This window comes from Dipodomys spectabilis, unplaced genomic scaffold, assembly GCF_019054845.1.
Source record: "Dipodomys spectabilis isolate Male_0828 unplaced genomic scaffold, ASM1905484v1 ptg000138l, whole genome shotgun sequence".
NCBI lineage: Eukaryota > Metazoa > Chordata > Mammalia > Rodentia > Heteromyidae > Dipodomys > Dipodomys spectabilis.
This window is the reverse complement of record NW_024870815.1, coordinates 5,552,973-5,625,061: the sequence shown is the minus strand read 5'-3', so window position 1 is coordinate 5,625,061 and position 72,089 is coordinate 5,552,973.

Sequence of the window (72,089 nt, the reverse complement as noted above, 5' to 3'; positions counted from 1 at the left end):
TCTGGGCTTGAGTGCTGTCCTTCAGCATTTCAGCTCAAGGCGAGCGCTCTACCACTTGAGCTACAGCGCCATTCCCAGTTTTCTGGTGGTTTATTAGAGATAGGAGTCTCATGGTCTTTCCTGCCTGGGCTGGCTTTGAACCGCGATCCTCAGATCTCAGCCTCCTGAGTAGCTAGGATTACAGGCTGAGCCACCAGCGCCCAGCTCCCAGGCTGGCTTTGAACCGCGATCCTCAGATCTCAGCCTCCTGAGTAGCTAGGATTACAGGCGTGAGCCACCAGCGCCCGGCTCCCAGGCTGGCTTTGAACCGCGATCCTCAGATCTCAGCCTCCTGAGTAGCTAGGATTACAGGCGTGAGCCACCGGCGCCCGGCTGAAATTGTTTAGAATAGGGCTCCATGTCTTCACATTTTTCCTTTGTTTTCTTTTGTCTTTTCTTTCCCTATGTCTCCTCCTCCTCCTCCTCCTCCTCTTCTTCCTCTTCCTGCTTGTTCTTCTCCTCCCCCTACCCCTTTTCCTTTTCCTCCTCCTCTGCTGTTCCTGTTTCTTCTTAATTCTCAGTATGTTGCCCAGTTTGGCCTCAAACTCAGGAGATCCTTCTGTCTCAGTGTTTCAAGTAGCTGGGATTACAGGCATGCTCCGCTGCAGCTGGTCTTTTTATTTCATGTGAGTGACTTCTACAATGGTTTGGAGGAGTAGCAGTGGATTATGCTACCTCTCAAGCCTGGCTCTCAGCTATAGATACAAATTCAAACCCCTACCTGACTGTTCACTTCCTCTTCCAGCATCAAAACAGCAGTGCAGATTCAGTTTGAAAAGCAGCTGAGAGGAGGGTAGGGAGGGCTAGGAAGGGGCTGGGGCAGGTGTCTTGCCTTAGAGACTGAGGCTGTGCATGGACTGGGCCTGCTTTCAGAGCAGGCTTCTCTGCCCCAAATAACTCAGTCCCCATGAGCATCTGACTCATGCCTCTCCCAGTACTCTGATGGCTTCCTGGCAAGTAAATTTGTACTTTTGAAATGTAGGGGTTTGGGTTTTGCTTTGTTTCTGAGAGTTGAATTCTGAGGTCACCTAGAGAGATCGCCCATACTGGCAAGCACCAGCCACCTATTTGTTTGCTGAGTAAGACTTTCCCATCCTCTTCTAGGATGCACGACTGCATTTGTCTGTCCTGTAGAATCACCAGGAGTTTCTATTCCTTCTGTAATTGTGACACTATAACAGCCACTCTTCTGGAAATAACAAAGTGTTGAAACAAGGATACAGGCTAACCCATTGTAACAATGAGATGTACAAGACACTAGGTTGAAAACGACTTTACAACTGTGGGGGGGGTGTGGGGGGGGGGGAGGGGGGGAAGGGAAGGGATGGTAGGGGAAACACAAAGGAGAGGGTAATCAATGCTCGGTGGGAAATGTACTCATTACCTTACTCATGTAACTGTAACCCCTCTGTACACCCTTCTTCATATCCCTATCATTGTCAGTGAAAGGATCCTTCCCAGCCATCCCAGGGGACCACGCAGAGGCCAGACAGACAATGGACAGGAATTTGCCTCCTCCGTGACCGCTCCTGGCCAAGTCTCTGAATATCTCCTGGTCTTTCCATAGTCCCTCTCACCCCCAGTCCTCGGGAAAGGTGGAAAGTGCCAAGGGCTCCCTTGAGCGAACTCTGACGGAGCTGTCCCTAGAACTACATCTAGATTGGCTGAAGCGTTTACCTTTAGCTCTTTTCCGTTTGAGGATCTTGAAAAAACAAAACAAAAAACAAAACCCTAACATTGCATCCTTTTAAAGTTATGTATGGCCGCCCACCTTTGCTCCCCTATTTTAGACCTCGGACTCCCCTTTGCCTCCCACAATGCTGTTCTCTCTCCTAAAGCTACTTTCCTCTGGAAGTATGTGGATCAACATGAACCTAAGCCCTCCACACAGCTCTCTGAGCCTTCCATCCAGGCTGGGGACCTCGTATACATTTTAAGGAATTACCTGCCAAGGGCACCTGGTTCCACCAACCTCTCTACTAAGTGGGAAGGACCCTACCCAGTAACTCTCTACTCCCACAGCCATGCAGTTTCAGGGCTGTCCACACTGGATTCACATCCACCACCTTAAACATCACATGCCTGATGGGCCCTCATATACGTCTGAGCCAACTGGACCCCTCTCTCTACGGATAAAAAAGACTGGACCCTGTCACCCTCCACTCATAGAGGAACCAGAGGACCCTGCTCTGGACACGTAACATCTTCATAACCACCATGACCTTGGTCATTACTGGCTCCCCCCCCCTTCACTGATTACGGCACCCCCCCTCAGCAGGAAGTAGCTCCAGAAGAAAAGACCTTGGCCCATATTCCCTGCCCAGTACTGCACATATTAAACCAAAAAGGGGGGAAATGTGAGGAAACGCAGACATCATCTCACCCTGGATGGCAGGCCACTTCTGGCCCCCAATATAAAAGGGCTCTCCATGGAGCCAGATGGTGCCATTTTCTCCCTTTGCTCATGAGGACGTGGCCTTGTCCGCTCTGCTGGCAATAAATCTTTCCTTCTACTTGACTTCTGTCCCGTGGTCTTTTGGGTTACTTTCTACCTAAGTTACATTTTTCCTTCAGTCAGCCTTACTTCCTGTCATCATTGCTCTCATCTCTCCACCATAGTTTTTGGAGATGAAAGACAATTTTTATCACACCTTGCTCAGAAAGATCCGGTGTGGAAAGTTCTCATTTCATGCCCTGATGGCATGTTGTATAGTTCAATTTGTGAACGATATTGCTGGACTAGATTTTAAATTCTGTCTGTTCAAAGACGGCATGTCTGTTGGGCTCACTTCAGTGTGATCAATGTCTGCCACGGGGAATCGAACATTATTCTATTGTTTGAAAAAAAATACTGCTCACTGAACAAACAAACCTCTGAACATCAGAATGAATGGCATGCTGTTTCTGTAAGTACCACTGAGGAAAAGAGTTCTTAGGAGCCATTAGACCTCTCAAAGCCACAGCAGGGACAATTAGGGAACGTGTCCCACGATCTTCTTAGGTTTGTATTTGGGACACAGTTCATCAAGTGTAGTCTTTGGGTTTCTGTACCATAGTGGGGTGGAAATAAATCAGAGAGGAGGCTGGGTACTGCTAGAGAGAGGCAACTCTAATAGAACTAAAGGAACAACCTGGAGCTGAGAAAAGCAGGACCTGGCTTTCTCAGTGTTGTGTGAAGATATTGAATCCTCTCTCCCTTCCCTCCCCTCCCTTACCTCCCTTCTCCTCCCTCCTTCCTCCCTTCTCCTCCCTCCTTCCTTCCTTCCCCTCTTCCCTCCTTCCTTCCTTCCCCTCCTTCCTTCTCCCCTTCCTTCCTTCCTTCCCCCCTTCCTTCCTTCTTTCCCCCCTCCCTCCCTCCCTCCTTCTTTTTCTCTCTCTCTCTTTCTTTCTTTCTTTCCTTCTTTCTTGCACTGCGACTTGAGCTCAGGACCTCTTTCTTTTCACTCATGAGTGACACTCTACTAGGAGCGCCGTGCCTCTAGTTCCCCACTCTCTTTGTTATAGGTGAAAACTATCCTATCTCATTCTACTTCCACCTCACAGAACCTGGATCAAGAGGTACCTCCATGACAAAGAAATGGCTATCCTTTTGAGGAGGATGCTTTCCTAATGCTGCTCAGGATATAATGCTCCTTCTACACAGATCTGATCAACATACCCTCCAACTGGAAAATAGAAAGGATAATGGAGAGGCAAGAATGAAAAGAAACAAGCCTGATGATGACAGTTCCGTTCTCATTTTGTCACAATTAATATGGAATCAAAATTCTTTCAGACTTCACAAGACGAGAGTGGGTTGCAACCTAGAAGAAGATGCAGAAACCTTGGTTCAGGCAGTAAGTGGCAAGTACTTGGTAGCAAGGTCATGGTTCTTCCAAAATCTTTTTGTGTTCGTGGCACATTGAACAATATTTCTTTCAGCTGTCTAGGTAAGGAGAAAAATGCTACCTTGAGCCTTTAAGTCCTTGTTTTCAGAATTTAACATGTTAGGGGATACATGGCTTTCTCTTCTTTCATGCTTAGTTTGAGCAGGCACTGGGTTGTCTGGCTTGGCAGATGCTACTTCGTTACAGCCTGATGGGAAAATGCACACCAGGCATTGACCCCATAATATGGAATACCAAGCAGCATTCAAGTTATTATTGGGAAAAGAAAGACTTAATTGAAAAGAAAGAAGCAGGAAGAGTAAAGCTCTTTTAAAGGTCTAGTTTATGTAAGATAGTGAAAAGAGGTTATTGAAAGCCAACCAAGTGTGGTGGCGCATGCCTATAATCTCAGCATCTGGGAGGCTGTGTCAGAAAACTGGAGAGTTAAAGCTAGCATGGGCCATGAGGTCATGTTCCATAAAACAAGGAAGCAAACCAACCAAATACCCAAACAAACAAACAGCCAAACCAAACAACAAACAAATAAAAGGTCAACAAGAGACAATGAATATGTGTTCTGATACTATGGCTTGAACTCAGCACCTTACCCTCTTCAGCTTTCTTGCTTACAGCTGGTGCTCTACCACCTGAGCCATGCCTGCAGACCAACTTTTTTCTGTTGAATTGGAGATGGAGTCTCATGGACTTTCCTTTGTGGCTTAGAACTGTGATCCTCAGATCTCAGTCTCCAGAGTAGCTGGGATTACACTCCTGAGCCACTGATTGTATGGCTCTTTTTAAACTTTATTTTCTAATTGTCTTTAAGTAGCTAAACAAAAAGGTTTTAATTCAAGGTGTCAATTAATGATTCTATTGTGTCATGATTAATGTCACTTCTTTATCATTCTCATCCCATCTATCTCACCCCCACTCATTCATATCACTATCAAAAGCAACAAAAATAAAGTACCCAGGAATAAATTTCAAATGTGTAAGTCCAACTGAAGAAAACATACAACTTTACTGGAAGACAGGAAATACAGAGACAGGTCATGTTCCTGGATAGAAGGCTTAATATAGGTAAGATGTCAATTTTCCCTACTGTAGCCGAAGCAGATAAATCAATACTTGGAGCTGAGTCTAGTACATAGACTTGAATTTAAGGTATGCTAGCAGGAACTGGTTAGCTATTTGAAAAATTACAGTTAGGCCACAACAGCATATCTTAAATTCCTATAGGATTATCTTTATTCCTATAGGATTAAAGTCATATGCATAAAAAGAAGCATTAATTAAATACAGAAAGAATTATAGGCCAAGATTTAATTCTGGGCTTAAGAATCATGGACCATAAACAGATGCGAAGATCCATGGAGCAGAATAGAAGATTCAGAAATAAAGCCACATATCTATAGCCATCTGATTTTTGACAAGAACTTTCTTCACTGAAGAAAAGGAAGCTCTCTCATCAAAAGGTGCTGGGAAAAACTTGTTATCTACATGCAGAATATTGAAACTAGAACTCTCTAATCTTTCATAAAAATCAACTCTAGATGGATCAAAGATCTTAAAATAAAACCTTACAACTACTGCAGGAAAACTGAAAGATAAGGCATACATAATTATTTTCTGTGGAATAAAACTCCAGCTGCCCAGAGAATGAGCAAGAATTAACAAAGGATATTGCATTAAGTTAAAAAGTTTCTGCAACTCAAAAGAAACAATCAAGTCGGGCACCGGTGACTCATACTTATAATTCTAGCTATTAAGGAGGCTGAGATATGAGGACCGTGGTTCAAAGCCAGCCCTGGCAGGAAAGTCCATGAGACTCTTATCTCCAATAAACCACTAGAAAACCAGAAGTGGCACTGTGGCTCAAGTGGTAGAGCATTTGCCTTGAGCTGAACAGTTGCGGGACAGCTCTCAGGCCCAGAGTTCAAGCCCCACAACTGACAAAAAAGAAAAGGAACAATAACCAGAAATAAACAACAATCCACAGAATGGGAGGAAATTTTCAGTAGCTGTTTAGTGGGGAAAAAGTTAGTATCTGGAACACACAAAGAGCTCAAAATCAGTTAAAGAACAAATAATCCAATTAACGAATGGGGCAAGTGAACTGAACAGACAAGTTTTCAGAAAAAGAAGCACAAATGGCTAATAGAATCATGCAGAAATGCTTAATGTCCTTAGCCATAAAGGAAATGCAATTCAAAACCACACCAAGACCCCACTTACCTCAGTTTGAATGATAATCATCAAGAAAACAAATAATAAAAAATACTGGGGAAGATACGTGGAAAAGGAATCTGCACAAGCAATCTAGTACAACCACAGTGGGAATATTCTCCCGGCAGTGTCTGTCCTAAAATGAGCTCAAACGGCATCTTTGAAGATAATCTCTCAAGACCTGAATCTAGTCCTTTATAGTTTTTGTTTATGTGTTAGAATCATGTTGTCATTTTCTACAAAGACTGATGCTTTGATTTTGAAGCACACTGCACTGGAGCTGCAGGTTAATTTGAAAAGACCTTGAATCTTAGCAATATTGAATCCTCAAGTGAACAAACATGGTTTATTCCTTTTATTGGGGTATTTCCATTTCCATTTCCATTGTTATGTAGTTTTCAACATGCAAGTCTTGTATATTTTTTTGCTAAGTTGGTTAAATTTGAAATGTTTGTAACTTTAATTTCTAGTATTTCATGATCATTGTATAAACATGCAATTAATTTTTTATAGGCTGACTCAAAGTCCTATCATCTATTAGCTTGTCCAACATTTCTTTTATTTCCCCTCTTGGGAACTTCTACATGTATAATCTTATTGTTTATAAAAGAAGACAATTTTTAATCACTTTTTTCTAGTATATATGGCTTGTATACCCTTTACTTGCCGGAAGGAAGTCCAAATAACATTGAACAGACATTGTTTAAATGGGTATGTTGACTTGTTCCTGATTTTTGGAGAATTAACATTTTGGGAAGATGACGTAGGTTTTCAAATGGTGCTCTTCACCAGGTTAAAACATTTCCATTTCCTCCAGATTCCTGAGAGTTTGTTTCTAAGTATTATAAACACATTGGATTTTTATCAGCTGTTTTCTCTATATCTGTTAAAGTTTAGTAACTTCCCTTATTCTATATCCTATTACATTAATACTGTTATATTGATTGAATTTTTCAAAGGTTACCTTGCCTTTCTGGATGAAAACTCATGGCTATGATACATTTTCTTTTCTACATATTGTAATTGCACTGTTTTTATAACATTGTCAATGAATTGTTTTTCAGTACTAGGGACTGAACTCAAGGCTTTATGACTGCTATGCTATAGTTTCAGTCTCTTCCCGTGTTGGCTGTTTTCAAGGTTGCGTCTAGCTTTAGGCCTAGACCAGCCTTGGCTGTGATCTTCCTACTGTGTTTCCTGGTGTCATTTGGGGATGACAGGCATGCAGCATTGCATCCAGCCATGATGTTTCCCCTGTGGCTGGGATAATAGGTGTGCACCACAGTACTCTGACATTGGTTGGCTAAGATGGAGTTTTTCAAACTTCCATGCCTGGGATGGCCTCAAACTTTGATTCCCCCATCCCTGCCTCCAAAATGGCTAGCATTATAAACTTGAGACACTGTACCCAGAAATTTGTTGAATTTTTGAGTCATGTTCACATGGGAGATTGCCATGTAGGACTTTTTTTTCTTTCTTTGTTGTAATGCCTTTGTTTAGTACTGATCTTAGAGAAATCCTGACTTCATGAAATGAGTTAGAAATATTTTCTCCTCTTTATTTTAAAGAGTTCATGTAAAATTGATAGAATTTGTCAATGAAACTATCAGTTTCTTGTTTGTATGGAGATATGAAGGTTATATTATTTTTAAAATCCCACATCTCTTTAAGATACAGAAGGAATATTCATGTACAGAAAGAAGAAAGTGAAATTGCTGGGCACCGAGAAGAAAGTGAAATTGCTGGGCACCGGTAGTTCATGCCTGTAATCCTAGCTACTCAGGAGGCTGAGATCTGAGGATCATAGTTCAAAGCCAGCCAAGGCAGGAAACTCTGTGAGACCCTTATCTCTAATTAACCACCAGAAAACCAGAATTGGTGTTGTGGCTTAAGTGGTAGAGCACTCACCTTGAGCTGAAGAACTGAGGGACAGCACCCAGGACCAGAGTTCAAGCCCCATGACTGACAAAAAAAGGAAAAAAAGGTGAAATTAAGATTTCTAACATTTAAAAGGGAGTCAGATATCATGAATGACACAAAATAGCAATAATTGCATGAATTAACTGCTTGATAATACAGTCATCTTATATTCATTTAATTTATTTTCTTTTGCTTATGTATTCCTTTTTTAATTAAAGCTCAGCATGTTTCCCCATACCATCATTCCAACATTTATCCATATGCATTTTATTCCTTGCACTCTCTAAGTTATTTGTCTGATAGGTGTGTATGTGTATGTGTGTGTGTGCTCTTAAAAAGATTTTATATTCTACCTATTATTTTCTTTTCCATGTTGTTATGTCAACTTGCTTTTGTACTTACTTTATTAAAGTAACAATCTTATTACAGTTCTCCTAAAGCATACTTCCCTGTATTTATTTTACTTTCAGTCTTTTGCATGCTATATTCTAGTGTGTATCCTAAGCTATTTATTCCAGTCCTGCTTCTCGTTGAAAAGGTTTGTCTCAACCTGTATCCTCCCTAATATAGCATGGAGACTTCCAATATCTTGCTGCATACTATGTTCCCTCATCTGCATATACCTGCAGCTACAGGCAGTTCCTGGCATGTGGACAGCTTCATGCACTTGCATTTCTCTTCTGCATTCCCGAAGGCCATCTTAAGCATCATAGGAATTTTCTTGACTATGAATGAGCAAGCATTTTTTATAAGTGAGGTGCAATTTTGCTCATAGAGTTAACCCTTAGCCAAATGGGGATTGGAGTCAGTGAAGACATGTCCACCAGAGAGTATAAACAAGTGGGCAAAGCAATCCAGCCATTAGAGGTAAACCAGCCTCTTATTAATCAACAGTGTTCTCAGGCACAGAGACCACATATGGATCTAGCAACATGGTCTCTCTCTCACCAAGACTAATTTAGTAACTGACATTGTTCAATGTCTGACACATTAATACAGAGAAGTGTTGAGCACTTAATATGGGCATACATCTCAGGACACTAAGCAGGTACTTGGCCCATTGATTACATTGGATTCATGTATAAGAGGAAAAGTAACTCTTCCTATCTGAGACTAATAGGGTTAGAGGTATTGATTTTCTACTTCTGCCCATAAAGCATTGGACACTAATTTAAGGCAGATTTTCAGGTTTGTGGTTATAGGATCTTACCTAATAATGCCTTAGATCAAGGAATCTGAGGATTTCGCTTTATTGTAAGGAGGGGACAATATGGGTTATGACTATAAGATTCATTGATATTACTATGTATTGTACTACCTAAAAGTTGCTGATATAAACGTTAGAATGTCCTCTTTAAATAGATGAAGTTCCAGTTGGTGGAGTAACATTTAGAATGCCCAGTAGGCTAGTATATAGTGCTTGGTCCTTGGTAGTTAAACTACAGTGATATAACCATTAAAGAGGGATGGAAGTAGAGTTGACTACTTTTAGCTATGTTAAATAAAAGGCATTTCTTAGTATTACAACTTTGAAGTCTTTAGAAATAAAAATTTCCAGGGGTGAATGACATTTCTACTAGAAAACATAGGTATTGTTCCAAGGAACATAAAGTTTTAAGTACAGCTGGCTCAGACTAAAAAAAGGAAGTAATTTGCCATGATATTCCTCAGACTATTTTTTTTTAAAATTGGTGAGTAATCTGTCATGAAAATCACAAGACTACCTTTTTTTGGTGATAACATTAGTGGTCAGAATCAGAAATCCATTGGAACCACTGAAAAACTTCTTATAATTCTGTACCTGGTAGAAAGTCAATTTTATCAACTAAAGATTGACCAGGTCCAGGCAACCAAGCTGCTCATGCACCTCAGAGATGAAGGCCTGGGTTCCCCCACTTGGGAAGTGACCTATGTGACAAAAGCTCTGGCTGAATGTGAAAGTGAAATGAAACCTAAGAGAGGAAGGAGATACTGAGCTCAATTACTTTGGATCTAGTGTGAGGCAGCAAGTTCTCAAGCTTTTACCCTGAATCAAGATAAAAAGAACAGAATCAGAGTAGGGCCTGCGTAGATCTGAAAAGTAGTAGGAGTGAAATATAGTGGGTGCTACTGATAGAAGACATCTTTCCTTTCAGAGACAACAGAAACATATAATAAAAAGTAAGCAAAAGGATCATAATATAACTTAGAGAAAAACTGAACACTTGTCTCAGATAAGCCATGTCTTAATTTGGGTTTTTCCAAAAACAGGCCTTACGCCAAAGAGTTGCAAAGATGTTTATATGTAAAGTCTCTTCCTCCTCCCCACCCCAGACACAGAAAAAAATAAAAAATAAAAGGAGAATTGAGAAAAGAAAGCAAACAAAAAAAAATCATTAAAGATAGAAGGATAGTACCAACCAGTTACTGCTATGGGGAAAATGACGCTCTGTGTTCTAAGACTTTCAAAAACATCTTCGGAAATTCACATCAGAATTATCTGACCAAGAAACAGGAAATTTAGAGCAACAAGGATATCAGAGCATCCACATTGTGTCAAGTGAATTTAGAGGTAAAACAGAGAATTCTAGGCCAGGCCGGGTGCTAGGGGCTCATGCTTGTAATCCTAGCTACTCAGGAGGCTGAGATCTGAGGATCGTGGTTCAAAGCCAGCCTGTGCAGGAAAGTCTATGAGACTCTTATTTCCAATAAACCACCAGAAAACCAGAAGTGGTGCTGTGGCTCAAGTGGTAGAGCCCTAGCCTTGAGCTGAAGAGGTGAGGGACTAGTGCCCAGGCCCAGAGTTCAGGCCCCACAACTGACAAAAAAAAAATTCTTCCTTCTTTTAGCCTTTGATTTAGCTTGTATACTCTTTACTGCTCAAAGTTTGAAATTAGATTATTAACTTGAAACCTTAGTTTTAATATAAGCATTAATAATTATAAATTTCCCTCTGGCCACTGCTTTTTTAGCTTCCATTAAATTTGGAATGCCCTATTTTTATTTCGATTTATCTCAAGTATTTATAATTTCTATTGTGACTTTTTATTTGACCCTTTAGTTACTTAAGAGTAAGTTCAATTTCTTGCATTATTTGTGAAATCCTCATCATTCTCTAGTATTGATTTCTAACTTTATTTCATTGTGACAATAGGTGATAATTTGCATAATTTCAATCTTTAATTGTACAGTATCTTATTTGTGACCTAATATATGTCCTATCCTGGAAAGCATGTCTTGGTCACTTGAGAAGACTATATATTTTGATGTTGGATGGAGTTTCCTTTAGATGTCTGCTGCTTTCCTGGAACTTATTAAGTTTAATATCCAGCATTGAAAAAGACAAGTCCATTAGCTGTTTGCTAATATTTTTCAAATCCTTCATTTAGTGATCTTGTGACTAAGTTTTTTTTGGGGGGGTCAGTTACGGGTCTTGAACTCTGGGACTAGGCGCTGTCCCTGAGCTCTTTTACAACTTGAGCCACAGCACCACTTCCTGTTTTCTGGTGGTTAATTAGAGATAAGAGTCTCATGGACTTTCCTGCCTGGGCTGGCTTTGAACTGCAACCCTCAGCTCTCAGACTCCTGAGTAGTTAGGATTACTGGTGTGTACCACCAGTGCCTAGTCTTTGTGACTAAGTTTTTAATCCATTATTGAAAGTGTTGTACTACAATCTATCATCTTAATTGTGGAATAGTCTATTTTGTTGTCTGGCAGTACTTGCTAGTCATATAATTGGGGGATCTGTTCTTGGGTGGATACCTTTATAATGATTATATCTTCTCAATGGATTGGTGGTTTTTAAATAGTATGTAATGTCTGTCTTTTGTAATAGATTTATTTTAAATCCACTTCATCTTTTTTTTTTTTTTTTGTCAGTTGTGGGGCCTGAACTCTGGGCCTGGGCACTATCCCTCAGCTCTTCAGCTCAAGGCTAGCGCTCTACCTCTTGAGCCACAGCACCACTTCCAGATTTTTCTGCTTATGTGGTGCTAAGGAATGGAATCCAGGACCTCATGAATGCAAGGCAAGCACTCTACCACTAAGTCACCTTCCCAGCCCTGGTTTTAACGTAACTACCTCTGATTTCTTTTGGGCATTGTCTGAATGGAATATCTGTTACCATTATTTCCACTTATATTTCATTGTGTCTTTGGATCTGAGGTGTGTCTCTCATAGACAAGAAAGAGTTGTATCATGATATTTTGCTCAGTCTTCTAATCGCTGCTGTTTGATTAGATTTTAATCCATTTACATTTAATGTGATAACTGATAAGGAAGGACCTCATTCTGCCATTTTGCTGGGTTTTGTATGTCTTATACCTTCTCATTCCTTCATTTCTTTCATTATTATATTCTTTTGTGTGTAGACTCCCTCCACCCCCACCCCCACCCAAGTAATGGCTTTGATTCTTTTTTTCTTTTTCATTTTGTCAGTCATGGGCTCGAACTCTGGGCCTGGGCACTGTCCCTGGTCTCTTCAGCTCAAAGTTAGAGCTCTACTCTACCACTTGAGCCACAACACCACTTCTGGTTTTCGGTGGTTAATTGGAAATAAGGGTCTCATGGACTTTCCTTACTGGGATTTGAACTATAATCCTCAGATGTCAGCCTTTTGAGTATCTATGATTACAGGTGTGTGCCACCACTGCCGGGCTATGGCTTTGATTCTTTACTCATTTCTTTAGTATATCTTTTAAAGATCATTTCTTTATGATTAATATAGTGAGTGTATTTTAAATTTGAAATTTATACTGATTAAGTGTGAATTGATTGGTATAAGTAAACTTATGAATTGAACTTTAATAACATATCTATGTACTTCTCATGTTGTTTTTGTCAGAAATCATATTTTTATACTTTGCCTACCAAGCATCATGGATTTCATCAATTTATCCTTAAAGTCATGTAGAAAATAACATGGAAATAAATGTTACAAAGAAAAATTATAATTTTAAAGTTGAATTTTGCTTCCCAGCTGCTTTCCAAGGGTAAGCACTACACATATCTCCTTTGTAAATTAGAAACAATAATGTAGTCCAAATGACAATTTTTTTTCATCAGAGTTATCTGAGGAAATCTGTAATGTAAGTTTCTCTTATAGGGATACCATTATTTACATTTATGGTTATTAGCCACATAAAATAGATTTTCTCCTCTTCTGGTATATAAAAGTTATTATCAGAAATTGATACCAAATACTTTCAAATGCATCTTCAATATCTATTAGCGTTATCATAAGAATTTTTTTTTTTGGAATTTTGACTTAGAGATAGCATTAGATGAGGTTAGCTATAACTTTTCCTTTTTTTGTGTTGTTTTGTTCTGGTGTTGATTCTGGAGCTTGAACATTCAGAGTCTGGTCACTTTCCTTGAGCTTTCGTACACAAGGATAGTTCTCTTCCACTTGAACTATGCTCCACTTCTGGTTTTTTTTTTTTTTTTTGGTGGTTAATTGAAAATAAGAGTCTCATAGACTTTCTTGCCTGGGCTGAATTTGAATCGTTATCCTCAAATCTCAGCCTCCTGAATAGCTAGGATTACAGGAGTGAGCAACCAGTGCATAGTACAAGTTTGCTTTATATTGCTTAGATAAAGCCAATATATTACAATATGTTACTTCTTCCTGAGTACTTCTGAATTCAATTTTTCTGATATATTTAGAATTTTCCATATATATTTTAAATGTATGTGACACATTTGTCAAAAATTGCTATCAAATTGTGTTACTTGAATAAAATAAGTTGGCAAAATAGCTGTATTTATTTTTTAAATTGTATTTAATAGCAGAGATTATTGCCTCTGCTTGAAATTGATTAACAATTTTTGTGGCATAATGTATATCATAAATCTTTATAAATGTTTCACAGGATCTGAAAAAACATGTATTTTTACTAGCAAATACAATCTAGCTATATTTGTTACTATAAATATTCAGTTTTGCTATACATTTTAGCTCCCTCTTTATTCTAACTTATTTTATTATCACTTGTGAATAGGTTTTTTTGTTTTTTTTTTTTTTGGGTCCGGTCATGGATCTTGAACTCTGGGCCTGGGCGCTGTCCCTCAGCTCTTCAGCTCAAGGCTAGCGCTCTACCACTTGAGCCACAGCGCCATTTCCGGCTTTTTTCTTTTTGCTTATGTGGTGCTGAGGAATCGAACCCAGGGCTTCAGGCATGCAAGGCAAGCGCTCTACCACTGAGCCACCTTCCCAGCCCGTGAATAGGTTTTTATATGTTCTTTTTCTTGGTTTATTATGGATTCTAATAATGACACGATTAAATACTTGTAAAATTATTTCCCCATTTATGTTTTTGGGAGCAGATTCTACAATACCATGAGAACATTGAGTAACTTTATTTTTTTACATCTAGTCATTGTCCTACTACTCCCAAAGTTTTTCTGCCATTTAATTTCAGATAGTTACTTTTTATGGAAATAGGACATCATTAAGAATTTATTTTAAAAAGAATTTATAAGCATTTTTCCTAAAAGTTTTGAGCTCTACTAGTGGAATTCAATCTATTAACTTGATTCTAAGTGTTATATGATTATGTCCTTTATTTCAACATTTTCCAATACTCTGGAAAGTACTTATTCTATATATTTTTAAGCTAGTTATCTGGAAGATTTCCAAACACATTCTTTAAAACACATTTATTTGTCCAAGTAAAGAGTAAAGGTACTATTTTTATTATTTATGTTTTCCCTCCCTATACCTATGAAAACACTTCTTCTTCTTTTTTTTTTTTTTTGGGTCCGGTTGTGGGGCCTGAACTCTGGGCTTCGGCGCTGTCCTTCAGCTCTTGGCTAGCGCTCTACCATTTGAGCCACAGCGCCACTTCCAGCTTTTTTCTTTTTGCTTATGGAGTGCTGAGGAATCGAACCCAGGGCCTCATGCATGCAAGGCAAGCGCTCTATCACTGAGCCACCTTCCCAGCCCCTATGAAAACACTTCTACATAATGAAACTGATTAATCATGGTGTATAATGTAATTAGTTTTAAGATTATAGTTGTTGATTATAATGCCTTCAAGATAGTACCATAAAAAGGCAAAACTGATCAAGAGAAATTCAACAAGGTGTTGAAAATGTTTTCATCATGCAGTGCAACTGAGAACTCACTAGAAAATAGTTTCTCTGTCATTCTGTTAATAGATATAGCTTGTGTGAGTTTCACCTGACATATCAGAGGAAATGATAGGCATTTTATCCATGGTGGCTTCCTTTCTTTTGTGATGTAGTTGCCGTCAGGACAGTTGTCTGTTTGAATCTTTACTTTCTCAATGATTCCCTTTCCAAGATGGTATCAGAATGTTAGGGAAACAGGACTTAACCTTCTGCTGGATAAGAAGGGAGCCTTAGTCACTTGACTTCCTCCCTGTCCTAATTGGTGCCTGCCATAGGGGGATATCTCTGGTTTGGCCTCTGGACTCTTTCTTACATACTTTCATTACTTGAATGGTTATTTGACCCTTTCTCTTCCTTGGCGCCTCAATGATAAAATTTAAGATGAAAAGGAACTTCTCAATTACACACACACACACACACACACACACACACACACACACACATTTATTAGATACATGTTCATGAGATTTGGAGTCTCATTGTTTATTTCTAGTACTATTCTCTCAATAATGAAATTTCCTGCAGCTATGACCCTGGGTAGAACTCATTTATGAGTTTAACAGGAATCTGTAGGTCTTTCAGGGCAGAGAACATGTGTTATCAGGTACTTAACACTTGGTTCAGGTACTTAACCCCAAGTACATTTCTTGGCTCATAATAGAAACACACAAATGTTTGTTCACCTCTTCAAAGAACTAAAAATAAGTTCTGGTGCAACATTTCCTGCCACTGTACCTATACATTTTATAATGTATTGGTAAGATAAGACTCTTAGCTTTCAGATTTAAACTCATATCCAGAATTAAAATTTTTGGATAAAACTAGACTATTTACTAAATCATTTTAGACTTTTTTTCTGAAGAAAATACCATCAAAGAAGGAAACAATAGGAGACATGTGGCATTTAACAAATGGCAAAATAGTCTGTATTGGAATCCTGTTTCTGTGACTGAGCCTGGTAACCCAGGCTGGCCTCCAAAACATCTTGCTTCTAACTTCCAGGCACTGGGATGATAGGCATTTGCCACCATTCCTGGCTCTGGTTTTGTTACTATATAGCATTTACCCATGACCCAAAAGTTGAAGGTACACACCTAGCAGAGGAGTAATTATGATTGACATCAACTATGGACAAGAGTAGTATAGAGAAAAAATACCTTTCCCCATTTCCTACCACTTAGAGGCGAAGATAAAGCCTTCTTGGAAAGGACTTCCTTCTGCACATTGAGGTGTCCAGAATTCTCCCTGCATTCATCTCAGTTGCCTTCTAGAGATTTTTGAGATGGTTGGAGTTCAGTGAATGACCTTTATTTCTCTGTGTTAACTTGGGCTGCTATTTCAAAACAGTATCAATTCACGGCTTTACATAACATGCATTTATTTCTCATAGTTCTGGTAGTTGGGGAGTACAAAGTCAAGGTGCCAGAAGATTTGACTTTTGGCAAGGGCTTTCTTTCTGACAGCTCCCATCTTGTTCTGTGCATGGTCTTTGTGTTTATTCATGGAGAGAGAGAGAGAAAAACAGAGAGATGGGGAAAGGAAGAAGGAGGAGGAAGAGGGGAGAAGGAAGACGAAAAAAAGAGAAGGTGGAGAAGGAAGAAGAGAGTTGAGTTAAACCTAGTTATTTTTCTAGTTAGGGCTCAGTTTTAAATACTGTAATCTGGGAGTTAAATATGTATTTTTGAGGCGATATAGCAACTCCCTACACATTTGACATTTTCTACAAACTGTTTCAAATACAGGTTTAGGTATATGTGGCCCAATCCTGGTAGTCAAGAAAATACAGGTTTAGGTATATGTGGCCCAATCCTGGTAGTCAAGAAAAAACTTCCCAATTGTATAGGTTGGACTCTGAACCATTATTAAGCAGGGTGATATGGATAACTAATAGCTACAATGATTTTCAGCTTTGTCATTGAACAGGTCAGAATGAGCCTCCCAACTCTACCACTTAACAGCTGAAAAGGGACTAGTAATAAAAAGAGCTATCCATGTAAGTGCTATATAAGTTACCCTGCCAAGCATCTGCTAGAACTATCATATTTAATCCTCATAAAAATCCTCAGGAAAGTGTGAATATTACAGTGCTAGCATGATTGCACTCATTGAGTGGATGAGTGAACTGAGGTTGAGTGTCACTTATTAAGATTACACTACATTTTTATTCAAAGGATCCTGAATTCCAATCCAGTTCATTCTGAAACCTAAGCCATTCAATGGTCATCCATTTTACATTAGAATATCTACATGAAATGCTAACTGGCTCCTGATTTTTGTCCCTATTGAAGATAAACATCCTGTTTTCAATTCTTCCCTGTTATGTGCCAGGCCAAACATTATTGCACTGCTAGAACAGTCTCCTATGATGTCTTCTCATGAAGCATATCTAAGGAGAGGTGGACCAAAAAAAAATGGATAGAATATTTCAGAAAATGATGAAGATGCAATTGAGAGAGCCCTGCATGGTAATGAGGATGACTGGTCACAATAAATGATCTGACTTGAGAGCCTGCGCACATGGGGTAAGAAGCATAGGATTCACTTAGGATATTCCAATCTCCCGTGCAGAACCTGTGGACTGCTTCCTTACTGGTGGGAGAAATTCAGAGGCAGATGCCATTAACATAAGAACATCACCTTGGATGGTCTGGGTGCCTCTTGTGTGATCATAAGGACTCCTAAAAGAGAAAAGGAGAGGTAGAAAAGGTGGTAATGATGTCATATGGAAAGGACTTGGATCATCCTCACTGGCTTTCAGGGCCAAGGAAGGAGGCACTAAGTCAAGAAATGCAGGAGGCTTCTAGAAGCCAGAGAAGTCAAGGAAAGGGATTCCTCCCCTGGGACTTCCAAAAGGAACACAGCCCTGTCAGCACCTCGACCCAGTGAGACCCATCCCAGACTTCCAACATACAGAGCGGTAATGCAAATGCAACAAGTTTATGCTGCTTAGACCACTAAATTTGGGGCAATTTTTTTCACAGTGACACTAGAAAAAGAATCCAGGAGATATTGGAGTTGACAAGAAGGCCTCAGCCATGATTCGGAGCATTTCAGAAAGCTGGAACAGAAAAAGAACTAAAGAGGAGGATTTTAAAAAAAAATGGTGAGAAGAGGGTGTACACAATGGATTTGGAGAGATAAACAAGGAGGGGGTCTCACTGGCTCTAGTAGTGAATTTGGGTCTTTTTTTTCTTCTGAGTTTTGACTTTATTTGGAAAAGGAGATAGTCTTAAATAGAAGAAAACTTTTAGTTATATTTCTTTCAACAATACTGAATTTGGGTCTTATTTCAAGCACTACTGGAAAATCATGGAAGGCTGTAAAAAAATGACTGACAGATATCACAGTTACCTTAAAGAAAATATGGAAAACTTGGAGAATGGAACTAGTGGCCAGAGGACCAGTAAGAAGGTGGAGAAATACCTGAAGATTACACTAGTAGGAAGCAGTGGGCAGCACAAGGGTGGGCATGGGTGGCATAGTTTTTGCTTGTAGGGCCCAAAGGCTTATTGGTAGACTCACTGTGTGTATGTGTGTGTGTGTGGGGGGGGGGGGGAGCAGGGTTTTAGAAAGAGAGTAACTCTAACTTTGCCTTGTTTTCTGTTTGTTCAGGGATAGATATTTCATGGCCTTAATAAGTTAGAGTTTCAGCATCTTTACTTGCTTAGGCCCCTTACAACTCCCTAGATCTATTTTTTTTTTCCCCTTGTGGGGCCTGAACTTTGGGCCTACGCGCTGTCCCTGAGCTCTTCAGCTCAAGGCTTAGTGCTCTACCACTTAAGTCACAGCGCCACTTCGGGCTTTTTCTGCTTAGTGTGGTGCTGAGGAATCAAATTCAGAGCCTCATGCATGCAAGACAAGCACTCTACCATTGAGCCACCTTCCCAGCCTCTATATCTAGTTTTATATTCATTATTTTGTATTATTTCCCCCCCCCCAAACAGAACTCATGCACTGTATATGCATAAAGCCTCTCTTGATTCTCAGTCTGCTTATGAGCTTGAATAAGGCAACCTGTTTTCTCAGCTAGAATCTCTAAAATCTTTCCGTCCACAATTGAGTAGGACTAGATGACAAGTGGAACCCAGAGCCCTTAAATAAAAGAGAAAAGAATGTAGAGTTTGAGGATCAATTTGGGAATACGAAAATAGTATTACAAGTAGATAGGAGGCCCAAGTCAAGCTAGGATATAAGACCTTTCTAATGTAAAATGTAGGGACTGGGGATTAATTGAATCTGTCTTTAGAGGAATGAAACATGCCACTTGAGGAGAAAGATTATTTATTATTTATTTATTTATATTTATTTTTTGGTCCAGTCGTGGGCCTGAACTCTGGGCCTGGGCACTGTCCCTCAGCTCTTCAGCTCAAGGCTAGCGCTCTACCACTTGAGCCACAGCGCCACTTCTGGCTTTTTTTTCTGCTTAGGTGGTGCTGAGGAATTGAACCCAGGGCCTCACGCATGCAAGGCAAGTGCTCTACCACTGAGCCATCTTCCCAGCCTGAGAAAGATTATTTAATAAAAAAGAAACAGTCCACAATGATAGAGGTACATTGTAAGTGGTGATTGGAATTAAAAAGCAACGTTTGTGTGGGTTTTTAAGCATCTGTGCTATCTTGTCCCGCTGCCATCTCTGGCCTTTCATCTTTGTGCCTTTGCCATTGGTTCTGCCTTCCATCATCCTTGGCTATTTCTTACCCCAGCCATTATGTCCAGCACAGCTCTGTTGCCCATATTTCCCATGATTATCTACCCCATGATCCATATCACTTGCCTTATAATAGCTGCCTGGCTGCCCAGGCAGGTTCCTGAGAATCGAGGCTATGTTAGCTTAGGGAAGATTGTCCTCGCTGCTCAGTGAAATGATTGACGTCATTGTCAGATGCTGCGAGCGCCTTGTAATGATAATATCCAAGGCCATAGCCCTATGCAGTCTATTGAGTCTAAGCTCACGAAGAGTCTGAGCACGTGAACTACATGAGCACTTGGGATTGTTCCTGCTCTACTGTCTCCTGGTACCCTGCCATCTCCCAATGTTGGAGTTTGGCTCCCACTTCTCAGTGCAGTTCTGATAGCCACTTTTTCCTTTCTGGTCACTCTGCCAGGCATTTGATGAGTGGAAAACTCTGAAACAGCACTCCTACTTAACAGACCTAGTTCACGAGGCAGTCGTCTTAGTATGGGTTTCTCCTAGGTCTCAACAAAAGATGAAGACTTAGGTGGTCTTTGGGTCTGCCTGCTAGATGAGTGGATGATGGACAGGGGACACAGACCGCAAGGAGGACAGAGTGCTGGAGTCTTCTGGTTATCTCCTGAGACACGAAAAATTCCCGAGACACATTCAAAGATCCAGAGCGTTATGTCTATCTAAGCCTCAGTACCTGGCATCCAGTTGTATGAGGGTTGCCCCTGAGGGAATACACTTCAGATTGTACTGTGGGAAAAGTCAGAAAGACCCAGCAGCATGCTTGATGTGGGGACCCCACGGGAACAGATGCATCTGTGTTCCTCACAGTGGTCCTGTGCGAGGTGAGGGGGTGTGGATTGAGTTGAATAATGCTGGCATGCAAGCTGTCTCTCAGATGTCTCCTTCCTCTCCCCTGCACATCCCCAGCCCCAGTCTCTCTTAATACTTCACACCACAATAGTCACTCTCCAAGGCAGTAATTATCAGTTAACTGCTGCACCAGTCACCAGCTTTATGTTATCCAGGGGGCAGCAGCAAGGGAACAAGGGAAATCTGGTGGTATAAGCTGACCAACACCCTCAATCCTAAGGTCACAGTTGAACAATTCCTGGCCCACCAGGGTATCTTCAGAAAAAGATATTCTTCACCTCAGACTAGCTGACATTTGTTCTTGGTTCTCAGTTCTGTGGCATTCATAACATTAACTGACACACTATTCTTGACACTGGATAGTGATGTTTTTATTTCATGATATTTGGCTTAGTTATAACAAGGACTTAATGCTAGATAAAGCCAAGCAATTAATAATTAAGATAATCTGTGTAGGGCCAAATTTCAAATGTTACGTGAAATGTTCAGGATTGGAATTTTCTTTCTACTGAGTCTGACACTTCAAAGGCAGCCTGATCACTGTAAGCAGAAAGAAGTTTTCTTGGCATGTGGTGAAGACAAGTTTCCCTTCTTCATTATTTCTGTCTGTATACTTGTGGTTGCTTGCACAGATGGATTGTGTCTTTTGTCTGTATCTACCAAGGATATTGCAGGGAAGGTAAAATATAGCAAAAATAAATTGAAGAATGGCTATCTTTTGTGGACAACTTTTATTTTTCAGCTGGACTCTGACTGATTTCCTGAGAGCTCAGAATTCTAGAGAGCAAGCAGAGAAGGATTTTATTACATCTTTTATGTTTGAACTTTAGAGTTCAAACTTTAGAGTCCAATCTTCTTCTGCAGATAGAGAAATCAAGTCCATAGGAGGGAGAGTAACTTACTAGAGGTTTCTCTACTAATTAGAGGCAGATCAAGATGAGAAAAAGCTGAGCGCATCTTTCGTTCCCTGCAAACACACATTCTGAGAGCATCTAGTGTGATCCTGCTCTCCTAGGATTTTTTTCCTTTTATCACTTCTTTCTGCTCTTGGCTTGTAAACCAAGGATTTTACTGATGAAACAAACTGAGGATGAGATGCAGTTTAAAATGGTCTTTGAACTCAAGGAATGTACATACTGGGCTTTGGAAGTTGTTGCTTAGGAAGTGGCCCAGATATGCCAGGAAGTTTCTTCCCCCTTTCTTGGATTTCCTCTCCCCTCCCCAAACTTGAGATTCAGTCAGATTGATTTCTCTGCAGGGTCCTTTGAGTTTCTGCTTAATGAGACCAGTGGTTGCTGAGCATTTGATTGACACTGGGTTATGTACGGCTTGTATTCATCTTCCTGAGAAAGGACATGGCACAAGAAAGGATTGCCAAGGGCAACCGAAGTGGCATTTCTGAGAGAGCAGGAGCGGTTCCCAGCAGTGGCAGGAAACCCAACCACTGACCAGAGGATGGTGGGAGGTGCAAATCTTGAAAGAATTAAAATATTCTTATGCAGAGAGAACTGGGGTTCATTTCTAAGCCACACATCAGACCTGCTTGCTTTTTACTCACTCACAGTCTTGATTTTTAGAACACCTGAGCCAAATCTAGGCTGGAGGGAAATTGTTGTGGTGTAAAACCCAATCCATTGGAAATGAGTTGCAACATCTCAATTTCCTTCCTGGATCAAACAATAGTTCACTGTGAGCTCCAGGCGCCCACAGTGATTTGCTCACACTCACTGGAGTCCCCCAAGTTAAGAAATGCAAATCTTCTGCCGCCCTATAACAAAGGCCCAAGCCTTTGGAGGCTTAACCAGGATGCAGTAACTTGGAAAAGAGATTGCTGGGCGTGTGGCTTGGCTAGAATGGCGAATTTGGCAAGCTGGTTGGAGTCACATCTCCTGCGTCAGGTCCTGGAATATTTACGTCAGGCCAGGAGGAAAGCAATTGTTGCCTGAGGAGAGGGTGAGCCAGTGAAGTGGTTTTGCGCTGGTGGCGCTTTTGGTAGCTCCATATCAACTCTGCCCAGGTCTTCTTCCACCTCAGCCCCGCCTTCCACACTGTTGTTTCCTCTTGTGCATAGAGTGCTCTGCCCATAATTGCGTATGGCAGAATCTAGTTCCCATTGCAGATGGGCGTCATTCGTAATAAAACAGGATGCTTCTCGATACTCAAACTTTTAGAAAAAGAGAGAAGAGGCTAAGAAAGAGTTACCGGAAAGAGTGAGTTTGATCACATACATTGGATGCATGTTGTAATGATCACAATGAAACCCCTTTGGTGTAATCAATTTATGTTAATTAAAAATACAATCAGAATTTATAGAAGAACTTTCCAAGCTACATTAGAAAAAAAGAAAAGCCTGCACTTCTGTTTGTGTGTAATTGGTATAAAACCAGCTGCACATTCTTAAATTGTACAATTTTCTATGTTTTGGTGTATGTATTCAACACTTGATTGTGAAGAAATTATCACTACAATCAGGATAATGAACATATTCATTATCGTCCATTTTTTTCTTGTTTCTCCCCTATTCCTGCCCTGCTCTGGAAATTCCCAGGCAGCCACTGGGCTGATTCCTTTCATAGTACATTAGTTTTCTTTGTCTAGAAGTTTATAGAAATAGAAGCATATAGTATTTATTCTTCCCCCCCCCCCCGGCTTTTTTTCATTTAGCATAATTACTTTGAGATTCAGCTACATTGAGTGAACTTCATTAGTTTGTATCTTTCAAAGAATTGGTGTGTTTTGTCTAGGCACTCAACTTACTGGCATGAAGCTACTCATGATATTTCCTTACTACTCATTTAATGAGATTTTGAGGTCTAATGATCTGTTTTATATCTATCATCTATCTATCTCTCTCTCTCTCTCTCTGTCCCTCTCTCTCTCTCTCTCCCTCTCTCTCTCTCTCTCTATCTCCTTAATACTAGTAATGCTTGTTTCTTTCTATTATTTCCCTATATTTTCTTTAAATTATATTTTCTTATCCTTAAGTAGTTGTACAAAAGAATTATATTCAGCAAATCAGTTTATAAGTGCATCTTGACCAATACCAGCCCTTCCAACATTCTCCCTCTGCTTCCTCCCAACCTTACCTATCCCTTCAATTTTCTTCATTTCATAAGCTCTCCATTCTGGATAGAAATTCATCAGTTTTATTATATATTAGTCAATTTATTGATCATCTCAAGTAAACAGGTTTTAGTTTCATTGATTTTCTCTATTGATTTTTTTGTTTTCTATTTGTGGATTTTTTCTCTCTGATATTTATTACTTTTTTCTACATTGCTTTACTTCTTTACTTTAATTGCTACTTTTTTTTAAAGCTTCTTTAGATGAAAGTTGATGTCATTCATTTGAGAAGTTTCTTCCTTTCAATAAAGGAAGTTTCTGCTGTGTATCAGAAAAAATAGCATCTTGTTTGTCCCTCTACTCTTACCCATGGTGATCACAGAAGCCTTCTGTGACCTTGTAGGTAAGGCAATTTTTCCCCATCAGCAAGCAAGCCACTAGTTCTGTAATAGCTCCTGGCTTACTGTCCTCTGATGTAATTTCGTTCTGAACTTGTCTACCTGTATAGTCAGATCTCACAGGTTAAGATTTCAGTGGCATTATTGTCTCCAACTTTAGCTGGCAGTCCCAAACCCCAGATTGTCTTACCTGCAGTTTTGACCCACCATCTACAAATGAAGGCTCCTTTTCTTTTCTGGGTTGCATTAACTTGCTTGTGTAAGTTAACAGGGGCACAGACTCCAGAGAACCACAATTACCATTGATTGTAATAAATCCTAGAAAGGACACAGATAAAGAGAAATAGGGGGTGTGGCATGGGAGAAGCAGTGGAGGGAGCATTACAGAGTACCCATGCTTCCTCTGGGTTCTACTCCCCAAGAACCTCCACTTGTTCACATATCCAGAAAGGGTCTACACTCTACACTTTGGGAGTTTTTTTTTCAGAGACTTAATTAGCCAACATTTAATAAACTGGGCAGGGAAACCAGAAGGTCTGTCTGCCCCAGCATTCTCCTTTGTATCTCTGAGCAGCATTCTTAGGTTCAGATTATGGGGCAGAAGTTCTCTGGAATGATCTACTATCAGATAAGTACAAGCCTGAGAATTTCTTTATGGCCAATGCATAGACAGAAAAGAGGAGGATGATTAGAGTTTCTATGGTCTGCCTTGGACAAGAGAAAGTTGTTTCCATGGCATGACTTTGGGAGGGAGTTAAAATCCAGACACTGTGGGCAAAACATCAAAAGTGTGTCTCATGAGACATGAATATTGTAATCTGAAATTTTAATTACAGATTTGGAAAATTTCTTCTTGAAGTTCTGTTAGTTTTAGGTATTTTACCATCTCTGTTATTGGTTGTATATGTTTTCAGAATTATCATGTCCTCTAGAAGAATTAACTCCTTTATCATTGTGTAAAGGTCTTTTCTATCCCTGGCTCTATTCTGCTTTTGTTCTTTTATGGTATCTTTACTAGATTCGCTCTCTCTTTTCTTAACATTAAAAAAATATCTTTAGATAGTTGTACAATTTCAATTCAAATGTCAATTTATCAGGAAGATAGCACACTGGCTTTATTGTGACCACTGTTAAGTTAAGCTATCTTTTCCCACCTATATAAGTTTCCTATGGATACTGTCACAAACTGTCATAAACTTTGTGGCTTAAAATAATGCAGTTTATCTTATAATTCTGGAGATCAGATGTCCAATATCAGTCTTCTTAAGATTAAAAAATAAACATTTACTCAGATTGGTTCTTTTTGGAAACTTTAGAGGAAGATGAATTCCTTTGCCTTTTCTGCTTTCTAGGTCATGGTTCATGGTCTCTTCTTCTGTAGTGAAAACTAGAACATAGCATTGTGAAAAGAAGATATAAGAAGATTCAGAGTGAGTGGCAACTATGGTCTATCATGATTCGTAAAGAAGCAAACCATTTTATAATGTTGTACACAAACCAGGTAGTTCAACTGTATTATACTTAGTAAGACATCTGGGGATATTAGGCATGGAAAAGTGAAGACTCACTAGACCAAGTGAATAATACTATTCTCTCTAAAGAGTTTTGAAATGGGAGGTAGAAATGTGTTGTGTGGATGGCTAGCAATGGCTAACTCTCACAGAAGCTCATGAGATGCTGCACATACAACCAGATGTGCCCTGTGGTTAGTGAGAAAGAAACTGATGTTAAGGACCTATGCACATATTACCAACAACCATTCTTTCTGAGACAAGAAAGACCAAATACACTGATTCAAAGGGTAGAATCCTCCAGCCAGGAGCACACGATGAAGGTACCAGGAGCTGTCATTGGCAAGTCTATACCTTCTGGCCTTGTCAGATTTTTAACACTCTAGAGTTTGCTTTTGATAGGTAAGAGGTGTCTGAGAATTCATTCCACCGCCAGACATCTGCAACTACTTAATAAGCAGAGTCAGTGTGAAAACCCTTCAACTCCTTTGCCTCTTGGGTTTGATAATTTTGTCCAAGGAGTCTGTTCTCACTGCCTTCTTGGTTCCCAAGGGCTTAGCTCCAGGGATTCAAAGCAAACATTGGCTTGGTGGTGCAGTGCGTCTCTGCTGCTTTTTCTTGTCTCAAACCCTTTCTTTTTTCCAATGTTTCTTTGAATCCTCTGCACCCTCAAAAACACTTCTAGTATCTGGTTCTTTAAGTCAGGGTCTGCCACCAAACTAAGCAGGTGAAGAGAAGATGGATATGTGGTGAAAATCAGATTTGATGTACTGTCCCATTAACACTAGCATCAAAAAGAGTTGAAAATCCCTTCTATAAGGCTCTGGAGCTAAACTCATAATGGAGTTCCTCACAAGAAGAATGGTTTTTAGATACTTCTTAGGGCAGTGATAGGAAACTTTTGAGAGAGAAAATGCTCTGAAAGTCATGATGAAATGCTTGCTCAGGAGCAGAAAACAGAGGGTCTGACAATTCATCAATTAGATATCTCTACCCTTGTGCTTTCTTTGCTGACAATGTTTTTTTTTAATGGTGCCAGAGCCTCTGGGGTTGCCATAGTATTTATAAACAAACATTGTAATCCACAGATTCCGGGTAGAAGAACAGTTATAAGGGGAAGTTTAGGGGAAATTGGGGCCACTTTCTGGGAAGGAGGCATGAAAATGCCATCCTGCAAAGATCACTGAACACAATAATGAAACTGGCTGCCTGGATGATTGGGATCAACCACATCTACTTACTGAACTCTTCTTCTTCTTTGAAGGATCATCCTTCCTCTCTTCATGGCAGACATTTTGTTATTTTACCATAAAGAAGAGAAAGAAGTTAAAAATCACACAAGGAAATGCCTCAGGAGCCACAGGTGATGAGGCCAGAGGTGTAACCTCTGCCATCTCTCAGGAAGGACATTTAACCAGGGTCATTTCATGTTGCTTTGGTGACCCTGATAGAAGTGTCTGCCATTCTCTCGCCTTTCTCTGAAAGCTATATATTCCACAAAGTGTCACTCCACACGTACAAAATGCAAAAGGTATCAGGGGATAGAAAAATGATTAGCACACGGTCTGACTGCACAGTGCTGCAGGGAGCTATTTCCAAATGCCACTCCAAGGCTGAAACATGGAAAATAGATGTGGATTAGTGACCTTTGACATTCATGATCTGTAGGTAAAACCACACATTGAAGTCTAGGGTCCCAGACATGAGACCAGAAACAAGAATTCTCAGGGCAAAATTCTGAGAGACACTTAAGTCCCCATCAGCAAATTGACTGTCAAATTCCTATTTTATGTGCCTGTGCTTTTAGCACCCCTTAAGAACTCCTTTCTAAAATGCACTGGGATATGAAAAATTATACAAGATTCTAGATACTCACAAAAGCCCCAAACAGATACCCTTAGAAGCACAAAGGTGCAATGCCCAAATGTCTCTTTGCATTTATATAAAATAAGATGCATACTGAGATGAATTTCAAGATATAGAAACAAAAGTTTTTAATGATTCTGTCTTCTTTATCTTATATATGGTGCATTCATGGGTATGTCTTCAAGAATGTAGGGAGAAGGGCACAGAACTCAAGGGAAATGGGGTAAAAATGTGCAGCAGTGGAGCTCACTGGATATTGATGAAAGTGAATTATATAACTCATGGGTGGAGATAGCAGGGACTAGAAGAGAGTGAGGAAAAGAAGACACTGTACAAAAGGGAATATTCTCATTACCTGACTCATGTAATTGTAGTCCCACTGTACATCACCTTTATAATAGCAATAAAGTAAATTAATTAAAAGGAAAAGAGCTCCCTCCTCCCTGGGATGTTGACTAAGGTTGAGGTAAGCAATCAGAGGCATATGCATTAAAATGCAAAGGAGATAGGATGCTGAGATTTTAGTCCACTGGGCTTCCCTGATTCAAATTATTGTCTTGAGTTTGTTAATCTAGAGATTTGAGAGTGTGAGAGCAGAAAAGTCCCAAACAGGGTTCAACATGCTAGGCAGAGCCAGGAAGAAGCCATTTTGTAGAGGAGAAAATGTGAAGAAAGAAACAGCCCATATATCTAACCCTGAATGATCCCTCTGAGCATGGTGAGATTGATTGGATTCTAAGCAAGAAGATCTTTGATAAGAAGAAACAGAAATCACTCAGAAAAAAACCTGGGTTCCAGAGTGTAGGTGGCCATGCCTGTAAGTAGACAGGCTTTGATTTCAAGGAACCCTGGTCAGGGCAGAAAAGGGGAAAAGGGGGCAGTAAAGAGGTGATGCGGGTCTGTATGAATAAGATTGAAACACTTTGTATACATGTATAAAAGTAAAAATACTGAAAACTATTAAAATTGATCACAAAAGGGGGAATAAGTAAGGGTAATGGAAGTGTTGAATATGGATTTCTCTATTATTATATGCATGTACGAAAAGGAATACCATAATAAAACTCCTTTGTGCAATTAGTATACATGAATGAAAAAGAAAGGGCCTTCTCTAGGACCAAAGTAAAGCTAAAGGGAAGACGTCAGCCTTGACTGGACATGTGAAAGTCATCTGTGCAAGTGGCCTTTAGAGTCTGGGCCTCCAGTTGGTGCCCACAGTCTGACAGAGAGAAGGAAGACAGCGAAGGCCTGGATCGGTCCAGATAGTTTAAACAGAAACAACTCTCCTGAGTGAGAAGTCACAGCACACCACTCTCTTCATCATGCAATTCCCTCATACTGTGGTTGTGTTTGCTTGAGAGCTTGAATGGCCAGCACATTGTTGGACACATATAGAGAGAAGAGATGAGAAGTTGGCCTTCAATATGCTCATCCATGTAATCCCTTCTTCCTCCCTTCATTCCTTCCATTAATCCAAAAAGTAGTGACTGTGCATAAAGAGTCACAAGGGCTGTGTGAATGTAAGCAAAACGATACAAGACAATTAATAAACATCTGTTCAAAGGCATTTGGGTAGCATGGATGGGGGTCTCATTTCAGTGAAAAGCCAGCTAGGGCCTTCGGAAAGACGAGAACGGTTGTGAAGCTAATGCACTTACTTTTATTTTTGTCTTGCCACTATAGTTAGCCCTGGATGGGATGTTGCCTTTGAAGTTTCCCACCTTCTTGCTTCCCAGATAAGCATGACCTAAGCTGGCTTATACTCTGTCAAGGCCAGAGCAAGGCCATACTCCACAGTACATGACTGAGGCCTACATGTAGTCTGGGCCACATAGCACAGTTTCCTTTGTGTAAAACCCTCTGTCCTTTTGGGGGACTGATCTCTGACGTCATTAGCAACAGCAAGTGCAGCCTAGTGGACCTATCTACCTAGACCATAGCAACAGTGACATAGTAATCTCTGATGGTTTGCAACTTGTCAGTTGCACAGGAAGCTGGCAAGCTTTAGCAGAAGGAGACTCCTGGACACTGCATCAAACAATTGATAAGAAAGTATTTATTCTTTGAGCAGGGACCCCAACCAAGGTCCAGTGCTAAGGTCCAACTGACATACACAAGGGGACATAGTTATCATCCTGAAGATTGTGATGAAGACTGCATCATTCGAGACCCTACCTTGCATTCCTGTTCACACGAGGACAGTCACCACCATCCAGGATCCTGGGGAGAAGCAACAGATTTGAAGAAGAAAGGGTAAGAAAAGCCTCAATATCCTTTGGTGGACCAAGGCTAGGAATCGGTCCAAATTTGCTTGTGATTGTCTGAAAGAAGAAAACAGGGAGAAAAGTAGAATAAAGAAGTGAAGTGTGACTCAGAATCCTGAGTGTTCCAACCCTGCTTGGCTTCCTGAGACGTGTGATGGTATTCACATGCATTTCTTTAGCTGCCAATTTATTCCAATTCAGCGATGGCATGGGCTTGCTGACATCAGAATGTTCCTTACGGTGTGCTGGGAAGAGAGCCCAAACATTCCAGCAAGATCTGAAGCTGAGGGGATGAGGAGGTAAGGGGTGAATGAGCAGAAAGTACGGGGCGATGCGGAGGGGACAGAACTCATGTTTTCCATTATCTCCTGCCAGTGTCATCACAGGCCCTTGAGTGGACACAGAAAAGGGAAGAATGAAAGTAGAAGGGAGAAAGAGGAAGTGGAAGGGGGAAAAGTAACCCATGGTAAGAAAATAAATCCTGAGGAGAAAGTGACTGGGCGATGTGATTCAATATTCATGCTTTTGGGGTCTGTGCACATTCCTATACTCGTGCACGCAGGCATACACACACATTGCTGTTTTTTAATCTCTTGCTGTACAAGTTAGCCAAGAATTATTTTTCAGATTTCTTTTATCTCAACCATTCTGTTTTAAAGCATAACTATCATCATTTTTTTTTTTTTGCTTTTTTGAGTGTGTTTCATGTATGTGTTTGTACAGCATTAATCATTTCATGTTTACTTGTTTTATTTTCCTTCAACCTTTAGTTGAACATAAACCTCTCATGACACAGACAATGGTACTTCATTTAATTCCAACGCCTGACCCTGAAGGATTACACACTTTGCTGTGCATACGCCGAGTGTTTTAGAAGTGTCTTTCTTATTGGCTGTGTCTTCATAGAAGGAAGGAATTCGGTGCTTTTTCTGGGCAGTGCTAGGATAGCTGAGCTTGGCTATGAGCCCAGCAACAATTCTGTCTTACCTTGAGCTCTAGAATGTTCAGGCTGCATTATAATACCAGGTCCCATGAGGATCAGCTTCCCTCTATCTGGACTTCCCTGTTCTGGTAGGCTGTATGTTGGAATCTTGAATTGTGATTGGCTCTGGAGTCTTTCTTCCAGATCTGTGCCTTCCGGGACATTGTGTTCTCATGCAGTACTTCGGGTACTTCTGCTAATCTTACACCCTTGGCGGCGGCCCAACCAGGGCCTCGGTAACCTGTGCTCTGAGCCAAGGAAAGTCATGTTCTAGCAACGATCCTGTGAAACAAGAAAATCCAATGGCGTGCTTTGAAGAGGATTCCAGAAAATTCTGTTCATTTTCCAAGTTTGCCATCTGCAGATACTTTTTTGTTGCTGTTCACTAGTCCCACCCAAGTTGATGAATGAGTTTCCTCACCCACATCAGCCTCACATTCCAAACAGGTCCTGAGGCCCTAGAGAGAGCATATACCTACTTGTGGTCACACCTATGTGGAGTCCCATCCCAAAGAATTCCAAAAGATACCTAGCAAAAAGGTAAGTGAAAGGAGACTACTCATAGAGATTCACTGCTGGAATTGCTTATAATCTCAGACTCAACTGTGGACTACTAGTTCTGGTGAGGAGTGGGACCTTGTTTGATATCTGTGTAGAGAACACAGAAAGACTTAATGTGTGTTGACCTCCAGGGTTCTTGCTGCATTGGAGTGGCTGGAAGTCACTACCAGGAGACTAGAATTTCTGCAGCCAAACTCTCAAGGACTAGAGCTTAATGTAGAATAAGAAGAACACACAAGCCAGGTGCTGGTGGCTCAAGCCTGTAATCCTAGCTACTCAGGAAGCTAGGATCTGAGGATTGCGGTTCAAAACCAGCCTGGGCAGAAAAGTCTGTGAGACTCTAATCTTTAGTTAACCATCAGAAAACCAAAAATGGTGCTGTGGGTTCAAAGTAGTAAAATGTTAGCCTGGAGCAAAAAAGTGCCCAGGCCCTGAGTTCAAGTCTCACTATTGACAAAAAAAGAACACACAGGGTCATTCATGATTAGCCTCTTAGAGAGTCAGAGGTTTTTACTGTGTGTGTGTGTGTGTGTGTGTGTGTGATTGTGTGTGTATATCAGGTATGCTAGGCAACTTCTCTATTGCTGAGACACACTCCAAGCCCTTTTTTGTGTGTTTAATATGACATCATGGCTCTAATCTATCACAGTTCTTTTAGATCTGAGGATAGTTAAGAATTTTCCAAGGAGGTTGGCAAGAGGCCCCTTCCTGGTCTTTACCCCAGCAGTTTCTGACTGAGTAGCCCTGACTTGAGAGGGGCAACCTGGGGCTCCACTGGGCGGGCGCCAACAGCTGCACTGAGAGAAGTGCTCCCACTGCGTCTCCGCATTAGCTTGCTTTTCAGATAGGCCCTCACACTTTTGCCTAAGCTGAGATTGGATCACAGTCTTCCTACATCTGTCTTCTGAGCAGCTGAGATTACAGGCATGTGCTACTAAAACCAGTTTTTTTTTTTTTTTTTGTGTGTGTGTGTGTGTCTGTCAGTCCTGGGGCTTGAACTGGGCCTGGGCACTGTCATTGAGCTTCTTTTACTCAAGGCTAGCACTCTACCACCTGAGCCATAGCACTACTTCTGGATTTTTCTGTTTACGTGGTACTGAGGAATCGAACCTAGGCCTACATGCATGCTAGGTAAGCACTCTACCACTTAAGCTACATCCCCAGTCTCCCCAGTTTGCTTTTGAGGCAAGCTTCTGCTAGCTTTTGCCCAGGCTGGTCTCAAACCACGATCCTCCTGTCGCCACCTTATGGACCATCACACTTATCCTTGTGTGATGAAAATTAGAGAAATTCTATTTTGATCAACCCAAAAAGCAGAACATGGGCCTCATTACTACCACATGGCTTTCTACACCACCATCGCCACCACCAGAAACCGGCAACAATCAGTGCCCGGCTCAACATGCTGCAGAAGCAGCACACTCCTCACTAGATCCATCACACAGGGCTCTGAGGACCCCGGCACCTGTAGGAAATGGGAGACCAAAGCACCTGAACTATGGTAGAGATACCAAGGAACTGGAAATTTCATTTTATTTCAGTGACTACCTAGGCCAGTGCCTAGTGTATGGACAGGGCTGAAGCAGAGGCTGGGAGGTGGAGAGGCTGGTCAGATCGGCACCTCCTGACACTTCAATCTCTTTCACCCCATTGTTAAACACAGACTCTTAAGAGATTTCTTTTTTTATAGTGGCTTCAGATGAACTATGAATAGTAGTTTCCTTTGATGGACATGAAACTGGAAAGTTAAGCACTCATTAAAGATTAATTAAAAAACATCAAACCTGAAATCATACTTTGTTACACCAAACATGATTGGTCTAGTGTACACTCGGAATGTAAAAGATTTTACTTCTGTATAATTTTGTGACATTGTGCATTGGCTGTTGGCAGAAGGCCATGAGGAAAGAACTCATCAAGCTCCTTGAGTGTCTTAGTACTTGGTGGCTGGCTTCCAAGGAATTCAAGAGAGAATGAGGTAGAAGCCATACTGTCTTTTATGACACAGCCTCAGAACCGCTCAGCCTTCTTTCTACAATATCCCATTCATCCTATTCATGTCAGCTCTTTCCAATGTCTTTGTGGAACAGAGAATTACTGAGGTACATGTTACAGGCTGACTACAGGTATCTGCTTTAGCTGTATGTTTACTTTTGTTACCTGCAGAGTCTTTAGGCTCTATTTTTAGAGCTTACAGAATACCTGATCCACAGCCATGAAACTTCCCACAACTTAGCAGTATCTGACACGGAACTCACTTCAAAGACAAGAAAGTACGGGAGTAGGCTATGGTGCTAGGATCTGGGTTTACTATCTATACAGCAATATCCTCCAAACAGCTGGGGTTTTAGAAACATGAACAACATTCCCAAGTTGTAGCTGATGTTCTAGCTGTGATGATGGGGTGTCATTCTTCAGAGTGGAACATAAGTACTAAGTCAAAGATGATTTAACAGGCTTGATACATCCATTAGGAAGAACACATGTGTTTAGGAGCCAATGAGGAAGGAACAGCAGTGACTCTTCCTGATGGATTTTGTTTTTCCAATGTCTCCAGTTCTAATATCTCAGGCTTGGAGATCCTGCTCCCCAAAGGGAGAGCATTCTTGACAGGGGCCACAGAGAAATACTATAGGATGAGTTGCGTCCAGGTGCCATCAGGCAAGGAGAATGTCTCTATACTGAAAGAGATCATGAGCCTCTGGGTTTTCTGAGAAGCAGGCACATAAATGGGATGAACTATGTATGGATTTTATTGGATCAAAAGTCTATAAAAGAAAATGCATGGGAAAAGTCTTAGGCTAGAAAAGCAGTCAGCCTCTGCTACAGGTCTGACCTTGAGTGAGTGAAGAGGGAAGGGAGGGTAGTGGGAGAGGTTAGAGTATGAAGTATTTTAAGGAAGTCTGAAGATCTGTGGGAGGTTCTTGGCCCAAAGTCAAGACATCAGTGTAGCTCCATGTCTCCAAAGAAGTCCTGTCATCATATTTCTGCAGTCCTAGTCACCTGCCAGAAACATCCTGGGAAAAGCACAGCCTTAAATTTCTGAGTCATCCGCTGAGACCATTCTTGAGCTACCCCCTTGGAGTTAGGTTTCTGCCAGGTGCATTGTCAGTGCTTCCACAAAGCCTTCCAACGTGAGGAGTAGGACTGCTTTTACATAAGGAGACAAAGAGGTTTCCATGTGTACACGTGTTTGTATATCTATATAGGATTGTATAGTATCAAGAAAAGTGTGAGAACATTCTGCTATAGTTTGACTCTGGAACGATTCTGTACTGTCATGCTTTGGAGGCTTGGGCTCCGCTCTGTGGTGGAAAGGCCTAGTGGGAGGTCTTTCTGTCATTGGGAATGAATCGCCAGAGGGGATTGTGGGATCTCAGCCTCTGCCTCTTTTGCTTCCAGGTCACAGGATGAGGTTTTGCTTGGCCACTGCCCCCCTGCCATGATGTATTGCCTCACCACAGGTCCAACACCAATGGAGCTAACTAACTGACCATAGTCTAGAATCTATAAAACTGTAAGCAACTTATGAGTTGATCATCCTAGGTATTTATTATATAATGGAAAAATAACACTCATTAACTTGTGAACATTATGTGGCCGATAATACTGGTTTATTGATCCAACCTTATTTCTGATTATTTTTTATATGAGCTGCTTTTCAGCCAAGGATGCCCCTGTGACACCGATGTCCTGGCTTAAGATACACAAGTAGAATTCTGCTTGTCCCGTCTCCTTTTCTCTTGCTTCCTGACAGGGATCCTTGCTTTGCTTATGATCAATCTGCATCCTAGAATAAGCATATCTTTGGGCATTTGTGTACATGTGGGGAGATGAGAAAAATGGGACATAGAAAAGAAAGAACAATTTACTTGCAGTATATGTTTTGATATATGAACAAATGAAGTCTGAAAGGTTATAAAGTCTCCATTTGATGTTTTAAAATGTAATGTACAATATTGCTTGAGTGTTAAAAATTGTTTGATAGTTATGCCCCATTAAAAAACTTTTAAGGTATATTTTTCTAAGCTAAGTGTTTATGTTATTCACTTTGAAAAAAAAAAACCTTAGATTTGGTTGACTTCCTTTAGTGTTCATTTTCTAATTCCTTAAATTCTTAATTATCTCTGTCATTTTCTTCATTCTACTTTCTTTGGCTTAGACCGTCCATTCTTTTTTTTTTTTTTAAATTCCTTTGGTTGAATAATCAACCACTATGTATTAGAGTTTATTCTTTGGGAATGTAATAAATCCTGACACTCAAAGAAATTTTGTTACAATGTAGTTGGTGATGAGCACTCATTGCTGGACAGCGCTTGCTCTTATCCGTGAGGCAGGTTAAAGTTCTTATCTTTTGTGCAGATGGGATAGATGTGGGCAGACTAGATGTGGGTAGACATGAAATGGTGGCCAACCAAGCTAAGAGTGGGCTCTAGACCTCTCAGTCCATATCAAGTCAAAAATAGATAGTCACCACCAGGTGGCGCCCAACCTCAACAGGGTTAGGATACTTTTTTTTTTTTTTTTTTTAATGGTTTACAGATAATTGGATGTATTTCTGGGATATTATCTGACTTCAAAACACATCTGTAGATTGTGTGTTGATCAAATTTTTAGTAATTACTAGATCCACATTTAAACAGACATCATTTATTTGAATCATAATATTCAAAACCTTTTTCTAGCTATTTTAGAATATAAACTACACTATGGTTAATACCAATAATCTTACTATATATCAGAGTAAAAGAACTCATTCATCTTACTGTAACTTTGTATGTCTTTACCAATCTCTCTCCCTTTCTGATAGCCACCATTCTCTTCTTTATTTCTATTGTAAAACTATCCAGATTTCCTTGAGTAAGATCATGAAGTATTTGTCTTTCTGTATCTAACTTCACTTAACATAATATCCTCTAGGTTCATCAATATTTCTGCAAGTAACAAGATTCCATTCTTTGTATTACAGAATACTATTCCAGTGTGTGTGTGTGTGGGGGGGTGGGTGCCCGCTTGCTCCTTTTTTGGGGGGGGGGGGTCTGGTCATGGGGCCTGAACTCTGGGCCTGGGCGCTGTCCCTCAGCTCTTCAGCTCAAGGCTAGTGCTCTACCACTTGAGCCGTAGCACCACTTCCGGTTTTTTTTCTTTTTGCTTATGTGGTGCTGAGGAAACGAACCCAGGACCTCAGGCATGCAGGGCAAGCGCTCTACCACTGAGCCACCTTCCCAGCCCCTCCCCCCTGCCCTCCCCACCCCCCGCTTGCACTTATAATGTTTCCTTCAACAACTTATCTAATGAGGAACACTTAAATCAACTCCACATATTGGCTATTGTGACAATGTGACACTACACATAGGAGAGCAGAAATATCTTTGAAAATATTGATTTCCTTTCTTGTGCCTAGTAGTTTCTACACAGAAAAGGAAACAACAGAGCCTATACTTTCAAGTCATTCAGTTGATAAGGGATAAATATACAAAACATATAAGGAACTGGAACTACTCAATAACAAAAAACAACTAGATTTAAAAGGGGGCAAAAGGTCTGAATTGAAATTTTTTCAAAGAAGACCTATAAATGACCAACACGTCTATGAAAAAATATTTCACATCACTAAGCATCAGGAAATGCACATTATTGCATCTGCATTATTACAAATGCATATTACTACACCACTCACTCCAGTTGGAATGACTATTATCAAAAAGCAAAAAAGCTGGGTGCAGAGGATCATGTCTGCAATCCTAGCTACTCAGTAAACTAAAACCAGGAGGCTGATGGTGTGAGCTAGCATAGGCAAAAAATTTGTGACACTCCCAATCTCAGGTGATAAAGGCAGGCATGTGCCTGTCTTCCCAGCTGGGTGGGAAGTATAAATAGGTTTGCAAACCAGGTTAGGCCAGGCATACATGCAAGACACTTATTGAAAAATTAAAGCAAAAAGTAACTAAAGGGTGTTGTGTGGTCAAGGAGTAGAATGCCTGTGTAGCAAGCTTCAGGCTGTACTTTTGTTATCAGTGCCGTGTACACACACACACACACATACACACACACACACACACACACACACATACACACACACAATTAGAAAATGGGGTGTTGGAAAAAGTATGGAGAAAAAGAAGCTCTTTTTCACTTTCAAGGTAGCTTTTGTATGCTGTTTTTGGGAATGTAAGTTGGTATGACCATTATATGAAACCATATAGAAATTTCTCATAATTGAACAAAATTATTTTTAATAATTAAAAATAATTAAAAGAACTATGATCCCGGAATCAAATTTAGAATTGTTTCCTAACTGGGCCTCCAGGAATTCTTTTTTTTTGTGGGTTGTAGGGCTTGAACTTGGGCTTGGGCACTGTCCCTCAGATCTTCAGCTCAAGGCAAGTGCTCTGCTGCTTGAGCTACAGTGCCACTTCTGGTTTTCTGATGGTTAATTGGAGATAAGAGTCTCAAAGAGTTTTCCTGCCCTGGCTGGCTTTGAACCATGATCCTCAGATCTCAGCCTCCTGAGTAGCTAGAGTTACAGGCGTGAGCCACCAAAGCTCAGCTCCTCTAGGATTTCTTGTCTATGTACTTTCCTCCATCCCTCCCTCCTTCCCTTCCTCCTTCCCTCCCCCCTTCTTTCCTTCCTTCCTGATTTCCCTTCTCTTCCTCCTTCATACCTTTTATTGTATTATTTGTTCTTATTAGAGTATTCTTAGACTATTAGACTATGTCTTCTATTGAAGGTAATCCTTCTATTTCAATCATTTAATAACCATAAAACTGTATCACCATAAAATTATATCACATAATTCACTATTTAATATGTTTTTCTCTACTCCCCCAAAACACACAAGTAAAAAAAAGATTAAAAATAGTTCCTGCTGCCTTTTATGTTAGTGATCCTTAATATTTTACTTTGCTTTTGGCTTTTTCAAACTAAATCTTCCTTTTATTTTAAGGCAACAGTTAGTGATTTCTCTGCTCATTGTTTCTTTTGATTTCATATTGTTTTAGGTTAAATTCTCTATTTTTTTCTTGAAGTATACTAAATTAGAAATATTTTTTTGAATTGGATGTCAGTGGTAACAAAAATTCTTATTAAATAATATTCTTCCCTCATTCTAGACCAAGAGTTTAGTTGGTTATGGGAAAAACTGCTACTACTAATGAGAATCAATGGGCAGCCTAATAGTCATGTCTTGTTAGCATATCTCTTCTCAGGTAACTTTTAGAGGTACTAAAGTTCGAACTCAGGACCTTGTATTTGTTAGGATGGCCCAATGTGTCTGAGCCACAACTCCAGCCCCTTATGAGGGGATTTTAGTTGTTTCTTTTGCTGTTGTTTTGGTTAAGAGTTTGGTTCCCGCATATAGAATGGGCTTTTCGGGTAAATGCCCAAAAGTGGGATTGCCGGATCATAGGGGAGCTCTATGTGGAGTCTTTTGAGGAACCTCCATACTACTTTCCAAAGTGGTTGAACAAGTTTACACTCCCACCAACAATGCAGTAAGGTTCCCTTCTGTCCACATCCCCTCCAGCATCTGTTGTTATTAGAGTTCTTGATTAAAGCCATTCTAACTGGGGTGAGGTGGTATCTCAATGTTGTTTTGATTTGCATTTCTTTTATGGCTGGAGAGGTTGAGCATTTCTTCATGTGTCTATTGGCCATCCTTCTTTCCTCTTGAGAGAAATTTCTCTTTAAGTCTTTAGCCCACTTATTTATTGGGCAGTTGTTTCTTTGAAGATTTGTTTTTGGGGGATTTAATTTTTTGAGTTCCAGGTATATTTTATTTGTCTGTTGTATGGCTAGTGAAGATCTTCTCCCAATCTGTGGGCTTCCAAATGGTCACAAACAAGACCATACTAAAGCTACCAGCACAACTATATTTATTGCAGCATTATTTACCATAGCTAAGATATGGAACCAACCCAGATGCCCCTCAGTAGATGAATGGATCAAGAAAATGTGGTATATAAACACAATGGAATTCTGTGCCTCCATCAGAAAGAATGACATTGCCCCATTTGTTAGGAAATGGAAAGACTTGGAAAAAATTATATTAAGTGAAGTAAGCCAGGCCCAAAGAAACATAGGTCCCATGGTTTCCTCTTATTTGCAATAACTAGAATATGTCTGAGACAAGCAGAAAAGGTCAGATAAGTTGATGTTAGGGGAATGAACCTTAAGATAAGTATTCAAATGTTTTTTTTTTCCTTTCATGAAATTGTTTCTATCATATTTATAAGATGATTTCTATGTTGCTTTGTATGTCCATCCCCCACAGTATAACCCATACTTTCACTGTTTTTGATGTTGGTATAATTTGTGGAGGGGAAGGGAAAAAAACAAATCATTTAACTAGGAATACAGGTGGACCCATTGCAACAAAGAGATGTACAAGTCGTTATGTCGAAAAACGAACTTAACAACTTTGGTGGAGGGTGGGGAGAGGATCAGGTGGGGGGGAGAGGAAGAGGATGGGAAGGGATGGGAAGGGGAAACAAAGGAGGAGGCAACAATGCTTGATAAGAAATGTACTCGTTATCTTGTCCAGGTAATTGTAACTCCTCTGTATGGTATTCCCACAATAATAATAAAAAAAAAAAAGAATGGGCTTTTCATTGTTTTATTTTGTTCAATCCTACTTGGGATTTGGTAGCTTTCTTCAACTCTGGAAAATTATCAACCATTTTTAATTTGAATTGTTTCTAATCCTATTTCCTCTATTGTTTTCTGGAATGTACAGTTAATGTCAGTTACAATTTATCAGTTAGTCATCAGTGTCTCTTAATCTCTCCTTAGTATTGTCTGTGTTATCTTGCTGTGTTTCATTCTGGTTAATTTTTCTCAAATCAATATACCAGTTTTACTAGGCCTTTTTTCAGTAATGTAATAATTGATATTTAACAGGAGTTCAAACTTTTAATGATTATTCTTATTCTGTTTGATTATTCTTTAAAGTCTTCTTTTACGTTGTAAAATTCCTATGATTTTGATGTTCTGATTACATTATTTTACTGTCTCAGTATATACTTATTATATACCATTTTCAGGTTGTTTTATTATTATTTCTAGTTCTTGACTGATTATTCTTACATATATTGGGACATTCCCTCTTGATACTTTTTAAAAATCATGTGGTTAGTATTTGTTTACAATAAGCTATTGCTTTTCCTCCTGTACCTGCACTGTGGAGAATTTCTTCTATAATTATATGTCTACTTCTCTCTAGGTTCTGGCTTCTACTGGTCAGAGACCAGTACGTATGTTAACTTTTGCTTCAGATTCTTTTTTTTACCTGTCATGGGGCTTGAACTCAGGGACTGGATGCTGTCCCTGAGATATTTTTGCTCAAGGCTAGTGCTCTACCACTTTAAGCCATGACATCACTTCCAGCATTCTGGTAGCTAGTTGGAGATAAGTCTCATGGACTTTCCTGCCTGGGCTGGCTTTGAACCTCAATCTTCAGATCTCAGCCTCCTGAGTAGCTAGGATTACAGGCCTGAGCCACTGGCGCCTGGCTTGCTTCAGATTCTTCCAGCACATAGAGAGCTTAATTCATATGCCACACTGAGGGTGGGTTTAAGGCTTCTCACAGAATGTGTGAGAGTGTGTGTGTGTATGTGTGTGTGTGTGTGTGTGTGTGTGTGTGTGTATTCTACTTAAATTCCAAAAAAGGCTTCTTGTTGCTTCTCTAGGCAGTAGACAAAGTTCTCCTAGTTCTTCTTTCAAGTCCTACAAGGAATTTTGAGAGTCCAAGTTGTAAACAGAAGTCTTAAATAACCTTCCCACTTAAATAACCTTCAAGCCAGATTTACCCTGGATCCATGTCTAGACCTTTTGCTTTCCTGGTCTCTCATGTGTCAGCTGGAGCTTACTTCGCTGGTTTTAAATTTCTTTTGTTTTGTTTCTGACTCCTGGGAAATATCATGGTTTTCTTTTTAGGAGATGTATTTTATAGTTGTAAAATATTTATCCAGCGCTTGTACGTGGTTGTAGTGGAAAGGAGACTTGGTCAAGTGAATTGGCCCTGCCCTTAACACCCACGATCAAGCTTTGGTCATGACACATAGGTATACATGTGTCCACTTCAGTGAATTTGGCCATATCACCTCTTATCCCAAGGAAATTGGGCAAGCTAAGGCATAAAACTTATATACATGAGTTTCCTTCTTCTTTATATCATTTCCCCCAAACAAGTCATAGATGGCTAGAGCCCAGCAGGGTCTTTCGATTTTCTAGTATGACATTTTCAGTGATCAGACAAGGATCTAGAGCCTGACCAGGATTCTGGATTCTGGATTCTCCATCTAGGACATTTTCAAATTCACTACCTTCAGTCCGATATAGAAAAAGAAGTACTTTTAGAATCAGAAGACATGTTTGAATCCCAGGTTGATCATTTACTTGTGGTTTGATGTTAGATAGACTTATTTAACCCTTCAGAGAACAGTGTAAGATGACGATAGAGCACATACAAACAAGTGTGAAAGTTTCTGGTACGCAGTAGGCATTAACTAATTGTTTTTGTTTCTTTTTTTCTGATTAAAAACGTTGGAAACATTTCATTGAAGCTATTTATTATTACAAACTGGGCTTGGAAAAAGCTCATAAAACACCTGAGATTTATCACATTGAAAGTTAGGAACCAGAGATTATTTTCCCTTCCTCTTTTTCAAACCTAATACTGAATCTTCGCTCCCAAAGGCCAACTCTGTCTTAAAGAGTTTCCCAAATCCCATAAAATTGTAAGTAAAGAAATTGCGATCTTGCAATTTTTTTTTTTTAAATTCTGGCTTCACATCTGTTGAAGCAGAGCTTTCTTGTGGAGATCTTTGATGGGTTCTGAGTCAGAGCTGACTGGTGAGCTTATTTTGTAAAGGGTAGATAACAAATACTTTAGGCTTTCAGGGTCATGAAGGGTCTTTCCTTCCATTTGTTTATTTTTCTAACTAATCCTATACAAATATATCAAGCATTCTTAGTTTATGGATTATACAAAAAAGATAAATGAAATTTTTAAAAAAGGACATGGGTTCCTAGTCATTAGTGGCTCATATTTGTAATCCTAGCTATCAGGAGGCTGAGCTCTGAGAACTACCATTGGAAGCCAGCTTGGGGAGGAAAGTTTGTGAGATTCATCTCCAATTAACCACCTGAAAGGTGAAAGTGAAGTTGCAGATGCAGGTCAAATGGCTTGAGTGGTGGAGTGTTGCCAACCTTGTGTGAAAAAGCTAAGGAACAGTACCCAGAGCCTGAGTTCAAACTCCAGTACAGGTAACACACACACACACACACACACACACACACACACACACACACACACACAGAGCCTCTGAAATATCAAAAATAGTCAGTATTAATCAGGACTAGAAGTGTGGCTCAAGTGGTAGAATCCCTTAGCTCAAACACCAGCAGTGTAATAATTAAGAAATGTTCATGTGAGGATGAAAGCTCGTTGTACTCCTTCTCACAATCTACTTTCTGATCTTCTAGCCTAGTCCTTGTTTAAACAAGACTGGTCTTGTGGTTATTTGTGGCATTTCCACCTACACAAAATTTTTTTAAGCAGGAAGTAATTTCTTAGAATGGCAAAATGAATGTTTCCATTATTTTTCCATGTCATGGCCCATTTGGAAAATGATAGCAGTTTGCACAGCTCAGGGTTGTGGTTGGGGGGAGTTGAGCAGATATGCTTGTTCATGGCCAGAGGCAAGTTGAATAGGGGCCCAGAGATCTGGTGGGTTCAGTGTCCCAACAAACCTATTAGAAATAGAACATAGTAGCTTTATGCATAATAAGTACTGGAGTCAGACATTTTCTTTTTTAAAATCTAGATTTGCTGTTTTCTTTTTTAACCAATGAAATGAATTTAAGCAAGACTTCTAATCTTTTGTCTTAATTTCCATCTATAGAGGAGAAGATATGAATAAAATAACTTCATATAATGTTCAGTTCACATTTAAAATGGTGAGTGTAGTTTATTCACATATATGTAGTATATGTGAAAGCATCTGGAAATATTCCATCATTCATTTACTAGGCAGTAAAGCACGTTCTACTTTTCTTGGTCAACAGTTAGTTTGTAGTACATGAATTTTCTTTCTTGAAGAGTGTACAGAGGAATGAACAACTTTGATTTCCAAACGCTTTTCTTTCAAAAGAATCAGAATAATTAACCTTACATCTTTTTTTTTTTTTTTTTTGTTAGTCATGGGGTTTGCAACTGCTCTACCACTTGAGCCACAGTGCCACTTTCGGCTTTTTCTGCTTATATGGTGCTGAGGAATTTTACCCAGGGCCTCATGCATGCAAGGCAAGCATTCTACCACTGAGCTACCTTCCTAGCCCCAACCTTACCTCTTTTTGTGCATCTTTTTCCCTTTCAAATTCAAACACACAATGCCCATGTGTGATTGTTGTCTATATACAATGGACACTGTGGTAAATAGGAATGAACTGTTCTTTCAGATGAATGTTCCAGATTTTGGAGGAAATTGGATAGCCCAGCAGTTTGTAAACAGTTAACACATGATCATATAGAACAGAAAACAGAAAACATGAGATGATCTGACAAAATTTGGCACAGTATGTATCTGACAACACTCTGAGTTAAGTAAAACATTGGACTGAGCAGTGTCCTTAGTGGTAGCAGTCATGTCATTGATAGCCACAGTCTGCTGATGGATTCACTGCTGGGCCTCCTGTGCATAATCAACCTTTGGCCAGGCTTGGAGCTACATCCCCAGGCAGCCAGCCTCTCCAGGAGTCCTATGATACAATGCAGGCAATAGCTAGAAGGGAGCAACAATGTCAGGAAGTGAAGGATCACCTTACCAATGGGACCACAGGAATCTTCGGCTGGCTGAAAGTAATCATGAAAATTGCTTTCTGGCAAGATGAGACGGGTCAGCTCTCTTGGCCTCGTGAAGAACATTCTGCAATCCATTGCGGCTATAATCACATTAAAACACTCTGTGGTTATAAGATGGCTGGTTGCTGTGAGCTCAAAGTGCCATTCTGGTTTACAAAGTATCATTCTGGTTAACAGGCCTAGTACTGTGTGAGGGTGAGGGAGAAGCAGAAGGTATGGTTTCTTCACCTTTGATCTTAAAACTGGTCAGAGTTTATGCAATAGAACACCTCAAGTTATAAATTTCAGGAATGCAGAAGCCAGGCTAAAGGTCCTCCAATTTGCTCTAGGAAAACAACCACAGCAACATGATGGTTTGGGAAACCCCAAACAGAACGTTCTCATTTCAAGTTGATGCATTCGCGTGAAAGGTTCTGAGAAGTTCCACAGTAGGCAACATGCTATAGCTTTGTTTAATCCAAGTTTCCTAGATGTAATTGATCTATGTAATTAGATCCTTCCCACCCCACCCCACGGCTTAGTGATCTGGAGTTCTTTCCATTTCTTTTCTTGAAATCAGCAGAAACCAATTCTAGCTAAAATTATTTTTTTTTTCTGGAAGATATATTGGTAAGTAACAGAATTGTCATGAAAGCTACAGACTCCAGCTACCTTCCTGATGTGATAGCTGACACAACTTATCCTCACTATTAAAACTGGATCTGTGTGTGTGTGTGTGTGTGTGTGTGTGTGTGTGTGTGTGTGTGTACGTGCGCACAATGTGTGTGTACTGGGATGAACTTTGGATGTCAGTCAGAGAGACCTGGTGACTTCATTCATGAGGAAGCTGTAGTCAATAGAGGGAAAATAGCTTACCCCAGATCACATGGCCAATCATGGGAGCACGCAGCAAATGACATTTCCATGGCACTACCTCCTCTCCTGTTAACCGTTTCTTTGAGGGAGCAGGGAGTGCTTCTTACACGAGGATTGAAGGAGCCTGTATCTGAAGCAGTTGCTCTGCAACTAGCTTTGTGCTGACATATATCTATCTCTATCTATCTAACTCAACAGGAGACTTTATAGTTAGGAAGTAGTAAAATACAGTGTGCTAATTAATTTCACACTTATTTCCAAAAATGGAATAATTGACAGGTGATTTAACACATCTTTATAAAAACAATTCTATTGTTTTTTTAAGATCAAGTTTATACTTTCTCATAGCCATAATTCCTATGATTTTAAATTTTCACAGTCCTTCCTTCCCAGGACTCCAAATCAGAAACAAAATAATCCACTTTCCAGACTCTCCTTCTATTATTCCTTCATTCTCCTTGATTGAATTTTCAGGTAAAATGCAGCATTTCCAGTTAAATTTGCATTTCAGGTAACTTGTGAATATTGTTTTAGTATAAATATGTCTCAAATATTGCATAAGATGTATTTAAATTAAAAAGAATTTTTAAACTCAATTTTAAATGTCAACTTTGTGTGTGTGTGTGTGTTTAATTTGCTAAGCTAATCTTATCCTTGGAGACGTAGAATGTCTTCTCTCTCTCTCTCTCCCTCTCTCTCTAATATTACAAGCAAGTCTCTTACCATTGAGTCTAGCACATAACAAGTCCTGATGGCAGTTCAGAACCTTTATTACTATTGTACTCAGCCAGTACTGTTGGTGTACCAGTAACAATTTAACACTTTATTTACCCATATGTGGTTCATCTTTGCTTTCTCAGTAAGTGTGTAAAATCTAATGCCAGAGGAACCATCTCTTTGAATCTTGGCCACTGGACACAGTTTGTGCATAATAAATATCAAACAATGAAAAACCTAAAAGAAAACAAGTCTCTCAAACAATAGCTGGGTAGTAGGGGAATTCATCTAAGGAGAACACTGGCTGCCTTTCATTGTTTTAGTGAGTTTCCATAATAGACTAATCATTAACTAGTGTTGTAAGCTTGAATGAGTTTTCCAGATTTAAGTTTCCTATCTGTGAAATGAGAATAAAGTATTTTCCTAGCACTATGAGACAGACAGAGAGAGAGAGAGAGGGAGAGAGAGAGAGACAGTCAGACAGACAGACAGATTGACAGCCAGCCAGCCAGACAGAGGCAGAGAGAGAACAAGAGATAGAGACAAAGAGAAAAAGAGGAGAGACAGAGATGGAAATGCTTATGCACGCTTGAAGCCCACGTGTGTGCATATTGCACACACGTATCAGTCTTGAGAGGCTTCGACATGTATCTCACCTTACTTTCCTGGAGCCCAATCATCTCACTGATGCTGTGAGGGGTGGGAGCAGAATTACCCTTAGAAGAAAACTTCCCAGATAAACAGAACAGACCTTCATGTTTTTTTAAATTTAATTTTTGGTGCTAGAGATTGAATCTGAGGTTTCACACATGACAGCCTACATTTTACAGCACTTGGATTTCAAATTTTCAATGTCCCAGTTTTGGGAGATAATTGATGAAATATGTATGTACATATATAATATGAGTCCCTCCTTCCTTTCCTTTTTTCTCCTCACACATGAATTTCCTCTTAATTTCTTCCCTTTTGAGAGCAGGAACAGGGCTTAAACTCCAGAGCCTCCTTTTTGGCATCAAGCGGTGTTTCTGTGTTCTCTCTTCCTCCTATGCGGAAGGGGAAGGCAAGGAGTCTGCCATGTCACACAGCTGCAGAGGAGAGTCAGGGTCAGGATGTGGGTTTACCACCAAGACATCATTCTGAACAGAATGCAAACTTCATGACTCAGTATTCTCACTATGGATTGTGACCTTGGAGAGACCTCAGACTTTTGAGATTTTTTGACTAAACACTCAAGCTATGAGAGGAGAAAGAAAAGTTCCTTGGTTAACCAGAGGGGTTTAAAGACTGCTTCCCATACCTCCGGGAAGAATCTTTCATTGGAGATGAGGTGGTCATCAAGTAATACAGTGCTTTAGGTCAAAGTCATGGAGTATCAGAACAGTTAGGATCATCCAGGTGTGTCATTGGTTTGTGAAGGTTTCTGGCTTCTTCCGGTTGCATTTAACCTCAACCTTCTACCAACACAGAAAGTGAGATGTGAAGGGATATGGCTAAAAGCTATGAACTCTCAAGTCAAACTGCCTTGGTCCTGATCACAGCTTTGTCTCTCACTGGAAAAGCAAAAGCTTGCCTCTTACAAGAGGAAGTAACCATGATTTAAATAATTTAAATGCGATAATGCACACGAGCAAGAATGGTACTAAACACTTAAAATATTTACTCATGATTTACATTTCATGAGTTGAGAAAACTTATTAATCAGTGAAACCAAGATTTGACTCCAATCCTATTTATCCTTTTCTGTTCCACCAAGGAGTCACCATCAAAGGAGAAAGAGAAAATAGAATTCGGGGCACAGTCATTGGAACCCTTAAAATTCTCTCTCTCTTAGATGTAATAAATTTTCACTAGTTAAATTAGGACATAGGTTCTTTTGCTGAAAACCAAAGTGTAAGTGGCTTCCCAAGTCAAGTTCATGGTCAAGCAGTATAACATGAATAGTGGCCCCAATACATCTGAAGCCCGGAGTCTTCCTTGTTTGCTCTATCATCCTTAGTATGTGACCTGTTGTTCTTGCTCCATCATTCCACATCTGCACCAGCAGCTGGGGACAGTGGAGAGTTTGAGCCTTTCCTTGACCAGTTGAGCCAGAGCCATCCATATCACCACCATTCACATTCCACTGGCCATTTGGGCAAAGGCAGCTGGCAACCAGAGCCATGTGCTCAGCTACTACTAATATAAAAAAGGAAGTGGGGAGTGGTAGGGAGGTGGCTCAGTGGTAGAGTGCTTGCCTAGCATGCCTGAGGCCCTGGGTTTGATTCCTCAGCACCACATAAGCAGAAAAAGCTGGAAGTGGTGCTGTGGCTCAAGTGGTAGAGCACTTGCCTTGAGCTGAAGAGCTGAGGGACAGTGCCCAGGCCCAAAGTTCAAGCCCCACGACTGACCAAAAAAAAAAAAAGGAAGAGGAGCAATTGAGAGCTTAGGCGAAATGCCACCTCTTAGTTTATCACTGTTGTCCTATTTCCAACATAGACTGATCCTCCATTCTTGTCTGATTCTAGATATGTTATAATGTATGGGTTTCCTTGAGTCTGTTTATCTCCCTGTGAGATACCTCAGACTGCAGAGATCAATTCCTTGTATCCTATTTTCCATGCTTTAGCTTTCCCATCTCATTGTTGGCCTGACTTGACTGATGGTCTAGTCCTTGGAGCTTTTTCTTCTTCCAAACTTGTTGGCCCTTCTCTTTCTCCACAAACTTTTGCTTAGATATTTGACACTTATAATTGTTTTCAAGATAAAATGATATGAAATGCATAATTACTTATAGCATTTAAATTGGCCTTCTCAAACTACTTTGAGGATGATGGATCACAACTTGGATGATAAATCCATGTTGGCTACTCAATCATGCTTCTTGTTTTGTCTCATTTCAGATTTTAAAATTATTTTCAAGGAGTTGTACAAGAGGGTTTAATTTAACACGCACATTTATATAAACAGTGGTTCTTGACTCACTTCTTCCACCATCCCCCCCCCCCCCCACCTCCCTTATTTGTTTCTTATTACTCAATAGTAGAACAGCTGTAATTGCTAGGTAAAGAAGTATCTCTTCATTAGAAGAAGCAGAAAAATTCAGGCTGTGATGAAGAGAATTAAACAATCAGAAAACATATAGTAGGGTATTTTTCAAGGGAAAAATTCAATCTCTAATCCTCAAGCATAAAAGGATGAAATTGACAAGAAATATTATATATACATATATATATGTAAAAGCACAAGTATAACAACTCCCCAGAAGTAAGGTATCATTTCTTTAGTTCTCAAAAAAATAATTCCAGTTTCCTAGTCAGGAATGACTGTCAGACCAGGTTGTGTTTGAACTTCAAGCACAGTTTGAGGGTGGGGGAAGTGTCCAGTTTGGTAAGGTTGTGGGTAAGCTAACATTGGGAAACACAGGGCCTGCAGTTAGTATGCAGTTCATTCTTCTTCAAGCTGAAAAGGATGTCATTAAGATGCTGGTCAGTGGGGACTATCTGGCAGGGACTAGACCTGGAGCTGAATGTGGCTCTTCACGCAGACCATTCTAATAACTAATCCTCTTTGTAACGGTCGATTTACATGTTAGAAGATCTAAAAGGCAGGAAGCGTAGAAATGGGCTTTGAATTTTCTTCCTTAGATTTTGTTTCCAATTAATCTTTCTGAGACAAGAATTGCAATCCACCACAAACTGTTCTGATGCTTTCACGAGTAGGTTTTGCTCCTTCGGACAAGATGCTAACCTATTAAAAAGGAAGAAAACAACCCAGTGTTTGGTTGGATATTTTTCCTCTTCAAATATGAAAACAGCCTCTCCATATCAATCACAGGGCAGTGAAGATATTTTATTTAAAGTAGACTTTTTGGCAGCTCCCTTGGAATCACAGGACTAGAGGGAACTGCCCAGATTTGTTTCTGGATGAATACACGGAGACCCAGACAAGCTGCGCCATTCTCAAAATGTTGCTCAGCAAATCTTTGGTAGAGCTGGGATTAAAATCAGGTCTTTTGATCCTTTGCTACAAGTGACTGTTATTTCATCATAGAATTCATCTGCAATGAAGAAGATGGAAGGCATATGAAACCTGATTTCTTAGGAGTTGCTGAACAGGGCTCCTGTTTGGTGTGAGTGGAAGGGTTTTATGTTCTAAGAAAAACTCTTGTCCCTGAGAAGAAATACAGCTGCCCTTGCTCCTGAGTGAAGATGGTTGGTTATGACTGTAAAAGCAATATAAGACCTCCCCTCTTGTCTCCTGTCTTTTGTCCTACAGAGTCTTTCATATGCTTCTTACTCCTGGACTAATATTCCTGCCATTATTATTTCCCAAGGAGGATATTCATCAGATAGCCATTTCTCCACCACACTGCAGTTAACACAGAACCTTCCCTGAGAAGAAAACCTGTACTGCTAATCAGTGATCAGCAGTGGCTTTAACCTTTTGCAGCGCGTTAGATTTATTTCCAGATTCTAGCAGAATTGCAGACTGTTTCCCCTAAAACCTAGGCATGCACATCATGCCATCTTAGCATCCTCATATCCTACAAGTCCCTCTTCAGACCCGACTGAAGGACTATGCAGACTTGAAGTAAATTAGTTTTTCCCATTCACTTGCTGGTCTCAACCAGCAAAACCTAATGGGAATTGAGCTATGTTTCCATGGGAGAAAAAGAGCTCAAAAGGAGATTCCCTGAGGGGGTGAAAAGCCAAGATAGAGAGTCTTGGAAAGAGACAGGAAGACAAATGAGAGAAAGATTCTCAAGGGAGACTGGATGGCAGCCAAGGAGAAAAATGTTGCAACTTGGTCACCTTGTCTAGAGAGTTAGCCACAATTATGATTTCTAGGCTTTCCTAACTTGCATCGGCGGCCTCTGTAATTATTCCAAAGTCACATACCTTCTTGGATTCTTTCCCTAATACACACAACCTCTCAAAGGCAGTGCTGTGCTGGTGAGTAAGATGTCCAGAGGAGAGCCGGGCCTTGTTTACTGGCTTCTTGCCACCCTTATGCTGCTCACAGATCTTTCAGCCCCCTTGAAGGGGGTGGGAAGTTCCTTGGAATATGTTGTGGGGAGATGATCTATTGCCACAACCTAGACATGATCTTGGCACAAAGCACCGAGGAGTGATATATTGATAAACATCAAAAGAAGTAGTGAATACCAAACAAGAAAGTAAATTGGAGCAATTCCAGAAAGCTAGATTTTTTTTTAAAGACAGAGGTGATTTGTAATGTTTAGCAGGACACGGCTATGAAATCTGTATGGGCTCCTGTGAGCAGTGGGAAGAGGTATCCCAGAGCAGGCCCTGAGCTACTGGGATAGCTATGTCCCTCGGACTTTTGCCGTCCCAAAGAAGTAGACTGGAAAGAGAATGTGAATGCTGGGCTGCCATTTCAAGGATGTAGTAAGTCATAGACTCTTATTCAGAACTCCGCTGATGCTTTTTTGTTTTAATTTTTTGCCCATACTGGGATGATAACTCAGGACTTCAAGATTGTGAGGCTGGCTTTCTACCACTCAAACCATGCCTCAATCCTGTTTTTTGATGGTTATTTTGGAGATGGTATGTAGTGAACATTTTTGTTAAGGATAGGCTCAACTCTTGATCCTCTAGATCTCTGAGTAGCTAGGATTATCAATACCAAGCTCTGATGCCATTAAAAAATGTGATTATGTTCTCCCAGACTAGAAATCCTTATATCAAGAAAGGAAATATGGAAGAATAGGGAAAAAAATCATTAAAGGCAATGATGGATACTGGGGGGGGAGGGTTTAGGAGGTTGGTTATGTCTACTCAGAATGGCTCCAAATAATTTGCATAAATTTAAAACACCAGAGTCAAATAGGTATTTGAAATAGCATCTAATTTTATTTGGGTTAAGTGACTCCCTTCCTGGGGAGTGCAGATCAGCATAAGCCAACTGTGGCTTGTAGTACTAAGCCTCTGATGGAGTTAACACCTAGAAGTCCATTTGGTGGCCAGGTCTATGCCTGGGCCTGTACAGCACCACCAACAGCCTGATTAACTCTATAGCCTAAATGTCTGGGACTTCTAGAAGGAAGGTAAACAGCTCAAGTCCAGTCCAACTGGTAACCGCTCCTGCAATAGGCAGAGGAAAAGATGAAAACAGTCCGCTTGCCATGTCTGTGACCTTAACAGATAAAACATAGTTTGAAACTTATGACTGTATTGAAAAATTACTTCCTAACATTCACATTATATTGGGTATTTATAAGTACCCAAGAGATAACTTAAAGTATCTGGGAAAGTGTGTGAAGGTTGTATATAAACAGTAGCTCAGTTTATGTAATGGATTCAAGCATCCAGAGATTTTGGTATCTGTAGATGGCCATGATAGAAATCCTCCGAGGACATGAGGTATAACTATTTCATGTTTCCTCAATGTGTGTGTGTGTGTGTGTGTGTGTGTGTGTGTGTGTGTGTGCGTGCGCGTGTGCATGCGTGCATGTGCATGCGTGCGTGTGCGCGCTCACGCTTGCGTGCTCTGATGCTGGGGCTTAATTTCAAGGCCTGGGCTCTGTCCCCGAGCTCTTCAGCTCAAGGGTAGTGCTCTACCATTTGAGCCACAGGTCCATTCCAGCTTTTTTGGTGGTTAATTGGAGATAAGAGTCTCAAGGACTTTCCTGCCCAGGTTGGCTTTGAACTGTGATCCTCAGAACTCATCCTCCTGAGGAGCTAGTGTTACAGATGTGAGGCACTGGCACCTGGCTCATATTTCCTTTTCTTGACCATGAAACTGGTCTCTTACTGGGGACATTCAACTTCACCTTTGCCTGTGAAACCTTTGTTTCATTCAGTTGACATTAGATTGTTGGTTTTCTGCTCTGCTTCAGTATTCAAAATGGGCATTGCTTTTAGGATGTCTGGAGCAGAGACAGATCATTATTTTTTTTCTATCACAGAGAGACAAAAGTGGAAATGCTTTTAAACAATAATGAAAAGAAGACATTGTATAGATACAAACACAAAGTGTCCAAAGAAGCTAAGTTCCAGAGCAGGAATATTCTTTACAGACTCTGAAGACATGGGGTCCTGCATAATGTCCTCTGAGGACTATAACGTCTGGTGTGGTGGGAGGAAAGTCAGACTCTCCTACATGGAAGAGATGTGCAGAAGTGAAGAAAAGCTGGCAGATCTTAACATATGGGTTGGCCTATGGCAGACTAAAATTTGTGGCAGCCACAACCACAGGACTAGCTCTCCCTACTCTCTAAAACCTAGTCTATGACTCAGAGTAGGAGGCTGAGAGTTTGGTGTGAGGAAAGAAAAGAGTTTTATGTGAGAAAGAAAAGAGAGAGAGAGAGAGACAGAGAGAGAGGGAGAGAGAGAGAGCACACACTGGGGTGGGGGAGAGGAAGGAGGGGAGGGGAAGAAAGAGGAGAAGAAAGGAGAGGAGAGAAGAGACTAAAAGAGAAGAGGAAGAGGAGAGGAGAGGAGAGGAGAGGAGAGGAGAGGAGAGAGGTCCAGGTCATCTAAAAAAATCTTGCGGAGAACTCATCTGGACCAGGGTTAAGAGACCACATACTTTTATGCGTAATTATCTGCCAGGCATTATTACAAGGTACTGGGATGCTTGACCCCGCATCCTAAAGTCCATCCTGCATTCTATTGGGATGAAAATAGAAAATGATCAGTGGTCATGTCACTGCTTAAAATATCTGCAATGGAGGCAGTCAAACATCATAGCATACAAACATGGTAGCTCTGCCTTTGCCCATCAAAATGGAAAAGAAAGAAAAGCAAAGGTAACAAGCTAGAGTGGGAGCAGTGATTTAACCACTGCCATCACCCCTAATATTTAAGGATTGTTTGTTTTTAATCAGATTCTTTCTGGGCGCTGGATCATCCTGTAACTCATACGGGTTCCCTTTTCCTTTCCTTGCAGAATCAGAATCTCATCATCATTTGTAAGTACTGGCCAAATTATCTTTCTGGCAACACAGTTACATAGGAATTCTACATAGGAATACTTTTTTTTTTTGGCCCGGTTGTGGGGCCTGAACTCTGGGCCTGGGTGCTGTCCCTCAGCTCTTCAGCTCAAGGCTAGTGCTCTACCACTTGAGCCACAGCACCACTTCTGGCTTTTTTTTCTGCTTATGTGGTGCTGAGAAATCGAACCCAGGGCCTCATGCATGCAAGGCAAGCACTGTACCACTGAGCCACCTTCCCAGCCCATAGGAATACTTTTAAATAACTGAAATGTATGTTACTCCATGATTGATTTGGGCCCACGTAGAGCCCAATCTAATGCCCAGTCATATGTCCAAACAGAATGCAGTGCTCCTTTGTCCACTGATAGGGTCTGGGCTTCCTCTGTCTCTCGCTCAGTCCACTGGCTGTGCCTGTGATAAAAGTTAGAGGGAAGTTTTCAGTCTCATATTACCTTTGAGTGGGACATTCCCATCATTCAGAAATGTAGCATAGAAAAGATTTTTTTTAGATGTTTGTGCCTTAAGTTTAAGTCACATGGAATAAAAAAATGGAAACAAATTTGAATCTTTCTATCGCCATCATTACTGTTGTTCAAATATATTTTTGTTTTTCTTTTTTCTCTTCTTTCCTCCTTCTCATTCCTTCTCTTTCTCTTCCTTTCCTTTCTTTTCTTACTTGACCTTTTCTTCTTTAAAGGGATTTTAAGATTTTTTATTGTACCAGAATCTAACCCATCCTGATCACTTAAAAAAAATTAACTAAATTTAAATTTTCTCTTTAGTCCAACATTATTTACTCCTAACTAGATACACAGATGACCACAAGAATCCTACTGTCCTTACTGGCAAAAGCAGTGACATGCTTTACTGTAGGTTGCTCATCAAATACTGTATCATACATTCAATTCATCTTAGATCTTATCTATAGTCTTCCAAAACTGATGGGCATTGTAGCTTTAAGTACTGGTCTGTAATCCCTTTTGAAAACACTTCATGATACATTCTGAAGAGTATGTTCATGTGAATTTTGTTATCTGACATCCATTGTCTTTCCTTATTCACCGTAAGACACTAGGTAATCAGTCAGTTGGTGCCTTCCCATTTGCTTGTGTAGTTGATTCCTGAGGATAGAAGAGGAAGTTATTTTCCCACATCAAACAAAAAGAAAAGACACTCTCACCATAGTGATAGCACTTTGAAGGTGTCAGTTTGACAGAGCCATGTGTTTATGCGAGGCCCAACCCTATCAAACTAGTGCTGGGCTAAGGGGGAAGGAGGCGGAGAGACCAATGGAGAGGCTCCATCAGGCTCAACCAGAGCAGTTCAGCTGGTGATTGGGTCCCTGACTTCTGGCCCTGGGGGATGAGCTTCTGGCTGATTTCTGACTCCCATTCGGGAGGTGAATTTATTCTAGTATTTTGCTGTGCCATGAATCCAAGTAAAAATATGACATGTACATAGTGATGGGAAAGCTACTCTGAAAGCTACTCTGAAATGCTACTGGGAGGGAAGGCTTTCTTTGTCACTCACTGGGGTAAGACTCAGGATTGAGCACAACTAACTCTTCAACATAAGAACTACCTCTTTATGACTCAGCTTTAGCCTCATCAGTGAGGCTCAGTGTCCTGCTTCCAACAGAATTTGAATGTGGAAGTTAGGATTTAAAACATTAGGAAATGGTGCTGTGAAATAGGATGGATTTGGGTCTGTTTTACTGTCCAATAACTACCAGGCACCTAGTGGGGCCTTGTTGGCTTTAACTTGAAAATCTGGAAGAAACTAATGTTCAGAGTAAGATAAAATATATTTCCATAAAAGGGGAAAATAATGAAGCATATTCTGCTTCAGCCTGAAGTTTAGGATTATAACACTGAACAAATGTCCATGGATGTTCAACACTGACAAAAGAACAGACACTTTCCAGTGCTGTACCTGACTTAGAGCTGGATACTATCCCAGCCCTGGGAATTGGACTGAAATTTGAACCAAACCAGCACCATCATTATTAGAAGCCACAAAAGCGTATCCTGGTTAGATGGAGCTTAAAAAGAAACTAGGATTTGTAATGAGCAGAGTCAGATTCAAGACCACTAGATTCTGGAAGGGAGCCTGGAGAAAAAGCCTCATTGGAGGTAGACAATTAATGGTGCAGAAAGGAGGAGGGGGTTATATTTGGCATGGAGGCAAGTTTAGAATCTCTAATCATCCATTTTCCTTTTTCTTTTTTTTTAATGCAGTTGTAGGGCTTGAACTCAGGGCCTGGGTGCTGTCACTAGGCTATTTTTGCTGAAGGCTAGCACTCTATCACTTGAACTACCAGACCACTTCCACAAGCACCCAGTTTAATCTTTCCTTCTTTCATGATCAGCTGCTCAGGCCAGATCTGAAGGTCAAGTCACAGCCTTTGAGTTTTCCTGAGTTCACGCTGCAGTGCCTTGTGGTGCTGGAGATCAGGGATGTTTTCTGTTATTTAAAATAATTCAAGCAAAGCAAAAATGTTTGCTCTGTGCCAGCTCATGCGAGCTTGGCTTCCCTCATCTAGTAAGACCTACTTCTTTTGCTTTGGAGAAGAAAATATTCGAAAGGCACAAAAATGGGACAAAAAATTGAAGTTTTTTTCCCTTAATGTTTCATGGTCCGGGTAGAGTTTTGAATTTTTTTTTAGAGTTATTATTCCTTCTTTGATTCAACAGTACTTCCAGCTCCATTACTACCTTGTTTTTATAATAATATGGTAAATTATAATAGCTTTTAGAAGTTAGGGAAGAATTTGGAGATGCTTAGGGGCATGAAATAGAAATTCTTGTGGTTGACAAATGCAAGACTAAGGATTGCTACTCTTAGACTGGAACTACCAGAAAAGTGGCTTACCAGAATTTTAAGAGTCCTCAGCCTTAGATACTTGTAATTAATCTAACACTGGTTCTGAGCACAAATGAACAACTTGTTTTTTATCATGTTTCAGCAACATATTTATGTGGACAATATTTTTCCCATTTATTTATTTATTATTTTTTTATTTTTATTTTTTGTGAACACACTGTACAGAGGGGTTACAATTACATGGGCAGGATTTTTCCCATTTATTATGTTTACTTAAGAATTACTTCAACATGACAAAAGAAATGAATAGATGTGAATAACTGTCCATTTACAATTTTTCTTGTTTGTAACCTCAGTCGTTTGATCATTCAGGTTTTCTTTTAAATCATTGTTTTCTTACCTATTGGCTTTTCCTTCCCAGTCTGAACTCTATGTTCATTATCTGACCATCCATTCAGCTATTCATTCAGGTAACAGATATGTCCTGACTGTATTCTCAGAGCTGTGGAAGTGGTTGGGATAAAGGTATATTTCCTGCCCATGGAAGCTTCCACTGGGTTGCACTTCCTCGTAGCATCTCCTCTGCAGGGAAGTGATGCCCTTTATGTGACCACTAGATGCCATGTGTTAGGCACATAATCTCTCCAAGGACCAGGCAAAATGCACCATAGTCCCTTACTTTCCCTACCGTGGACCAGGCTTGCGAGATCGTTACAACCTTCTTTGCTTGATATACAAGGAGGCCCCACTGAGGACTTTTCCTGGAATGTTTGCATGCTGATAAGACACCTTAAGCAAATAAAAGGAATCATGGTTACCTACTCAGGGGGAGATGGAGATGTTTGAATAGGGGCCTTGACTGTAAGAAGTGGATGAATATGTCCTTGGGGTTTAGCTCTAAGCCAGGGATTGTTGAACAAATCTCTTGCCCTGAAAGAAGTTGTAAATCAAATAAGGCCCTCATTACATAAGGGAGACAGCTTCCCTCACCAGGTGGATTTGAAAACATCCAGACACAGCCTGTACAGCGTGGAGTGCTGGGGAGTCAGCCTGTTTGGATGTTCGGGTGATAGCGCTCGCCGCCCCGCAGCTCTGCCCTCTACCAGAAGCTAGAGAAGGGTCTCATTCAGTGAACTTGAAACATGTTTTCACTTTCTTCATTTTTTAAGGTGCAGAGGGTTGAGTCAACTATAATCTTTAGCTAATTGCATTTTATTGCTCTTGTCCACGTGTGGCTCCTCTGTGTCAGTTTATTTCCTCACACATGCTCTTCTTCCTCAACAGTACTTGATTTTTTTTTTTAAGATATATATTGTATCAGGCACCAGTGTCTCAAGCCTGTAATCCTAGCTACTCAGGAAGCTGAGATCTGAGGGTCACAGTTCAAAGCCAGCCAGGCAGGAAAGTTCATGAAATTCTCATCTCCAATTATCCACCAGAATACCAGAAGTAGTACTGTGGCTCAAGAGTGCTAGTCTTGAGCTGAAGAGCGGAGGGACTTCACCCAGACCCAGAGTTCAAGCCCCACAACCCCCAACACCCACACAAAAAAGTTGTATATATGGATATTGTTTGAGCTGCAGAGTAAGTCTGCCTTATTCACAAATCTGTCACAAATGGTCTTGACCAAGCATGGTCAAAACCCAACAACTTTTAAATAACTTTTAATCCTAATAACTTTAAATCCTAAACGAAAATTTTAAATTCAAACACATGTAAGTCAGTTGATGGGAAGGAACTCTCAGTTTCATGTTAGCATAAACAGTGTTGAAATCCTTGTTAGATCTGAGGAGTGGTTCCTTGCGCTTAATTTTTCTGAAAATATGCTTCTCAAAAAGCAAAGGATGCTCCAAAAGCAAAGTAAAAGCTAGTGTGTTGATATGATAAAGTTCCAGAGTCATCGAAAGGCAGCAAGCCTTTAGTGGAAATTGGGCAGCTTTATAGGAAAAATGAATCAACTCTCCACAGTATTTGAGGTAAAAGCATGAAATAAGAGCTAGTGCATTATTAGTCTGTACAATAGTATTTTTTGTGACCTTAATGTAGCTTTCTTTATACATGTTCAAGTTTTGGGTGTTCAGAACGAATGTACTTAAGATGTAGTTAAATTTGGGTAATTTTTCAGAGTAGTGAACTCTTTGCATCCTGACTATTCAGCTTTTCTCCAGTTATAGTGTCCTTGGAAACATGTATTTGATGGATACCAGAGGTCTACCATGTATGCTTTTCTTTTCATTTTTACTGATAACCATATTCAAACTTAGTGGAAAGTTGAATAAGGCATACAACATAAATTCCTACACCTGTCACCTAAAATCAAACTTTTCCTGACATTTTACCATACTTGCTTAATTTCATATAAGGTATTTGAAAGTAGGTTGTTGACATCATGATGACACCCCCTCTCCCCCGCCACGCTTTAAGATCCTCCTAAAAGTAAGGACACCCTCTTGCATCATCACAATGTCATGATCACATCTTGGAATGTTAATAAAGGTCATATCATTCCCTCCAATATCCAGTCTATATTCCATTTTCCCAAATTGCTGAAAATGTTTTCTATAGCTCATTTAAAACATTAAGTGTTATGGTTGGTAAAATGTTTTTAATCTGTTAACTTTAAAATGGCCCTTTCCCTTTAAAAATATTGACTTCAGCCGGGCGCCAGTGGCTCATACCTGTCATCCTAGCTACTCAGAAGGCTGAGATCTGAGGATTGTGGTTCAAAACCAGCCCAGGAAGGAAAGTCCATGACACACTTATCTCCAATAAACCAAGAAAGTGGAAGTGGAGCTGTGGCTCAAGTGGTAGAGTGCTAGCCTTGATCTGAAGTGCTCAGGGACAGCTCCCAGGCCCAGAGTTCAAGCCCCATGACAGGAAAAAAAATGACTTCATGTTTTTCTCTTTTTCTTCCATTTACTTAAATCTATTTGATGCACCAAACATAAAGTTGTACATGTTTATGGGTAGCATGTGATGTTTCAACGCATGTATTCATTGTGTAATACTTAAATGAAGTGAATCATCTCTTCTAAACATTCAAAATTCTTTCCCCTAGCTTTATGAAATGTATAGAACATTATCATTGTGGATAGTCACCCTACTCTGCAATGACAGAAGAACTTCTTGTTCCTATCTCACTACAAATTAAAACCCATTGATCAACCTTTCTCCATCCCTCCTGCCACTTGCTTGTTTCTCTCATAACCACCATTCTACTGTCAATTTCCATGAAATCAATTTCTTATTCCACAGACAACCATGTAGAACTTGTCTTTCTGTGCCTGCCTTATTTCACTGAATAGCATGCCTTCTAGTTCTGTGCGTGTTGCAGATGACATTCCATTTTCTTGTATGACTGAATGCACCACATTAATTTTTATCTGGTCATCAATTGAGGGACAATTAGGTTATTTCTATATCTCAGTAATTATGAGTAGTACTCCAATAAACATGGTAGGGCAGATATCTCTTCCATATATATACTGACTTCATTTCATTTGGATAAATACCTAGTAGTGAGATTGCTGGATCATACTCTAGTTGTATTTTAATTTTTTGAGGAGAGTACATACTGCTGTCCATAATGGCTATGCTAACCTACATTCCTAGCAGAGGTGTGTAGGGATCCCTTTTCTCCACATCCTTGCTAGCACTTGCAATGTCTTTTTAAATAGTCATTACTGCAGTGAGGTGATATATAATTATGTTTTTGAAATAAATATTCCTGCTGAGTAGTGATGGTGATCTTTCTTTCATTTATCCTTGGGCATTTTTGAAGAGACTCATCAAATTGTCTTATAGAATATCCTCCAGCCAGGACTTGTCAGATTCCTTTCTTATGACATTTAATTTGTTCCTTTATGTTTTATGTTTTCTCCAAATTTGAAAGTAACTCTAAAGACTTGGTTGAATTCAGGCTGAAGTTTTGGCACGACTATTTCATAGGTGATTTTGCATGCATAGTAATAACACACAATCAAGAGGCTCTTAACTTCAAAATAGTCTGTTTGTGATGTTAACTTGGATCACACAGTTAAAATGATACACTCCAAGTCTTTGTATTGTAAAAGTATACTTTTTCCTTTGCAAATTAGCAATAAATCTGTGGAAGTATATTTTGGTATATGTGAACGCCCTCTTCTTAGTCACTTTTCCTTACCAACTTCAACATTGTCAATAATTCTTTTACCAGTCAATAATTTCACTGACATTTGTGAAGTTGTGATAGTCTATCAGCCCTCTGCTCTTATTAGCTACATTTGTTTTACTAAAGCTTTTGTTCATGTATGGCGGACAAACTTGTAAACTATGGCTTCATTAAAAGGTAATAATGGCTTCATTATTTCCTCCTAATGGCTAGCTCTTAAAGTAGCATATCAGCGCATTGTCACTTCCAAAGGTGGTTATCTATTTCCTCTTTGAATGCTACTACAGGCTTACTAATCCTACTCTTTCATTATTTCACTGTCAACCAGATTTCTTTTTATTTCTTAAATTTGGCAGTGGTAGTTCTTAATCTATGTTTTTGGACACATTCTAATTGATCTCTGATAGCAGTCATATTTCCTAGCCCAACAAGATGGTGAAGATCAACTTGTTTCAGATGCAGAATTATCTCTTTTTATTAAGGATCCTGGGTTCTTTTAGTGGGAAATGATGTCTAGATGGAATGTTCTTATTATTTCTTCATTCCTCGGCATACAGAGCCAGAAACATAGATATTGGTTCATGTTATTTGCAATTTAAATTCAGTTATTACTTGTTTTACTTAGCTTTGCTTTTATATTTATATATTTTTTTCTTGCTATGATATACTGGCTTATATTTCATTACATTTCATTCACTTGTTTTCTTTATTCCATACAAAATAATTTCAAATAATGATAGCATTTTGACTAGCATTCAACCTATTGACTGAAGTTTCAGATTAATTTGCCATCCTTCTTGTTTTGAGATATATTTCATTCCTACAGAAAATCATTATTGTGCTTAAAATTTACTTAGAATATTTATTTCTCCCATGTTATTATATTTCAAGTTTGATGTAGACTTATATGAGTTTGTTTCAGTTTTTTCTTGGATTTTTAGCATCTATTTATTGTTATTTTGTCTGATTTAATTATTTGAATGTGTAAACTATTCTAACAATGCCTTATTTCACAACTTGATGCTAAACCTTCAGGCTCACAGTGGTATCTCCAAGTAGATTCAGTATTCAAAAATCACAGAGTGGGGCTGGAAAGGTGGCTCAGTGGTAGAGTGCTTGCCTTGTATGCATGAGGCCCTGGATTCAATTCCTCAGCATCACATAAGCAGGAAAAAAAAGGCGGAAGTAGCGCTGTGGCTTAAGTGGTAGAGCGCTAGTTTCGAGCTGAAGAGCTGAGGGACAACGCCCAGGCCCAGAGTTCAGGCCCCACGACCGACAAAAAACGAGCAAACAAAAAAACAAACAAAAAACAGAGTGTACCTCTCCAGAAAAGTTGCTTTTCCAAAAGTTAACTCTGAATATTTCTTTTAAATGCAACCCAAATGTTCTGATCAGTTGGCTTTCTAGTCCTAGTTGCAAGGGTTGGGGTGAATTGCTGAACTCCAAAGAATGTCTCCTGGTGGTCATTTTTTGTGGTGTGTAGAACATTGTCTGAGCTCTAACTCTGGAAGCCCGGGAGCAAAATTAATGAGGGGTTTCATGTGTACCCAAAAGAACATCTTTCCAAGAATTTATGACCCTCATTTTGGCAAAGTTATTCAAGTCAGTGATCAGAATGGAAACTTCAGATTTTTTTCTTTAAAAACTCTGCTTGGGACTTGAGCCTTTTTTGGATACATACTATATTTCAATAAAAAAGAAGAGGGGATAAGGAGAAGAAGAGAAGGAAGAGGAGGAAGAAGAAGAAGAGGAAAAAGAAGAGAGGAGGAAGAGGAGGGGCAAAGGGGGAAAGAAGCTATATTTTTTATTAAGACTTTGTTTATTAGTAATTTCCTGTAATTTTAAAGACTGTTGTATATCTTCATTTTTTTTTTGTTACTATGTAGAACTCTTACAAAACTTCATTTATTTAACAAGTATTGAAACAAAAAACCTGCAACACCTCTATCAGGTCCTTTGTTTCTAAGGTCCTGAAGAATGAGTCCATAGATACAAGAGGAAGAAGTAAAACAACAAAGATTTATTGAAGAAAAAGATAAACATAGCAACTACTAGACAGGAGGAGTCCCAAGGAAGGGTACCCTCCCGGGGTGGGTTGTGCAGGAGCGAATAAGGTATCTCTAGGAGAGAGCTAAGTGATTTTGTTACATGACTCTCAGAGATGAATGGGCAGCTTGTGGACCATACCAGTCCCCAGAGCCAATCAGAGGCTCTACATAGCCTACACCATCTCTCTATGCATTATGTAACTCCTCTGACTGGGTGGCCATCTGGGCTCATATCTCTGGGGTCCAAAAGGTCTGCTGTTCATGTGCAAGTCTTTCCAGGCAATGGGCAGTGATAAGATGCCCAGGGACCTCCATGTGCAACTGCTCAAAGCCATGGGGAGGGATGCCGAACTTTTTTTTAAATATGTTTTCTTATTGCAAAGATACTGTACAGAGGGGTTACAGTTACATGAGTAAGGTAATGAGTACATTTTTTTTTATCGAGCATTGTTGCCTCCTCCTTTGTTTTTTCCCTACCATCCCTTCCTTCCCCATCTCCCAAACTCCTTCCTCCTCCCGCCGTTGTAAAGTTCGTTTTAAACATAGTGTCTTGTACATCTCATTGTTACAATGGTTCAACCTGTATCCTTATTTAAGCATTTTTTCCTCTTCCCCTCCTCAAGTTAGAAAAATGTATATACAAGATGCAGGGCACTGGAATCAAATACAATTAAAACAGGGGTTATACCATGGGGGAAGAGCATACAAAAGAAACCAAAAAAATCATATAGTCATTATAAATACGTTGAAAACAATAGCAAGAAAAAAATTTGTGTCCCTATCTTGGGGTTCATTTCCCTTAACATTATCTTATATGGTCATATGTACATAGCTTTTGACCTTTTCTGCTTGTCCTAAACTTATACTAGCTATTGCAAATAAGGGAAACCATGGGACATATATGTTTCTTTGGGCCTGGCTTACTTCACTTTATATAATTTTTTCCAAGTCTTTCCATTTCCTAACAAATGGGGCACTGTCATTCTTTCTGATAGAGGCATAGAATCCCATAGTGTGTGTGTGTGTGTGTGTGTGTGTGTGTGTGTGTGCATCACATTTTCTTGATTCATTCATCTACTGAGGGGCATCTGGGTTGGTTCCATATCTTAGCTATGGCAAATAATGCTGCAATAAACATAGTTGTGCTGGTAGCCTTAGTATGGTCTTGTTTGTGATCATTGGGTAAATGCCCAAAAGTGGTATTGCTGGGTCATAGGGGAGCCCTATGTGGAGTCTTTTGAGGAACCTCCATACTGCTTTCCACAGTGGTTGAACAAGTTTACATTCCCACCAACAATGCAGTAGGGTTCCCTTTTGGGATGCCAAACTTTTATGGGAAGGGGCCTTTGCCTGATTGCCCAGCCAGACTTTTTATTTACTTCCAGTATTTCTAGGAACTGAAATAAAGACTTAAGTAAGAGAAAGAGAGAGAGGGAGGGAGAGAGAGAGAGACAGAGAGACAGAGACAGAGAGACAGAGAGACAGAGAGACAGAGAGACAGAGACAGAGACAGAGACAGAGACAGACAGAGACAGACATACACACAGAGACACACACACACAGAGGTCAGTAAGTGAAACTATTTTTAAATCTTTCAAAAAATGTCACCTTTTTTTTTTTTAGCCAGTCTTGGGGCTTAAACTCAGCACCTGGGCACTGGCCCCGAGCTTCTTTTGCTCAAGGCTAGCACTCTACCACTTGAGCCACAGCACCACTTCTGGCTTTTTCTGCTTATGTGGTATTGAGGAATCGAATCCAGGTCTTCATGCAAGCTAGGCAAGCACTCAGCCACTAAGCCACATTCCCAGCCCCAAATATCTCACATTTGCTAGGATAAATCTAACATACAACCACTAACCACTTAGGAAGATTTGCTTTCAACTTAGAAATTGGCAAACTGTGATGTGATAGAGCACTCAGTGTGATGCAGAGGTCAAGTCCTTGATGCCAGAGCTAGCTCCTTCACATGGGACTGGCCTGTGTTGGGTCAGAACCCTGACCTTTCAGTGCTATATTTTTTCTCAGCTCTGAAACATGTGCTATACAGGTTATCACAAAGCATGCATTCACTCATGAGAATCAAGCAAGTTAATGGATCTAACAAGTGCTTTATCCACTATAAGAAATATGAAAAATTTTATAATTGCAACCTGAACATATTTATATTCTTTTTTCTGGTTTATTAGTTTATTGTTGTTTGAACTCTGAGTTCCTGTTCAAGTTGCCTGCATTTAGTCTATTTCAATACAGCTGCTAGACCATCATGATAGATCACGTCTCTCCTTAGCTTCAGATGCTCCCCCCTTGCCTTCTTCTTATCTCACCATTGCTTGTCTGTCTTCTGTTCTATTGTTTCTGCTCATTCTCTCCCATACACTAGACTTTTTACCTCCTTGGACATTTGCAATTTACCCTGCCACAAATTCTTTTCTCCAGACATCTTTGTGGCTCCCCTGTCTTTTTTTTTTTTTTGGTGGGTTGTGGGCATGAACTCAGCCTGGGCACTGTCCCTCAGCACTTCAGCTCAACGTTAGTACTCTACCACTTGAGCCACAGCGCCACTTCCAGCTTTTTCAGCTTATGTGGTGCTGAGGAATTGAACCCAGGGCCTCATGCATGCAAGGCAAGCACTCTACCACTGAGCCACATTCCCTGCCCCTGTCTTTTTTTTTTTTAATATACTTCCTTCAAATCTTTGCTTTTCAGTGAAATCTTCTCTGTCCACTATTTTAAAACCACATCTCTGAAACTCCCTCGCCTTTACCCCCTTCTGTTTCCATATAGCACTTAGTACTTCCTAATATCGATGAGTGACTTACTCTTTGTTTTTTACCACTAGATTTGAAGTTCTCAGAGAGCAGAGATTCTGTATGTTAACTGTAATATGTCTCAAGTCCTCAACAAATATTTTTGACATGAGTAGATAAATGCATGATTCAAAGTCTTAGAATTACAGAAAATATGGGATCTTACAATTTTTGACTGCTTCCTAGCACCATTGGAGAGTTTGATTCCCTACTATTTCTCAGGATCTTGACCATCTAGAAGATAAACGTATCATCTCATTTGCTCATACATATCATTGCTCGTTTTAATAATCCAGTATTCATTTTAAAGATTTGTTGCTCCTATCTCAAAGACGTGTGTGGAGAAGTTGTAAGTTTGGTAGAGATGAGCCCTGATGAAATGCAGGGAAGCTGGGACACATGGACAATGCTGACACAGGGCAGACATATTACTGGCTGTTGATCCCTTGTCCAGATTTGTAGTACTTTCTCAGCACCATGGAATTTGCCCTTGGAGCTTCTGAAAAGGCACAATGATATATGACCCCATGGCATTTCCAAAGCTGTGTGCCAGGGGACCCTCATTCCAGGAAATCCCAATCTAGTTTCAGGAAAACAGGGTTTTGTGGTTCTGACTCATGATGCATATTAGCATGTTAAAGGCTCTACAGAATCACACAGCTTAGAATTGAACAAGGATTGATAGCTTCTAATTATTGGCCCTACTTATGAGAATGGTGAGAAGACATTCTCACCATGTAGCTATGAAAATTCTATTCCACTTCCAGAGAATAAGATAGAAATGTGTTCTCTAAATACAGATGTCTGTATTTATGCTCTAACTATATTATGCTCTCAAAGCAGATATATGTATTTATGCTCTAAATACAGATACATACAGCAGAAGCTTGGTGTACCTAGCTTTCAGCTCATCATGGTTTCACAGCTGAGTGATTTCAGGTTGTAGGTTGTCAGCTAGTTTGACATTGAACAGGGTAGCAAAGATGTTCAATTCCACGTGTTTACTCCCTGTGTTCCTTGAATCTTTCATTAAATGCCTCAATTAATTTCACAGGTTCACCAGTCCATTCAAGTGTCATAGAAGACTTTTGTCCACCCAGAGTAGGGAAATGTTTTATGTTATTCCTTTCGAATTGTACTTTCCACAGCCTTAATTTAACTTCAAATGATTTCACGCTTGAAAGCAGAGAGCTGAGAAGCTGGTTGCAGTCCTACAGCTTAAGATTCATCTCTCAGGAGTACTTGGTAATGTCTGCCAGGAACACTAGATCACACAGACTCTTGCCAACATTGAACACCTGGACAAGTTTTTCCTCCATCTCCATGAACTGCTTGACTTCATTCTGCAGTTCATAAAGCCTCCTGAGTATGTCCAGTGACTCAGTCTCTGTAGTGTATATGTGTATGTGTATATGCATATATATGTTACAGATCCATTACATCTGTAACTTTGATCTTTCCACTCATCAGTAGCCCTTCCTTTTCCCCTTACTCTCCTACTGAATCTCTCTTGGACAGTTCCTCTTTTCATTCAAGTCCCATTACCAATACTAACATCACTATCATCTAACATCTCCATCACCACCACCACCACCACCACCACCACCATCATTGTTATTATCATCACATTGTTATTTTAGGCTTATATGCCACATATGAGTGAATACATGAAATTTGGCTTTTTGAATTGGCTTATCTTCATCAGTGATGATCATCAAATGATGATCACCATTTTCCTGTAAGTGGTATGATTTCATTTTTCTTCTTGACTGAATAATTTTTCACTTTATTTTTCTTATTCATTAAGCACCAAAGTTTGGCTATTGTGAATAGAGCTACAGTAAACATAGATATGAAGGCATCTTTCTTGTATGGTGATTGGATCTCTTTCAGATAGATGCCCCAGAATGGCACATGACCTCTCTGACACTTTTTATTTCTTTTTCTTTTTAAAAATATTTTCTTTGCAGCATAATAAACAAAATGAATTTATCTCCAGTGTATGGATTGGCAAATGCATATATATATATACACATGCAATTTCCTTGATTATTGTTGCATTTTATTCTCAAAATTTCAACTGGCTTCTTGAATTTTAAAATATGAAATATACAAGGAACTTTTGCTCCAAGTGACACCTAAATACGTAACCAAAGTGGACAGGAAAATTTCAGATATTATCAAAATTCACCATGGAAACCCTTGCTTTTTGGCCTCATATTTTCCATTGATCATATGTGAGGTCAGCATGTACATATGTTGTGATGTCAGGTTTCATCTCCAAGTCAAGACCTCTACAGATTTTGACTAAATGTTTCTTTTGACATCAGTGTTCCACTATCCAAAGAATCTGTCTATCTTGTCTTAGTGCCTTTATTCAACTCTCCAAATTGCCACCTAGTCAGTGGAACCTAGACAATGGTGAAGACTGGAAACTCACCAGTGATATCCCACAAGCTGATCTTATCAGCTTGACCATAGGTGGACTTAACCAAATAAAAACCACATAGAGTGAGCTTTGGTAGTTCACACTGGTAATCCTAGCTATTCAGGAAGCTGAGATCTGAGGATCACAGTTCAAAGCTAGGCAAGGCAGGAAAGTTTGTGAGATTCTTATCTCCAATTAACCACCAGAAAACTAGAAGTGGTGCTGTGGCTCAAGTGGTAGAGTGCTAGCCTTGAACACAAAAGCTCAGGCCAAAAAACCCTAGGATGATAAAAACCTCTTATGTCTTTCATTTGATGTAGATGACAGATGTAGACAAAGCTGGTTGAAGAGTTAACCAAAAAGTATTTCTTCTAAGGACATATTTCAGCTCCAAAGTATTGCCAAAAGTTTTCTTGTATCTACTGTTTTTATGTTTAGTGAGAAACCTTATTGTTTAAGAAAAAAGCAACATACTCTTGCCTTACTCTTAGGATGTGAAGTCACTTTGCCCCAGGAAAGCAGCCTTCATTTTTCAGCTTAGGTGGAATAGTTCAGTTAAGGGGTGTGGGTGTGGCATTAAAGATCCATTTTGACGGTATCATTCTTTTTTGTTTGTTTTTGTTTTTTTTTTTTTTGTTCGTTGTGGGGGCTGAACTCTGGGCCTGGGCACTGTCCCTTAGCTCTTCAGCTCAAGACTAGCGCTCTACCACTTGAGCCACAGCACCACTTCTGGCTTTTTTCTGCTTATATGGTGCTGAAGAATCGAACCCAGGGCCTCATGCATGCAAGGCAAACACTCTACCACTGAGCCACCTGAGCCATCTACCCAGCCCAACTGTATCATTTTTAAGGAGCCAGGGTCTTGGTTCCCCTTGTAACGCAGGCTCAATGTTAACTTCTTGGGTTTATCAAAGAATGACTTCTGTTTGATTTTAACTCTACCATTCCTCCAGACTCTTTTAAAATTAATTTTTCCTTTGTTAGAGGAGGTGTTCCTTGGTTCTCTGGTGTGTGTAGTCCTTGGGATGGAGCAACACATCTGCTCTTTGGACTATAGGTTGTCCTCAGATGTCTTAAAGTGATTAGGATAAGACAGTAGGTTTTAGTGTTTCTGGTTTAAAGGATTAGAAAATGGAGGCTCAACAAGTTAAATGAAGTACCCAAGGAGTCATGCAGAGTAGGTGGCCACAGAATTCCAATTGAGGTTGAAGATGTCGAGAGGCCCCATTTTCTTCCAAGATGTCCTTCTGGTCTTTTTTTTTTAATTATGTTTTTTATTGTGAAAATACTATACAGAGGGGTTACAGTTACACCAGCAAGGTAATGAGTACATTTCTTATCCAGCATTGTTTCCGCCTTCTTTGTTTTTCCCCTACCATCCTTTCCATTCTGGTCTTTGGTCTTTTGTCTTCTGTCTCATTGGGCTCATTGTTGCAGCATCTTTGTTTAAGAATCTCACCCACTGTGAAGCCACAAGTGCCACTCTGACTCTGTTCTTCCTAAACACAGATGCATCCAATTCTGACACAAGCCTCTATTCTTCAAAGTATGCTTTCAGTCAAGTATCATTCCTCTCAGCCACAAACCTGACTGTACCATCCAACTCCTAGCCATGAGTTCTTTTCTTCCTCAGCCATACCAGCCAGTAACTATTCCTAAGAGCACACTCTGTATCTTCACTTTCTTCATGTCAATGTTTGTACTGTTTCATAGATATGACCTTGGGATCCTTTGCCCACAATTCTCTGCTTACACAAATCGTTCTCTTTTTTAAAAAAATATTTTTTGGTAAAAATATACTGTACTGAGGGGTTACAGTTACATGTGTCCTTATTTCAGCATTTTGTTATTTGCCTTCCTTTTGTTCTTCTCTCCCTTTACATCTCTTCTCTCTCTTCCTATCACATTAAAATTATTTGTTGCAAACAACAGAAACCATCTAGTTTGTTTTTGCAGACAAGTAATAAAAGAGATTAGGTATTTCCAGAAACTTTTTTTTTCTGACTTGAAGGCTACTCTGTAGTAGAGTAGCTTCCTGGTGCAGATAAGTTGCCACTTTTGACACTAGGAGGTTCTAGACTTCTGGTTCTTGGAAGGTGGGTACTCTTTTCTATCAACCTCTCTAGACTGTCCTTACTAGTCTGACAGGTTACACACATCAGAGCCTCCAGGTGAAAGCTTGCATAGATATATGTGCATGGTGGAGCTCAGGATGTGTAGCTGCAAGGGAAGCTGGGAAAAGTAGGTTTTGGTTTCTATCTTGAGGAGACAGACTTAAACATAAAGTGAGAAGTCTTTAGTCAGACACCAGCAGTGTATACCTGAGACTGTAGCTAATCAAAGAGCTGAGATCTAGACGGTCGTGGCCAGCTGAAGCAGAAAAGTCCATGAGACTCAGGTTCTAAAATAATCAATTAAAAGCAGGGATGGATGCTTGGTTCAAGTGGTAAACAACAGCCAAGCAAGCAAACAAAGCATGCACTGAATTCAAACTCCAGTACTGCTAAGGGAAAAAAAAAAATCAGAAGTCTCTGCAAACAGGAAGAGTATTCAAATAGCTTTGATGTGATTGGATTAAAAAATGTTTAGTATTCATTACATCAAGATCCAGTTCAAAAGACCTGAACGGTGATACCTTTTTGAAAACTGCATCAAGAATTAAGTCCTCTTTGTTATTTTCCTTTGATATTCTTTAGCATTTCCATGGAGTTAATCATGTCAGATATGAAGCACGTCCGTCCTGTATCTCTTCATCCTTGTATCAGTTCATAACTTCTAGTTGCCATGTGGTACTCACCACCATCCCCACTCCCAGCCACAAGGCTTTTCTAGCCATTTAGCTTCATTTCCTTCACTGGTACAGTAGGTGTAGTTATTCAGGACAGGAACAGCCCTTTGTTAATGACCAATAGGTGTATAAATACCTTAGTTTCTTTGCTTTGCAGATAAGATAACCTTGAGGTGTTTGTTTAACAGTAGCACCCAGCAGTTGCTTAGTGGAAATAAAGTCAGTTCTCACAGTGGACATCTGGCTTGAACACTCTTAGTGGCTGTCTTCCCTTCCTCCTGTTATTCCCTTACCAGTGTCTACTTCGTGTTCAACTATTGCCCTTGAACCTCTGGTGCAGAATCAGCTTCTGAAAGAACCCAGAAAAAGATAGCACTCTTCCTTATTGTAGACAATTATATATCCATCTCTCTGTAAGATTCGTGATGACAAGGAAAGCATTGACATTATAAAAAAATTCCCATGATGCCTAATACAGGCTCTTATATATAAGAGGCATCAAGGAGACATTTGTTGAGCTTACCAAATAGAATTATGATGGTCAGATTTCAAGTTTATGCCACTACATAGCCACATCATTTTATTATTTTGGAAAGAAATTAAATAGTGATTTAAAAAATGTAATGCTGAATATAGGATGCATGCCAAGCAAACTCTACCAGTGACACCTCCATCTTATTAGTGGCTATTTTTTGATGACAGCAATTAGAGCTATGAATAACTATGATGAATTTCTATCTTTTGTCTACCTGTTATTATTGTCACTTAAAAAAATGTCAGCCATCCAGTAGGATTGTGTAATCTCATTACTCTGAGCCCTCTAGGGCTGAATTCCTTGCAAAAGTCAGAACCTTTATACAAATATCTCATGAAGAATGCTAGGGACAGCCAAAAGGATCTAATTGATGGCATAGTCATCTTAACTTGGAACACTGAAATCTGAATTCATGCCTGAGCGGAACAGTTCTTCTTCCCAGCTCTACAGGATGGGTTATCCATCCTTAGGAGCAATTCTCCAATCAGTGGTCTTTCATTTATTTCACTCTTGAGTTCTTTGGTTTGAATCTAGGCCAATGGTTATACTTTTTTTTTTTTTTTTGCCGGTTGTGGGGTCTGAACTCTGGGCCTGGGCACTGTCCCTCAGCTCTTCAGCTCAAAGCTAGCTCTCTACCACTTGAGCCACAGCGCCACATCTGGCCTTTTTCTGCTTATGTGGTGCTGAGGAATTGAACCCAGGGCCTCATGCATGCAAGGCAAGCACTCTACCATCTTCCCAACCCAAAGGTTATAATTTCAATGATGGATAATGA